This window comes from Mus musculus, chromosome 2, assembly GCF_000001635.26.
Source record: "Mus musculus strain C57BL/6J chromosome 2, GRCm38.p6 C57BL/6J".
Lineage (NCBI taxonomy): Eukaryota > Metazoa > Chordata > Mammalia > Rodentia > Muridae > Mus > Mus musculus.
The window spans coordinates 161,369,075-161,441,163 of record NC_000068.7 but is presented as its reverse complement, the minus strand read 5'-3'; the positions used below and the strand labels follow the sequence as shown (position 1 = coordinate 161,441,163).

The 72,089-nt window shown below is 43.9% G+C and overlaps 1 long non-coding RNA gene across 1 annotated transcript; it reads right to left on the bottom strand.

Moving 5' to 3' along the window:
• Positions 1–28,544: 28,544 nt before the first annotated feature.
• On the bottom strand, positions 28,545–49,982 carry Gm35374. Its single transcript, XR_375192.2, has 4 exons — positions 49,834–49,982; positions 41,619–41,807; positions 37,966–38,229; positions 28,545–29,883 (listed from the first exon to the last, which is right to left on the bottom strand). It is a non-coding gene; the product is annotated as a predicted gene, 35374 (long non-coding RNA).
• Between the last annotated feature and the right edge of the window lie 22,107 nt (positions 49,983–72,089).

The following is a 72,089-nucleotide window of genomic DNA, read 5'->3' as shown; positions in this document are numbered from 1 at the left end:
CAAAGGAACTCACACAATATGTACTCACTGATAAGTGGATATTAGCCCAAAAACTTAGGATACACAAGATATAAGATACAATTTGTTAAACGCATGAAACTCAAGAAGAACGAAGACCAAAGTGTGGACACTGTGCCCCTTCTTAGAATTGGGAACAAAACACCCATGGAAAGAGTTACAGAGATAAAGTTTGGAGCTGTGACGAAAGGATGGACCATCTAGAGACTGCCATATCCAGGGATCCATCCCATAATCAGCTTCCAAACGCTGACACCATTGCATACACTAGTAAGATTTTGCTGAAAGGACCCAGATAGAGCTGTCTCTTGTGAGACAATGCCAGGGCCTAGCAAACACAGAAGTGGATGCTCACAGTCAGCTATTGGATGGATCACAGGGCCCCCAATGGAGGAGCTAGAGAAAATACCCAAGGAGCTAAAGGGATCTGCAACCCTATAGGTGGAACAACATTATGAACTAACCAGTACCCCGGAGCTCTTGACTCTAGCTGCATATGTACCAAAAGATGGCCTAGTCGGCCATCACTGGAAAGAGAGGCCCATTGGACTTGCAAACTTTATATGCCCCAGTACAGGGGAATGCCAGGGCCAAAAAGTGGGAGTGGGTGGGTAGGGGAGTGGGGGGGCGAGTGTATTGGGGACTTTTTAGATAGCATTGGAAATTTAAATGAGGAAAATACCTAATAAAAAATTAATTCTAAAAAAAAAAGAATAGATTTATACTTCTTGTCTTTGTGAAAAGCAATAGAGCAATGTTTGCACTTACCAGCCAACAGCCATCTCATAGAGCTCGCTATCCGCATGCCCTCAGCCTACTGAATTCATAATCCTATATTACTATGAGCTGCACTTGTCTCCCAAATTCATGTCCTGAAGCTTGCCTACCAGTGTACAGTACTAGGAGGCAATACCTTTAAGAAATGATTGTCATGAGGGCAAGGCCTTTAAGAATGAAACCAGCATCCTTAGAAAATGTGTGGAGAAAGTGAGAAAAGGTTTGTTCTCTTCTTTTCTTCCACCAAATGAGAACATATCTCTACTTCTCCAAAGTCACAGCGACAACTGTGGACCACAGGGACCTGGGAAATGTTGAGGTAATGGACAATAGACCAATCTCTGTCATTTCTATTAATCCATGACGCCTAGATCATAATTGATTCTTCCCAGATTTCTGACTACATTGACAGCTATGCTAAGTGTATCTTGACAGCTAGAAAACATGCCTAGCTCCTTACCCCAAGATAATCCACCCTATTTATTCATTCATAAATTCGTTAACTAGCTAAGACTGCCAGACTTCTTACAGACTTCACAATAAATGATACACAAGTTCAAATGTAAGCTTTCAGAGATGTAGTCTTCTGTTACTTCCTTATCTAAACTCAATTTCCAAGGACTAAGTGCTTCATATTTCCTCTCCTTGCTATGCCACTGTCCTAACATTAATTGTATAGTTCTTATAAATTAGCCTAACTCTAAAAAACATTCCACTATCCGACCCAACAGTATAATCACAAGTTCAAATTTTAAGTTTCCTTTGATTGCCTTTTAAGATAAACTTAAAGTGTTTTCTCATGCTGAATCTACATTATTAGTTATCACGCACAAATATAAGTTTTCTTTGGTTGTCTTATAATTATAGGCTTAAGATACTTCTCTTGCTAAACTATATAATCAACTATATTCACAAGGTCAAGGTTTTGGATTTCCTTTGTCTCTCAATTATAAACTTAAAATTGTTTCTCATTTTGCTAAAGGTAGTATATTCAGTCTCCTAGACAGAAGGAAAACCCCTTCTTGCTCCTGCTTCACGAAAGGTTTTTGCTTTCCCTAAGCTCATCCTAAAAAATTATCATGTTGTGAACAAATTTATCACTTTTGTAAGCTACAGGAAACCCACTCAGATCTACCTCTTATGGACCAAATAGACTCCATCCAAATAAGTACATCTGTCAATAAGAAGCCTAAGTTCCCACTTGCTACCTATTCAGAGGGTGGGATTCCTCTCCTGTTCCTAGGATTGAGACTCCCCTCACCCCAACCACTTCAAATGTATTTTCAAATGTACACCTAAGAAAAGATTTTTCCCCAAATGTACTTAATTTTATACTTTACCTGTAATATATGTGTGTGTGTTTCCGCATCTTGTCAAGTCGAGGTGTTTACTACATCCAGGACAGCTCCAGCCAGAGAAGCAACTTCACAGATGCTCCGATCTCCTCTCACAGACACAGACACTTCTACTGGACCTGCTCCTTCTATCTATCCACAGATGATTCCACAGACCCTGGACAGCAAGGAAATGGCCAACTCTCCTAAGACTGGACCAACATCCCCATATCCATTTTCTTAGGTTTCCCAGAGACACATTGCCCCAAAGTCGGCAGGAAGTAGGTGGGTTAAAAGGTGGCCTACATCCAGCCCAGGGCTCAGGCGGGGCAGGCATGGGGCTATAGAAGCCATGGGATCCCACTCCGAGGATGGGGGAGCGCAGTCTGGGGTCCTGAAGGACTGGTGGAGTTGGCTTGGGGGCAGGTCCCCAGACCTGCACGGAGGCAGGGACATAGGTTCTCAGACTCACGGACACCCCAGACGCAGCTGGATGCTGCAGAAGAGCTGAGAACAGAGTAGGGCCCACAGGCTGGATCTAGCCCAAGGCCAAAGGGGAAAGGCGGAAGGAAAGCTCTGGCTGGGTCCTTCGGGATGAGGGAGTCCTTGGCTTGTTCAGTAAGTGGCTTGATTTGGTGGAGACCATGGCTGGGAGCACTGAGAGGCCAGCTCTTTAGACGAAGACCTGCTCCATTGCTCCCCACAGCAGATCCCAATGAAGAGACAGTCCGTGGCTTTACGGTATTTATTGGTAAGGTGGAGAGTTGTGATAAGTAAAACTGTGGGCAATGGGCTGAGCACAGACAGCCTCGTCTCCAGTTGAGCGTAGGTCTTGAGCCCCGGGGTCATGGGTAGTGATTTCCACCTACATGGTAGAAGGTGTTCGATCATGTCTCCTGGACCCCTGGCTCCTGTTGAAGTTACCGCCCCCAAATCCCCCCACAGGAGAGGTGTGTGGCTATCAGTCATGTAGGAGCCTTCCCATATGCAAATAGGTTTCCCCCAAATTCTCAGTCCAAGCCAATGAGAGGTACCTGCTGTCGAACCCTGAATCACCCCCAAAACTGTACATAAATCCATCCAGGGAATTAAAGGGGCGCGAGAACTACTTCTTCATCTGAGTCTTTTGTTCCAAGAGCTGTAATACGTGGGAAGAGATCCTATCTCCCGAAGAGCCACCTGAGGTCCTGCCGCACTCCTCACTGGATAGTCGGCTTCTTGTCGGCCCAGCCCAACCCAACTCAGTTCAGAGTGGCTCGGAGTTACCTAGCAACCTGGAAGGCATGGCAGAGACTTTGTCTCCCTGCTTGCACTAGCTTCCCTTCACTAGAACCCTTGTGCCAGGCCTAGACAGAGATCTCCGCGTTTCCTCTGGTACCCAGGCCCACATAAAACCATACCCCCGCCCCCCCCCCTCTTTCTCAGGGCAGGTCTGAGGTTAAATACCTTTTGTAGGGATCTGTCTTGAGACTATGAGATCTGTGGTCATGTCCTCTACCTGTGGAGGGGTTTGAGGCATTGCCTTTACATGGTTGATGGCCACAGAATTATGGCGAGCTGTGGCCTCGTGTCAGGAGCCTGGTGTCTAGGAACATGGCAAAACGCCTACCATTCCTTGCAGGGTCTCCAGGGTTTCCAACCTAGCTCAACCAGAAACCAGGCTGCCTTTTACGGTCCCACAGCTAAAGATCATGACAACCCTATTCCTGCTCCACCATCACCTCTTTCTAATTTTTCCTTTTCTAATTAAACCAAGACAGAGGAATGTTGGCATTCCTTTTAGGCTCTACCCCACAGTTACCTGGCAACAGCCAGGTATGCCTGACAATAAAAGGGGCTGCTTGCCCCCTCCTCACTCTCTTCTCTTCTCCTTTCTTGCTCTTGTTCCCTTACTCTCTTACCCCTCTCTCCCCATAACCCCTTCCCGCTCTCTTTCCACATGGTCATGGCTTGCCTCTACCACTCTACTCTCTGTCTCTCTGTCTGTCTCTCTGTCTCTGTCTCTATCTCTCCCACCCCCCTTTCTCTGGCTCTACCCCTCTACTCCCCTCCCCATGCCCTAAATAAACTATTCTATACTATAATGCCGTGGCTGGTACCTCAGGAGGAAAGGATGCCTCAACATGGGCCCGAAGAGGCATCCCCTTCTTCCACACCATACTGTGCCTCCACCAAACATATCCCTGGCTTCTTTTTCTTTTTATAAAACACAACAATGTTGACCCAGATTGAATAAATACCACCCAAAAGGGAGGGGGGTTAAATGCTTCTCCCCTTTCCTTTAATTCTTTTACAAGACCTAAGAGTTCACACATTAATAGGAATAGTGGAACAGGGTTCAGAAGGGACTCCTAATATTTATTGAAATCAAGCAACAGCAAAAAAAAAAAAAAAAAAAAAAGTTTTTGCTCCTCCACTCTCTTCTGTGTAATTTATCCTAGCACTTACTTACTTTACAAAGGCCAACTTTCAACAGGTCAGGTAAACTGAGAATGGCCACATCTGGAGTCAGTGATTGGTCACTTAGAAGACTTTTCTCTTAGGGAATAGAGCTTGATTCACTGGGACTCCCTGTGACTGCTGAGAAAGTCTCTGAACTCTTAAATTCTATTGGGATCATTGAAAAGGGGGCAGTTAAAAATCACGCACACGTTGAGTGGATAAAGCAAGACAAGCTGCAACAACTTCATACATACATACATTCACACATTGGGTGGTGGAACAAAGCTCCAACCACTTTACATACATACACACATTTGGAGGATAGAAAAAGCTTCAACAAGCAGACTCCAACAAACTCCACACATATACATATATTCACAAACAAGTTGACTCTAACAGCCTTTATATATTTTCTGTTAACCTTTTTATGCCATCAAAGTCAAAGTTCTCTATGTAGGAAAAAGATTACCTCATAGCCACAAGTTGCATATTCTCTAAATCACCATAAAAAATGTATTCTTAAAAAACAGATTAAAATAATTACACAAAAGGAAATTACAACATGATTATTGACTATGTATCCTTTTGAAACTCAGACCTAACTGAATATTTCCCATATTTCTTTCTCTCCACAAGTCAGCATGACCCCTAAGCAATAATTCTCTTGTCAATGATTAACAAAATTAAGCAAACCAGTCTATAGTAGCAAGTTTTTTTTTCCTAAGTTCATCCAATGACAATTTGTATTTACCAAGACACGGATCATCATCTTATTTTTGAAGTCTTGGTCAGCTGGCCAATCATCTCTTCTCTGTCCCTATACTCAGCACGATTTACTCTTTATTCATAACCCTGTCTTTTCATGGTGCACACCAAAACCTGTGGCCACATCCCTATATTACAAGACCCAAGAATTCATTCCCAACCTAGAATGAAATGATTTTTGGTCATTAGTTTTCCTCAAGCCTATTTTTCTTTTCCAAAACAATTACATGCTTGTAACACATGAAATCTCATTGTATTCCTTTTCTAACCTATGCAGCCCTTACTATTCTACAACATTCTAGTCTTCATTCTAACTTCATTATATCTTTCTGGCAAAACAACTTAATTCATCTCCTAAACTTTCTGCCAACTACCCCAACTTTCTAAAACTATTTAAATTGAATCAGAAATTCCATAAAATCATTACTTTATCTAAACAATATTATTTTGTTGTACATAGATAAACAAGATTATTGTTTATCTGCAGGAAGATTGCCCAATAGAGTGGCCTACCACCCAGGAAGTAATCACACTAGGCTATAGGCAGTGAGGGTCTCTCCATGCCCACCACACATGCCAGATATATAAAGAATATAACAATGCCAAACATGAGAAGACACGCCAGTAGCAAGAAGAATGCTAGGATGAGGCCCCTAAAGCTGTGCCTTTTCAAGGTACACCCAGCACAGCTATGCAAAATAGAGGGTCGTCTCCAGGAAGCTCACTTGACCTCTGCAGCTCCTTGTGCATGGTGTCTGCCACTTAATTGTGACATTTTGTATCATAATTACCAGTTCATGGATGACACTACTCTATGTGTGTCCATTGACCACTAATATGCTGTTCACTTGGCTGGTGTCCATATCCCAATAGGGAACCTTGTTCATCTTGGGAAACTCCCACAGCCATAGTATAAAGTTCAGGTCTCACCTGATGGATGAGCAAGGAAGCAAGCTGGATGAGTACATCCTGGCCAGCCGGGATTGGCAGGCCCCTAGGTTCACTTACCAGAGACAGTGGATATGGCTGAACAGCGTAGGGTTGGAGTGGGTAAGAACTGATAGCAACAGGGCATGGGGTCATATCAGGAAAGCTGCTTTTCTGGAATAAGCCAAAGAATCTCACAGCAGACATGACAGGCTACAGTGCGTGCTATGAAGGGAAGCAGGAAGACAAGGGGCAGACACAGACTCTGGAGGACAGAACACTACGGCGACTTGATTAGCGTCAACAGTGTGACTCCTGAGAAGGGAGGTTGGAAAATCAGAGCCAGGGTAGACATGAAGCAGACCCTCCCTGAATGTTTTATTACATTGGTACCACCAAAATGAATCGTGGAAAGAATGCTAGCATTAATCCCATCAGTCCTTAGTCAGAAATCCCTCGCCCCCAAATTACCCCAGGTGAATCAGATTTGAAATTTCACAGACACATCCCTTCAGAACCTACTCATCACTACTGCCCTTCTTTGAGTTTCTTTGGTGGTCAAGAGAATAATAGCACCCGTGTCCCAGGGCTTTGTAGAGGATTGATCCAAATATAAAGACTCAACCCCAGCAGAATCATTCGATAAATGTTGGTTTCCACCCCGCCTTCACAAAATACCTTGTAAGTCTAATGAGGGTGAGACGGGGAATGCTTACTTAACAATTTAGTGTGAGGCAGGTCTGGTGAGCAGACGTGTATCCCTGATTTCATTAGGTGCCAGAAGATGAAAACGAGCAGCCCCACAGTCACGCCCCATCCCTTGCAGCTGGCTGCCTCTCTGCTGAGGGATTTACGTTCTGCGTGATTAGGCCTGAAATGGACAGGAAGCTTTATTGTGCTGGGCTGGCAGGCCGCAGAGTAGCAAATTGATAAAGACGCCTGGGTCAGTGGCAAGCTGGGTGGGTCCTAATTTATTGCAAGGTATCCAGTTCCATTACTCAGCCCCTTCTTCTCTGCTCCTGCCTCCCTACCCTTGCGGACCTTTCTGTGCCCTCTCCTGCCAAATGGTGACTTATTTATGAGAAAGAAGAAAATTTACTGATAAAGATGAGCCATGAGCCAAGCCAATAGCAAGTAAATTCCCAGGCAAGCAACATGTGGTAATCTGACTCAACAAATACCTTGAGTACCCTAGGCCAGGTGTTGGGGTGTCAAAGATGAAAGCACAGGTTCAATATAGTCTTAGCTCCTAGCCGCTAATCTCTTTGTCTTTTGTGTGTCAGGGTGAAGGAGAATACATGTTCCTGCCTCCCAGATAGTAGATGCTCAATTTTTAAATAGTAGCATTTATTATCATTGTTGACTACCTACGTTCCTAGTTTTCAAAACTTGGCACCAGTCTTACTCTTCTCTCTTTTCTTCTTTCTCTCTTCTTTTCTTTCTCTCTTCTCTTCTTTCTCTCCTCCTCTCCTCCTTTCCTCCTCTCCTTTCTCTCTCTCTCTCTGTTTGTGTTCACGTGTTCCTGTGTGTGTCAACCTTGAGTGTCAATCCTCAGGAGCCAATTCAGCTTTATTTTTGACATAGTCTCTCATTAGGACCTGGGGCTCATCAATTAGGCTAGGCTGGCTGATTAGGAAGTTCCAGCTTTTCATTGTCACCAGAGCATACATCACACCTGGCTTTAAAAACAGAAATCTGGAGTACTGCATTGAGCTTGTTGGGTCCTCACTCTTCTGTGGCAAGCACTTTGCCGACCTATCTCATTTTTTTCTGGATTGTTTTTAATTGACAATTTTATTTACTTTATGATAATTTTATCCATGTATACAATGTATTGTGGATATATTCACACACACACACACACACACACACACACACACACACACACACACCCAGTACCGTCTCATGCATACTTCCTACTCCTGGAGACTCCACTTCCTCTTACTAATTAGTCTCCCTCCTCTCATGAGTTTTTTGGTTGGTTGGTTTTGCTTTTGTTCATTTGTTTGGGTGAGGCCTTACAAGTGGCCAAGCTGCTGTATGCTCATGACTACTGTGATCTGTGGCATCCCACAGACAGTCTTTGTAGAACTCTTCTATCCACCTCCTGGTCTTTTCCCACTACATACTCTGGGCTGTGAAACAGTAATATAGATTCTAACTCAGGCCTGACCATTCAACAGTCATCTCCTCATGGTACTTTGAGCAGTTATAAGTCTCTATACTAAATATAGTCCACTGTAAAATGGAGCTTGTCTGGCCAAGGCAGAGAGCTGGTCTGAGGGTACGAATATAAATATTTAGGCAGTTTGACTACATGTCCATTTAACATAATATAATACCAGTAGTAAGTACCTTCTCCAGGTGGGGACTATGACTCCCCAATCACAGTTTTGTTTGCTTGTTTGTTTTACCAATTTTGTTTTACTAGGTATTCACTCATTCTCATGGAGAAGACCTCAAACCCAATCGGAAAGCAGTTGGTTGCCCTCAAAACAGGCACACCACTATTACACCAAAAGGTGCATTTTATCTGGAGGGTCAGTGTTATTAATTACACACGGGTCTGCAGCTGGGCAAGACCACTGATCCTTTTCTCTTCAAGCAGCCTATATAGCATCTTCCAGCACTATGAATGCTAGAATCAGATTCTAGCCTAGTTTCAGCTTGATTTATCTCTGTGTCATATCCAGTGTGTGTGGTGTCTTCAGCAATAGAGCCTTACTGGCTAACTCTAGCAACAGCATCTGTTGATTGGGGGAGACTCTTGGGGCTTCATGACTGACAACTCTTAGATATCCCACACGTGGCACTGAATATTTGTTTAGAAAAACAAAAACAAACAAGAATATGTGACTTCTGGGCACAGGTTTATCCACTCTGTAGGAGGTAGCATTTTTTTTTAAACCCTGCCAAAGAAACTACTCTAAGGCCCTAAATGCTAAAGATAATTTACTAGAGATATCTCAGCTTCTTTCAGGGCAACTGTGCTGGCTCGTCTTATGTCAGCTCAACACAATCTAGAGCTATCTGAAAAGAGCAAACCTCAATTAAGGACATGACTCTATAAGATCTGGTTATAAGGCTGATGGATGGGGAGCACCCAGCCCATTGTGGGTGGTGCCATCCCTGTTCAAGTGCTCCTGGGGTCTATAAGAAACCAAGCTGAGCAAGCAATGGGGAGCAAGCCAATAAGTAACACCCTTTCATGGCCTCACCATCAGCTCCTACCTCCTGGTTCCTGCCCTACTTGAGTTCCTTCCCGGACTTCCCTCAGTGATGTATTGTTACCTGGAAGTATAAGCTGAAACAAATCCTTTCTCCCCAGGTTGCTTTGGTCATGGTGTTTTATGATACCAATAGCATACCATAGCAATAAAATAGCAGCTGTCCAAGTCCATCTCCTCCTCAATCAAAGAGAGACGATGTGGAAGACAAGAAGATTTGAACATTCACCAAGAGACTTCTTTGTGTCAAACAAGATGGCAGCCTTTTCACTGGGCTCCCTGGTTTTAGACTCACTGTTCCCTAGAATCAAACACTTCAAATATACTCCTGATCTTACTATGACCTCCATTAAAATCCCCACACATGTTAAGAGTTGCTATATGAAAGTTAAAATTTTCGGTCTCTCTGGTTTCAAGGCCATATCCCTTTCACCTCCTTCACCCATCTAGATCACAACTGTCCCAAGGAATCAACAATCTTACACACTCTGCTTTTGCTCACATAAGTTCTTATTAAAATTGTTTTGAGTTTTCTCATTAATTTACGAAGGACTGACATCTTGAAGCTATCGATTGACACATTCTATCCTAGGACCACACTATATCTCTCTATTGATTCCAGCCTTCTTCATGACATTCAGCAATATGGTTTGCCTTCATATAAACCTGGTACATTTCTAGTTAATGCTCGATAGTTTTTTCCTCTTTTTGACATTATTGTTACTATTATGAATCATATCTTTCACATATCACATTTCTAATTACATGTTCTGGTCAATAGAAATGCTATTTTCTTCCTCATGTTCATCTTACATCCAGCAATCTTATTGAACTCTCCTTGTCACATCAAATATCTTCAGATGAGTCTCATGAATTTTCTGAACAGCCAGTCAGCCATCTATAAATCATGACTTTTTGGTTCAAGCAAGTATGCTGAATTCATCATAAAGATATTGAGGCATTTCTTCAGACCAAGAAGCTCATTAGCAAATAGTGTGAGAGACTCAAATGTTATGAGGGTGTATCACTGCCAGTGAACCTTAGTTCAGGGCTTTATGGTAATTTGTTCAGCTGTATCTGGGTTAAAGGTTATAATGTTTCCCTTGTTTACCTCAAATGGTTTATATATTAAGCCATCAATTCAAAATATCTTTATGTAAAAACATATGCATGTACTTATATGTTATTATTATGTTTCTAGGAAATGTTGTCCTTTCACACTTTTATATGTGTATGCTATGCATTGCTCATCTCCCTGCAACTTCTCCCAATCCCCATTCTCCAATTTCCCATTCCCAATCAATTTCTCTTTGTTTAGTTTTTTATCTTTCAGTTGTTTAGTTGCTTAGCTTTGTTTAGTTCTTTTATTTGTTTAGAATTCAACCAGAACCATCTATATGAACCTGATTTTTAAACTTACCATCAGAGGGTTGTGGGCTCACAAGATATGTATTTCTCAAAATTGCATACAAATTCAAACAATATAAAACAAATTTGTTTTTTCACTCAACATTGACATGCAGATGTGTTGGTATGTATACCTGTAATCTCTTTTTATTATATTTTTAAATTATAGAAGAAAATTTTGTGTGTGTGTGTGTGTTTGTGTGTGTGTGTGTGTGTCTCCCATCTAACCAGTAGTCTAACCAGTAGTCATCTCAATTCTAAACAATTCTTTCTTTCCCTTTTTAGTCAATGCCCCCTCTTATCCCCAATACCTGGCAATTCCTAACTACACCATTAGCATAATCTTACCTTTTCTAAGAAATTATATAAATGAAATCATATGAATCATATCATTTTGGATCTTCCTCTCTAGTATTTATCATTTTTTTCTTGTCATACTGCTTTGGCTAGGCTGCCAGTTGAAGTCTATCCATTTGTTTGCAACTATCTCATTAGACTTCAAGAGTCTAAATAATAGGGATAGTGACTCCAACAACTAGCCAATCCTTTGTCAGTGTACATACTTACTATGTGTATTTACATATATAAAGGAACTTCTGTCAATGTCTGTGCTTCCTGTAGGCCTACCTTGTAAGCTTCCCATTCACCAAGACATTTCCTCAGGGAAGAAACTGCCTCAAGTGCCTCCCTGGCTCATGGGCCTGAGAAGAACTATTCCAAGCCTCGTTAATTAACTTGTCAAGAGGCAGGAAAAACTCCACCTATTACAGGCTTACTGTGCCACATGGAACTGTCAGTCTCTAATTAGAATTAATTAGCTAATGTGGGTTTCAAATTTGGAAGACAAGAAGCTCTGCCTGCGTGTTCATTTGGTGTTAATTATCAAGGAAATCTGTTTCAACCAAAGACTTGCTCAAAACACTGAGACTATACTTCCCACGCAGACCCCAGGAAGTAACTGATGGGATGCTAGCTGACAGTCAACAGGGCTCTCTTGAGATAAGGAGAGAAGAGCTCTCTTGGGACTCCAAAGACAGGATTCTAGTTCAACAAACAAAAGATCAAATTAGAAAAGACTGAGGCTTAAATTGCCCAAAAGACATAGTAGAAGAGTACCCAAAACAACCACTTGAGACATTCTTTTGAGGAGTCCCAACACAAAAGACATAACCCCACCCCAGACTATGAGGCATGACTGCTTCTTATATTTACCAAGAAGGAAATATAAGAACCTTCTTCTTGTGAGAGGAATTTATTAAAATTCATAGTGAACAATGTCTTATGAGAGAGTATGTGTCAGGGGTTCCTGCTCACCCAGTTGTCCACACTGACCTCCCATAATATGTGAGATTTTCACAATCACTGATGCTGGCTCCAGATCTCATCTGGGTAAGGATGCAGTATCAAAATGCCGGTTTAAGCTATGACCATGAAGGAGGAACTGGTTGGCAAAGCATAAATGACAGGAGCCTCGAGACAGTAGTGATCACATTAGTTCAGAGTTCCAAATGACCAAGGGAAGGTTGTTCAAACACCCTGCAACATAAAGATACTTAGAAGATCCTGATGAAGACTGGCATAAGGCAGTGGCTGAGAGGATGGCTTGGGACAGTTCTCAAGGCCTCAAGTCTGGCCGCTTATGACCCCAGGAAACAAAGAGGGCCCCCTATAGGGAGATCTTGCCTGAGTCTTGGGTTTTGTGGATAGGGAAGCTAAATCCTCAAAGAGCAAGGCTAAAGATGTTTTCAAACCATGATACAGTTGTGTGGCCATTCAGAGCAAAGAATGAGGTGATGAAGGTGTGTGCTTGACTTTAAGGCAGATAGCTCCATCTTCCAGCCCTCCCACCTCCCTGCCCTTTCCGACTCTGCTGAGTTCCAGCAGCCTGGGCTCTGTGGGATATACCCATGACTCCTGCTCTCTCAGTATTGGCAGGATTAGATATACTGAATAATCTAGATTAGATATGGAAAGACGGACACTAGACAGTGTAGTCAAGATTCCCCCACCATGGAGTCTAGTTGAAATCTCCGGCCAGCTATGGGTCAAGGATTCCAGCACAATTAGCATCTGTTGTTGAAATTACCAATATAGAGATGATATTTCTTTTATATAGGGATGTTTTAAATAAGAATATTAAATAGCAATGAGTCATGATTAAAGCCTAAGTATATATGACCTTCAAGGGTAGCCCTTCCTCCTTTCCTATAACATTTGCTGTAAACCTACACTTTTCTAGGAATCTCACCAGAACTCCTAGTTACAGTAAAAGCATGCCTCAATCTCTATACCACCCTTTAACCCATGATTTCGCTATATGAGACTGTGGTCCTATCTACCACCAGGAACCACCCTCTAATACCACTGACCAAAAAGAGGGCAGTCTTAGCAATTCATTGAGATTTAACGAAGAGCCACCAAAACCAGATTTCAGCCACTGAAAAATTATATGTATGAGGACTTCCTCTCTCTCCCTCCCCCCTCTTCCTCTCCCTCCTCCCTCCCTCTCCTTCCCCTCTCTGTCTCTATCTGTCTGTCAGTCTCTCTCTCTCTCTCTCTCTCTCTCTGAAGCCCACATTCATTCTTAGATGTGTCTAATCACTTTCCAGAGCACCTCTGTCTGTTAACCCCAGCACTTAACTTCTTTATAAACTCCAGCTCTACTTCATACTGACTCATCCTAAAATTCTTTTCTGCAGCCAAGTCAGGAGTCCCAGCTTCACTTGAATAAAGATCTCTGAGGAGAAGCCCTTAGGCAGCTGCAGCCAGCAATGTGAAACTATGTCTCTGACAGGAGAAGAAAATCAGGACATTTGTTGTTAAACTCCATTTCTTCTGGACCAGAGCAGGTCCTGACAGCACCCAGCTCGCAGCTCTGCCAGACAATCCTCTCTTAACACTGGGGTGCTCCTTATTCTTCCAGCCTCAGTGTGATAATGGCAGCTTCTACAGAGACTAAGGACCTCCTGTTAATTTCCCCTCAGTTGGCCTGCCCCTTTAAAAAATGTCCCTTCATTACACTCTCTTCCTCTGCTCCTTTCAGTGCACCTGTTTTCTGTGAGGACCACGATGGATGCTAGACAAGTGGAACAATAGGGATAGATGGCATACAGCAGAATACCAAGCTCCTGGTCAGGGAGCACCTAAACAGCAGAGTGGGATATTTGTGATTCCCTTCTGGGGAGTGCAGGTGGCCAAAAGTCCAAGGCAAGCCAGAGGAATCCAGGTCTCATTTCCAGCACATGCTGAAGTACTGTAATGATGAGTGTTGCCAACCTGACACAATCTAAGTCACCTAGGAAACAAGCTTCCAGGCATGCCTGTAAGGAATTGTCTCCATCAGTTTAACCTCATGGGCATGCTTATGAGGGATTATCTTAATTCAGTAAATTGAGGTGGGAAGAAAATGTGGGTGACATTATACCATGGAGGTCCCAGGCTGAATAGAGGGAGCCGAGCCCTTGCATTCACCTCCTTGTGTTTTCCAACTTTGGATGTAATGTAAGCATCTATCTCAAGCTCCTGCTGTTGTAACTTCTCTGCTATGATGGATCATACCCTGGAACTGTGAGCCAAAATAAACTAAGTTTGCTTTTCTTGGTGTATTTTATCATAGTAACAGGAGAAGTAGCTAATACAAGTGCCAGAGTCAAGTTTACAAATGAGTAGCCTCAAGCTTGGGAAAGTGATATGATTTGCAAGTGGAAGGGGGTTCAAAGGAGCTACTTAGTCACCCTTCTCACTGCACCATGGTGTGTTTGTGTATTGTGAATGTGTGTAAATGTGTGTTGTGTGTGTGCATGTGTGATGTGTGTGTTTGTGCATGAGTACATTTATGTGTTGTATATGTGTACATGTGTGTTGTGTGTGCATGTATGTATGCATGTGTAATGTGTGTGTGTGTGTGTGTGTGTGTGTGTGTGTGTGTGTGCTGATCAAGAGGTTAAATCTCCTCTGGCTTCAGGAGAAATCTCTCTCTCTCTCTCTCTCTCTCTCTCTCTCGCTCTCGCTCTCGCTCTCACTCTGCTCTAACAGAACTCTCTGCTCTCTGTTCCTGTCTCAAAAGAGCTTTTCACTTCAATTTAGTTTTCTGCAGTTACTTTAAGATTTATTTACTTTATGAATATGAGTGCACTGTAGCTGTACAGATGGTTGTGGGCCATCATGTGCTTGCTGGGAATTACGTTTAGGACCTCTGCTCATTCCTGTCAACCTCGTTCACTCCAGCCCAAAGATTTATTATTTATTATTATAAATAAGTACACTGTAGCGATCTTCAGACACACCAGAAGAGGGCGTCAGATCTCATTACAGATGGTTGTGAGCCACCATGTGGTTGCTGGGATTTGAACTCAGGACCTTCAGAAGAGCAGTCAATGCTCTTAAGCACTGAGCCATCTCTCCAGCCCCTTGCAGTTACTTTTTAATTTGCCCTTGCTTTTTATAGTCTAAGTCCAGTGAGGCAACGGCTCTGTCCTTGGTACTGAAGTCCTGATCTCATGAATAGATGCCGCTCCTCCTACCTCCTTCCAACCTTGGATGGGTCCTAGATCATCTATTCTCCACCTCTTCTTAGGCTTTATCATGTCTACTCTCTATCTGTTGCTACCTTCCATCCAGGTTGTGACCACATCTCATATGTGGGCAGAAGCCCCCAGTACATTCACTCTCCACCCTAGTGAGGGCATCAGAGTCAGGCTCAAACTGACTCTGTTGTGATCATGCAAGGTTGCTTCTGTTCTCACTAGGGAGTGAAAGCTGATGGTACATTTGGTGAGATGCCTTTGTCTCTTGACCCCTATAAAGTTCCTGCAAGTGAGGTATCATCCACACACCATGAACTGGAACAGCAGGACCATGGGAAGCACCTCCAGCCATGTTCCACATTTCTCATTGTGTAAATTTTGCAGAATTTTCTATGAAAGTTCCATAGGCGTCGTGCAGACTATTGCATGGGGCTTTAGCTTTCTTTTGGGGTTTCTCCTGGGCCAAGCTAGCAGAACATATACCCAAATTATGATTTCTTCTATAAAGATACAATGAGCCTAGGGACACATACATAAAGTGCAATGGGTCTCTTAGGGTTTCTATTGTTATGATAAAACACCATGACCAAATCAACTTGGAGAGGGAAGGTTTTATTACATTTCCACATTACTGCCCATCATCCGAGGAAGTCAGGGCAGAAACATAAGGCAAGAGCCTGGAAGTAGGAACTGAAGCAAAAGCCATGGATGAATGCTGCTTACTGGCTTGCTCCTAAGGTTGTTCAGCCTGCTTTCTTATACAAACCAGGAATGCCTGCCAAGGGGTGGCACCATCTATAAAGAGCTGGGCCTCCCACACTAATCATTAATCGAGAAAATGCCTCCACAGGATTGTCTAGTCTACTCCGATGGAGGCATTTTCTCAACTGAGGCTCTCTCTTCCCAATGACTCTAGCTTGCATCAAGTAGAAAACAAAACAAAACAAAAACCTAACCAGGACAATGGAGTAAGGAAAACCTAAACGTCTTACAAAAACACTATGAGACAGGAACTATTTCTATTTTTTATCTTCAGAATGTTCTTTCTATCAATTAGATAAGGAGTTTTCCTAGCAGAAACCTAAATGGTTCCTCCTGCCTCAGGAGTGAGTTCCCTGTTCCTGAAGATATTGAAATATAGACATTGGCGATGGGTTGTATGAATCCACCAGAAATGGACTCCTCAATTTTAAGCTGAAGGAGCTGGAATAAGAGATTGCTGAACATCTTTCTGACTATATCATATATTTCTTTGTTGTGTTCTGTTTATCTCTGTAAAACACAATCCACTCCCATAATCTACAAAGATAATTATTTTGAAATGGTCCTAGAAACCAGTAGATATACCAACTACTGTAATAGAGTCACTAGTTCCACGTACGCAACCATAGTCCACCCCACTCCCCCAAAAGGCAGCTCATTATCTTGCATCTATCTTGGCTGACTCCATCCACCCAGCAACAAACCAGAAACCTACAGTCACCGAGTTTCTAAGTCCTCACTGTCATTGCCCAGAGCTGGCTAGTCACTAAGTTCTGTGCATTCTACCTACAAAATCCCTCATTTATGAACTTCCTTCCCCAGCCCTAGTGGCCTTGTCACAAATTATTAGAGATCCTCCTATCTAATTTTTTCTATTCCTGTTACATATACCAACTGCCAAGGTTAAAATCCCTCAATCACAAAGTGTATATTCTGCACCCCTCCCTCAACTCAAAACCTTTCAGTGATCCCTCATAGTCTAGAGAAATAAAACACACACAGGATTCCAGCATTACAAGGCTCTGTGGATCTGAACCCCTATATATCTGTTGACTATCAAGATGGATGTTGACAACATGGTACCTAACTGCCAGCTCTTGCACCAAGCTCTGTGTTCTATACAGAACTTAAGTATCTCAAGTCTGGGATTCAGTGAATCCATAATGTCCACAGACATCTCCATTCATTTCTTGCCTTCTAGAAACTTGAAATATTTTTGAATTCTGGTGTATCTTTTCATATCCAGTATCCATGTATTCCAAAGCTCAAATTAGAAATGTTACTTAATTGACAGAAAAAAAAATCAGGTATCTGTCAAGGGGAAATGCAAAATAATGTGGGGGCAGGTATCCAATGGCAATTAACCAAGAACAAAGAGAAGCATTTGTGTAAACACATAACATTTTAACTCCAAGCAGATTGTGGTCAAGATACTCAGAATTGGAGGTGGGTGGGTAGCCAAAGGAATGTTTTGTTTTGCTTTGCTTTGTTGTGTTGTGTTTTGGGGGTATAAAATTGCTACCTCTTCTTAAAGTTTATTCTACTTCTCTTTGAAAGTCAGGCTCCTATATATGATCAATGTTAGGGTATTCTGCCATTAGGAATCTGTAGCCTTAGCTCATTAATACTCATTAACGAAAAATCATAAAATAATAATTCTCAATGTGTGTGGCATTTCATTCATTTTAAAATAATGCTACATACATTCAATCACTTTTATTCTTGCAACTCAAGACACAGATAAAGACGTCCATAGGTTGGTATCCTCACTTGGATCCCACACGGGGAAAAGAGGTAACAGATAAACAGTTATATGCAATGCTCTGAATAGAGAATATTTTCTTCAAAGAAATTCTATGCAAGAAACAAAATTAGAACATATTTAACCTAGGGTTTCTAGAATAGATCTGGCTTTCCTGAGCAGATAAGAGTTAACTTGTAATTATCACATCAAATTATAGGCATCTGAGGCTAGACTTGACTGCTTGTACAGCAATATGCTCTGGCTGGATGAGCATTATTCCTGACTCTGGGTTTTATTTTCTTTATAAACGAGAGGTGATGCTCTTTCCATGGACACTTGCATTTACAGACAGGAGGTAGGGTACAGTGAGCACGCTAATAGTACTGACTCTGGAATCACAATGATCTGCACTCGGCTCCTCTAGACTCCCTTCTATTTACGAGGCACACAGATCTCTAAGGCTGAGGAGCCTCATCTATTAAAAATTACTACAATATGCCCTCCTTGCAGACTGTAGCTGAGAAAATCAAATCATCCAAAGGAAGACCTGCTAAATAACAATGCTCATCAAACTTTCATCATTGTTTTTTATTATTGAAGTACACAGATTTATGTGTGCTTGCTTACACTTAGCTTCCCGAAGGGCAGGGACAATGGCTGACACCATCCCCTACCTAGCAGCACAGTTACACCACAGCAGTGCTTCACGGATGGGTCAGTCAAGTCACGTGGTTAAACAGTGGTCTACCTGCAGTAAGTACATGATAATTGTTCACTCTTAATGGTCTGGTTTGTTAGGTCAATATGAATGGCACTGGAAGTATGGAAAGTTTTAAGCAATATTCCCCAATGTGGGTCTGGAAGAACCAAGGGTCCCTGGTGTCTCCAGTACCTGATGAGAGAAACAATGACTGGCCCTGTATCAAGGGAGAGGGTTCCTGTCTGGCTCTCTGCCCACACTGCCAGGGAACTTCAGGCATCTATCTCACTTTGCTCTGCAGAGCTCTGCTAACTGAAAATAGAGTCAAGAGCTTCGGAGCAGATTCCATCTTGAGACAGTTCACTCTAAGGCCCATGGCTTTGGATAGATCGGCCTTCTAGGCCTGGGGTGTATAACAGACAAAGTACACAGACCATGTTGGCACACTTGCAACTTGAATGAAAGAGATGTGATATTATCTGCATCAATTAGGATTAAATGAATGGAGGTGTGAAAACTAATGACAGTTCTTGTTATTGTAAACATATGGCATTTCTTCTGAGAGATTTACCTGGGGATGCCAAGCTCCTGAGTTAAGCTTTCAAGGTGTGGTCTCTCGACCAGATCAGCAATATCAGCATCACCTAGGACTTGGCAGAATTCCCCAATACCGTACAAAAATCTACTGAATCAGAAGCCCTAAGGATGAGGCTTAGCTACCTGTGTTTGTAGCAGACCTCTGGGCACTTTAACGCTATGATTCAGCTGAGGCTGCTGGACCAATGAGTCTAGAAGTCTGGGTTCAGATCCTGATGCTAATTCTTACTAGGGACCCATAGCCTTCATTTTCTCTTCTCCTAATGGACATTACAAGACACACACAATGCTTTCTCCCTCCTGGAAGATTACAAGACCTCCAAATATGACTATCAGGAGTTAAAAGATGAATAAAATAATATCCAATCCTCACATGGAGTGCTAAGAATTCATGCTGCCAATAAATTGCATATTTCCCCTCCTCACTAGCCAAACTATTCTTTTCCTATTTCCCAGTAAACGTTCAAAGGCCTTTGGTTCATTCGATTGTCTGTTTGCAGTTCTGAGAACTTTATCCTGGTGCTTTGAAACTTTCCTATGGCACATGAAGCAGTTAGGTACCCTGTTAAAACACAGATTCTAAATCTTGGATTTAAAGTAAGGGCTGAGGTCCTGTGTGTCTAACAGGCATGGTTGCTGGTGGTGTTGGCTTGTGAACCACACTAGGAACAGAAAGGATCTGACCAAACTGCCTAGTTTCTACATGATAAATCCCTAAGCCTTCTGTTGTACAGGTTTTATTCTATAGCTTCCTCAAAGACTCTACAGACTGGATAAAGAAGAGGCTGCGAAACAATGAGTGTTCTTAAGGGGCTCAATACTTCAATAGCTCTGGTACAAAATGGCCTCCGCTCCAACTATGAAAGATGGCAGGCAAGATTGTCTGGGGAGGATATTATTGGCCAGAGAGTTGTGGAGAGCATCATCTTCAGAATATGACAGTTACTGATTTGGAAAACAAAGAGGAAGCAGCAGGTGGGTAGAGGCTGGAGTCCACAATGGGACCTGAGTACACATGGGTGCCCTGACTTGAGCTGCTTGTAAATCATCAGAATGCATACATACAAGTAGTCATTTAGGTATTCAGGTCTGGGCTTCAGCATGAGAACTATTCTACAGTTCTGAAATGTGGAGGTCACATGCATACAGTAGCTGTCAGCCAAGTAGATGGGTAGGAAAGGAACCAAAGTTCTGTAGACAGCAGGGTGTATGCAAGGCCCATACATGCCTGGCCAACCTAAACTTCTATAGTCTCATGTTCCTTACACTCATATCTCTCTGATATGACCCATCCTGGTGTTCTATAGGGTTATAGTCTGGAGGGGATCTCAAATGTCCATCCCCTTACTGGAAAATAAGTCAAAATTTTGAAAGTAATTGAATCTAGGTATGAACCTCAGCTCTGCTCCCATTAGCTATGTGACCTCAAGGTTGTTGACTCACTTCTCTAGCCTCTAGTTTGTTATCTGTACAATAAGAACAATAATATCTAACCAGATGGCGAGGGGACTCCAAATAATGTGTGTATGCCTATGATGTGCTTCCATTACATCCAGTTGGTACACAGGACATATGTACTCTCTTCTACCTTTATCCTTATTGCTGTCTCTAGACCAAGAATTAAATGATTAATGGTACCCAGTCTCAACCTCTAACCTCCACCTGCATGCACATACACATGTATAGACGGATATACATATGTACATAAACACACATGCAAATATACACACATACATACACATGCAAAAAGAAACCATGCAACTTTCCTTCTAGTTGAGTTAAACATTTATTTAAGTCTTCTTTTCAACTCAGCTTCTTTCAGAAGTCAAAGTGCATGGTCTACAGATAAATCCAAATAGCCTCTGCATTTACCGAGGTCAGTCTCCATTTGTCTAAGAGCAGAAACCCATCCAGGAGTTGTATGTAGAGACTGCCTCGAGGGATGCTGCTGTCGAGATTTCCCTGGAGTCTAACAGACCTTATAGGTCAATGCTGTTGTTACTGGCTTCATGCTGTCTCCTGCTCATCAGACAACCACCTGCTGGGCACAAAGCACTAGTCAAAGCACTTGATATTGCATTGTGTTCCAGAGAACCAAAAAAGGAACTCACAGCAATGAGAAAAATAGGTACGTTTAGACTACAAAGCTAATGGCATCTCTCTTCCTTACCCCTCTGGTTTTCCTCATTTACTTCAGATCTGACCTGGGTCTTCAGGCACCCACCAGATATACCAAAGCTACTGTCACTAGCAACCACCCTTCTAAGACCTGGGGGGCTCTCGGTTCTAGAGATTGTCACATGCTTTTGGTATTCATCCTGATTCCACTAACTGGAAGACAAAGCAACTGGTTCAAGACTTGATTGTTCAAATTTAACAGCATTCAGCCCAAGCACCAGTTCATGAGAGAGAGAGAGAGGCAGAGACAGTTGTTCGTTTATTAATAATGTTGCCAGCTGTAATTTTCAGGCCAAGATCATCATGCTTGTTCCATTGCCTTGCTTTCTTCCATATGCTTCTTTCCATCCTGAAGCTACACAGAGGAATTTGCAAAGACCTAAGCATTTTCTTCCAAATGTTAAGAAGCACACAGTCTACAGATCCCCATAGAAGTTTTAATAAAGAGTTTGAAGTTACATATGTGTATGGTTATTTGACTAAGATTTGTCTTCTCTGGACTGTGAACTCCATTAGGACAGAGTTGGTGCTTATGAGCAGCACAGTAAGCCCTCAATAGCTACAGAAAGACCAAATGAATGAAAGAGCGGCACTTCTCCAGGCCTTGTCTCTTCGTACACTAAGCCACAGGTATGTTAAGAACTAGTGGGGCAGAACCTGGGAAGATTGGGGATGGATGGGGACTTAGACAAGTTATAGTCATCTAGCTCATATAGGTCAACAGCTAGAACCTTGTGACCTGAGGGGGCTATGAATTACCACTTTCTCAGAGTCCAAGTCAATGGTCCCAGTATAGACAGAAGCTCGTGTCAATCTCCACTGCACGATCATATACAGTATCTGGCATTACCCATCAGACCTATTCTCCATCTAGTTTTTTAAGACCAGCAACTGGAGTTATGCTTCTGCCAACCCCTCAAATGAAATCACACTTGAGCTTATCAATGCTTGGCAGACCACATCAGGATCTCTCTATTTCAAAGTGGCAGGTAACATGACCACAAGGTTGGATCAAAATCAGACCAGAACAGGTAGACAAGAGGATCAGGCAAGAGAAAGCATTAATACACATCGCCAAGCATTCTTCTCATGGCCTCTCACTTTAAACCACAACACTGTCTGACTTTCAGCAGCCACGTCCACTATTTCTTTGCTGTCTGGATCTCTTATGTTACAAAGTTCACTGTTGCCCAACTAAGTGGCAAGACTGGTTGGTGAGAGAAAAAAAGTTAGCATGCATGTAACAACTCCAGGTACCACAGACTTTATTGTCCCATAATTTGTGGGCTCCCTTCCCTCTGTAGTTCTCTTTCCTGCTCCCTTCCTTTACTTTCTGAAGTCAACTCTCAGATAAGCCATCCCCACTGGAATCTTTGCTTCTAGATCTCCTTATGTAAAAGCATAGCTAGTACAGCACTGAGTGCTGTGACAGTACGACGACCTGAGATGGGGAGACAGATGGTGAGGTTGGTGTGTCGGGGAGCTGGGACAGAATTCAGGAGACGGGAACAGGAAAAGTGAGGCAGCCAGCTGGGAACAGGTGGGAGGGAGTTCCTGAACCAGCCTGAGGAGTGTAGTTTCTTCAGAAGGGTATTTCCCATCGTTTGCTGAAAACAGTGTTTCAGAAAAGCTCTTAGAGCCAGAATGAACCATCTAACACTGCCCCTCACCAATATGAGACGCCCTCCCGCAGCAGCCCAGCATCTATCTACATGCTTCAAGTAGATTGAACTCTCGCCTGCTTACCAGGATGAACAATTGGCCAGGTCTGTCAACTAGTAGCTGCTAGAAAATGCTAAAAACATCCTTCCTGTTTCTTACAAGTTAGTCGTTCTTCCACTTGAATTCTCTCAGTGTACAAACTCTCCTTCCTAAGCCCTGTGTCCTCCAGGCTCAGGCCCCTCTCATTCCTTCACATGTGTATATGACAAAGGTACGTGACCTGCCCCACCCAAGCCCTCACCTATCAATGTACTCATCCTTCTCAGATATGGGAATAATATTCCAGATGACATCTAACCATTATCCATGGGAAAAACAAAACAAAACACAAAACGTCCATGGTCTTCCAGAGGCAATCTCTAGCGCCAGAGCCCAACACAGTAACGCTCATCACAATCCTGCCAAACAAGAAGCTGTCAAGTCAAACACTTTCCACTACCTTGTTCCTGTATTCAATTATTCATTCGGTGTCTTTCATTGCAAGGCCCTGTTTGGTTTAATGCAGGATATTGATCCATGTGTTTTCCTTAAAGCCCTTCCTTTATAGAGTTTATATTCAGTAGTAGGAGTCTGAAAGCTCCTCCAAATCTAACTTGCTGCCCATCTGGGTAAAGTTTTATTACTACACACCCATGCCTGCTCGCTTGTGTACATTGGTCAATCCGCTTCCACTCTATCAAGGAGCTGAGGCTGAGCCTACAATAGCCCTCAAGCCTGAGCATGTTAACTGTCTCCTTCCTCACGGAAAAGGATTGCCATCCCTTGTCTAAAGCATCAACTGGGACTTTAGCTTGAGATATAGCAGGGATGAGACAAGTCCCCCTAACTCTCCTATGCCTGCTGCTCTGGAATCCCTACTATATACCAGAGGATGGCTGGAACACTGGGGATCCCAGAATACTCCCACTTAGGATCCTGAGACTAGTAGTCACAGAGAATTCTCTCATGAAATACCCTAGAGGGAATATGACATTCAATGCTTCTTGGTGGGGCCCCGATACAGTGGTGAACCAGACTGATAAAAATCTTTATACCCATGGATTTCTGACTCTAGTTGCATATAAGGCAAGCAATAAATAAATAAATAAATAAATAGAGCATATATGGTTTTGGATCATAATAGATGCTATATAAAAAAGTAAAGAGGAGCTGGGACATCCTTGCAGCAGCTTACAACCTGGCTCCACAGGCCCCTCCCTGCACCTGCTCTGGATACACATGGGAGCTCTAATGTGGATGTAATCCTGGTAAATCCCATCTGTTGGGCTGGGCTTTTTGTCCCAGGCTACTGAGTTGTGAACAGGGACTGATCTTAATCAGCCACACAGGAGCATGATCCCCAGGTACAGGACTGACATCGTTAGCTTATGAACGTGGGGACCTACCGTTAAGCAGCGATACTTACAGTACGCTACGGCACACCTTGTGTATCTTCTCACCTCTTCCTTTCAAAGGAGAACTAGAGATAGGCATGTGGGCCTAACACTTTAAAGGGATCTTTGCTGCTTCGTTTAACTAACGTGTTTTTCCACATAAGTTCCTCTGCTCAAGCGTTCTTTCTAATTACCATTTTCCTTTTACAGTATGTTGTGTAGCTCTGCGCGGAAGTCAGCTCTTGGTGAGCAAAGACTCCCCGGGTGGCAGGGAAAATAAGGCCTGGCTATTAGGGGGCTCAGTGAAGCGGCAGCTTCTATATCTTCCCTGCAGGAGGGAGAAACAGCCCAGAAACTGCATTACACCAGGCCAAAGCCAGCTCAGTAGGACCTGGCCCCAAGATTGCTTTGTAAGGTTGGGAAAAACCACTGGCTTTGCAGGGTGTGGAACTGTCTATCCATAAGGCTGCAGAGTTCTAGAAATCTTAAGTTCCTCTGGGGATTAAGGCACAACCACCTGTCCCATGAAGATCTGAGTTCCTTATGTGCCCTTTGTGTCAACTTGACACAAGGAAGCATCTATGATGGGATATGTTCAAAACTTAGCCACACAGTATGCTTATGTCAAGCGTTTAGAACAGTGCCTGATATGCACGCTGAGTGCTAGATTGTTATTTTACTGTGAGACCCAGGCACGACCTCCATTTATTCACTCATCCATCCCTTCCAGAGCCCAGAAAACAGTGGTCAGAGTTCAGTGGTGTCCCAGAGATAGAGATGAACAAGATGAAAGGGCACAGGACTCATCAGAAATGAGATACAGCATGGGATATGGAGAAGGTGAAGGGCTACTGTCTTACATTGCTCTGGGTGAAGATGTAGTTTGTGGAGATCAGAAACTAAGCAGAGGTTTGCAGTGGCAGGGATTGGGTCACAGGAAGCTTTGAGAAGTTGTTGGGTTGCATTGTCTGTGACTATCCCAGAAAGAACATTTATGAAGCTGGGACTCAGGGGAGTCTCGGGTTGTGACATAGGCTACCCAAGCATCTATTCTCACAGTTCAGATCTGGTTCTCAGAGATCAATGAGAGATTAGCAGATCCCTGGGGCTATAAGCACAATCATGCTTGCAGGGCATCATTCATCAATCCAAAATCAGGGGGCTGAGCTGGGAAAATGACTTCATGAGTAACATCTGTGCCGCACAAACGTGAGGACCCGAGTTCACATCCTCATGTTAGTTACTGCTATGTTGTTGTGATGTTCTCCTGTGACATGCTTCCTCCACAAGGCCATACCTCCTAAACCTCCCACAAAAGTGCCACTAACTGGGGAACCAAGTGTAGAAATGTCCAAGACTATGGGGGCATTTCTAATTCAAACTACCACACCCAGCAACTACATAAAACCTAGGGATGCTAGTCCATGCCTGTGATTCTAGTACTGGGGTACGAGGACAGAGATTTTCCAGGCTTTCTTGGCCAGCCAACCGGCTTGAAATAGTAAGCACCAGGCTCAGTAAGAGATGCTGTCCTAACAACAACAGCAAAAAGATAAACTGTAGAGTAATGAAGTAAGATACTCAATATAGATCTCTGGCCACCATGCATGTGTGAGCATGCAGGTGGGGCCATGGGTGTAGGGGGAAGAAGGGAGTGGGAGAGAGCCCGCATCCTGCCAGAGTTCTGGTGCTCTGGGCGGGCAGACACAGGAGGACTGCACACGCTTTGCACGTGGCCCTGAGTGGGCATTTGGCTGTGTTAAGCCACTGACCCCACACAGTGGGTGGTGAACAAAGGGCAGCCCCGGGTACCAGGTTCTTAGCCTCCAGCATCCCATGCTGGATGTGGGGAGGAGCTGAGAACAGAATAGGTGCCCCAGGGTGGCATTTGGCCCAGGCCCCGGGGATGAAGGAAGAAGAGGGCAGGGGAAGAGGGGGTGCTAGATGGTTCCCACACAGGCGAGAGTCCTTGGATCAGGTCCGTGGCTAGAGCACAGGGTGGCCTTCTGGCAGGAGGTTAGATGCAGTGGTGGGGGGGTGAAGGGGTCCCTTGATGGTCAGAGACAGTCTATGGTTTTAGAGCTTTATTGTAGAAAGGCAGGGAGAAAGGAGAGAAGGTAGAAAGAGAGAAGCAGGCCATGGCCACATGGAGAGAAAGGGGAAAGGAAAGAGAGAAGGAGGGCTAGAGAGTAAGAAAGGTGAGGGCTAAAGAGAGTGAGGAGGGGCCAAGCAGCCCCTCTTATAGTGGGCTGAACTATCTTGCTGTTGCCAGGTAACTGTGGGGAGGAACATACCTGGCTATAGTCAGGTAACTGTGGGGGTGGAGTCTAGCCAGAATGCCAGAAGCTTAGGACATTGTCTTCGTGACTGAGTCACAGAATTATGGACAGGCACCTGATTCTGGGAACGTGGCTTGCCTTTCTGTCCCTTGTAGATTGCTCTATTGGGTCACTGGAGCAAGCCCCATTCAACCAAAATAGGCTGCCTATCACAGTCCCACTCATGCACACATAAGCATGTGTGCACTCGATCACACACATGCATGCACATGCACAAGCACACATATACACATGCGTGCGCACATGTACACACACGCATGCATACACACACATGTACATACATGTACCTGTACAAGCACAGGGACACACACACATGCACACACACACATACATATAAACACACATATGCATACACCACATATATTAAAAAAAAAAGACAGGAAAGCCCAGGGCTCTAAACTGACTCAATCCTTTTGCTTGAGAGGAAAGCAGAGCCCATCTGATAGGCCAAACTTGATTCTTCTGTGTACACAACAACTTACATAGAGATTGTTATAGATCCAGATATATGTGTAGTTATGCACAGAGATCCCCAGTGTACTACATAGCCAAGCTCTACTCTGAGTGTTTTATAAATATTAACTCACATCCTCACTGCAACTGGGTGGTTGGCTGACATCATTAAATTTAAAATTAAGGCAACTTAGAGAAGTCAAATAGCTTGCTTACAGATTCACAGCTATTAGATGACAAAGCTGGAATTCAGACCCAGACAGTCTGGCTCCAAGGTTTTTGCTTTCTTGCTTTGTTTGTTTATATGTTGGCTTTTGAAGCACTAGGGTTCAAACCCAGGGTCTTATCTATGCTTGGCAAGCATTCTACCATGATGCTATACCCTCAGCTTACTTTTTACTTTTTAACTTGGGAGACAAGGCCTCAGTAAGTTGCTGGGGCTGGCCTTGAACTCACTTTGTAGCCTGGAAAGGCCTTGGATTTCAGATCCTCCTGCTTCAGCGTTCTGAGTAGCTGGGTTTGAAGGTCTGCACTGCCCAGCCCAGCAGTCTGTACTCCTAACTACTGTTGTCTTGATGCTCCCTAGCACCAGTGGGACAAACTGGAGAAATGTGCCTGGGTCTGAGCCTGACTAGGCTCTCAGAAGAGGGGCATGTCTGCACAGGCAGCCCCTTCTCTTAACTCCAAACCCAGATCCCTGCTTCAGCCTTTGTGTTGATTTGGAGCCATGTTAGGATTAAGGGCAGTCCTCTGGCACAGCAGCAGAGGTTGGACTTGTTGGCAACAGGATGGCAGCTGAGGCTGCTTTAGTGTAGGCCGCTTCCTTCAGCTTTATTAGTCCCTTTTAAAATAGATTCTTCTATTCCAAACACCTCCACTTGGCACTTGCTGCTCGTCTTTCAGCATATCCGCTGTGTTCCCCTGTCATCATGAGCTGCCTCGTGGAATCACACAGACACTCTAACTCCATGTGAAGTAGCAGTCCCTTGAGAGAGAGCTTCCGTTTCCCCTATAAATACGCAGTTCTCCGGCTGTCTTCTTGAAAGGTGAGCCTCCAATCACAGGCTGCCCAACCACTCATTTCCACATTTTTGATCACAGTTTTTGGTAGAGCTAGAAAGAGTCTGTGGCTAATCATGTCACCTCACCCTTCTACTTTGCGAATAATGTAGCTCTGTAAGACCCCCTTTCGGGGGCCCCCACTCTAGTCTCGGGAGTGAGAAAGCACCCAAAGAAACACGAGAACCCATCTTGCTGTAATCACATGAGGCAGTTTAATGACAGAGCTCCAGACTGACATGCATCCCACACAGGAGATAACGGATGTCAGCTACGAGGCTCGGAAGCTAGGGGTTTTTATGGGGTAAGGGGCTTAGGGGTGTGGAATTCTGCATAGTGCAACACACTATTGGCTTATTCAAACATCAGCAGAAAAATTACATGTACGTGCAGGGTGTCAGAGTTCTGTGAGTTGTTGACTCAGTTAGATAGCCCTGTTATGTCCTCACATTCCTCCTTAATGGTCAAGATGTTCCCAGGAATGTTTTAACTACGGGGCATACCCGGGTTTGTTTTTCTTTGTTCTCAGCCCCAGGCAGCCTCTAGGCTCACAAACAACCAGCAATTTCTGAGTACTTTATATGACTTACAGGTCTTGAAATTTCATCTTTCTTTCAGCTAGGGCTCAGAGAGGGAGCTGGGTTTAGCTAAGAGCACACAGCCAATCAGTGGCAGATCTAGGGCTGAATCATGAGCCAGTTAACATGGCAAGGTAGGAGTTAATAAAAAGCAAGGTAGGGGTTAATAAAAGCAGTCATAATCATCACTGTTACATTTTAGAAAACTTAAGCTCTCTTCTTCATGCACACACATGTGGGTGACTGTCTCTGCTCATCAGAAAGGATGTTCCTCTGCAACGTTCTCTGTCTGCCTCACCTGGAATGTCAAGTTTCACCCCCTAAGAGTCAAATCAATGGCCAGGGATGACATTTGGAGTATATCCATAGATAACAACAAGCAGGTGAGGGAGATGGTTCATTCGTAAGGTGCTTGCCACACAAGCAAAGGCACCTGAGTTTGAACTGCCCACCTGTGTGGAAAGACAAGCGTGGTGATTTGTCTGCAAATCTCATGCTGGGAAGGCAGGGACAAGTGGATCAAAGGCCAGACAACCTCCCCAAATCAGCAAGCTCCAAGCCAGTGAAAGACCCTGTCTCAAAAAGTGAAATAGAGAGCAACTGGGGAAAACACCCAGTTCCATCCTCTGGCCTCTGCACACACAAAGTGCACACCTACACAAACATGTACACACACACAGAATAACAAGTGCTTATTCAAGACGCTCACGTCAGTTCCACAGTTGCTCCGGGACTGAGTCTGTAGCTATAGTCCTCCATCTCTTTTGAGGCAGTTGTTTCCCTTTGGGATGGCAGAAGCAGGTTGGAATTCCATCAGCTACAGTGACATCCCTCCCCAGTGAGGAGGGCAATAAACCATGTATGGTGCTGCACACTTGTAATCCCAGCATTCAGGAGGTTGAGGTTGGAGAATTTTGAGCTCAAAGGCAGCCGTGGCCATATGCCAAAACCCTGTCTAAAAAAATCAAAGACAAAAGCTCACAATGCTCAGTCCCATAAAGCACATTTCACCTCGCCATTCATGTTACTAACCAAGAAGCTGAGACACAGGGAAGGAAAGGGACTTACCCAAGGCACATTCCTTTTGAAACAGAAATGATGTCTGGACAGGTATGTATAATCTAAATAAACCTAACATTAACATCAGCCTCTGTATAAAAGCTGCATGGCTTGTCTTACTGTTTTGTTAAATAAAAATTCTTGCATTCTATGAGGAGTAGCAATAAACGTTCAGGACACCAACAATTTGCCCTCCTCATCCGCCATGGTCTGACTACATCCTTAATTCTGCTTGCACATCAGACAGAAGCTGCAGGGATGCTTTACAAATCAGTCATGCTCCTGGGCTCCACCAGAGCGAATGGATCAAGTCCCAAGGAACAGAGCCCTGGCATCTGTGTTTGTTCAAAGCTGCACAAGTGATTCTAACAGAAGGACAGGAGTAAGACAGGCAGGTTCTCCTGATAGCCAAGAATCATACCCATGGATTTGAGCCATTACAACCGAAATGGAATGTAACTGATTGTATTATGTAAGCATTAAAGGCTTAATTCTAATACAATTAAAAGATGAAGCTGAGAGAGTATGAAAGACTTCTGAGCACAGGGGCTTTTTCTGCATCATACCCAGTACCCAGAACAAGCGTAGAGCATCTTTATGTACCACTGTTTAAAAAATGCATTGCCCAAATATCTGAAAGACTGCTTGCCCTTGTTATTGCAGCTTAAGGAAAATAGATAATGAATAAAAGTTCTGAGTGAATTGGCCCTCCCAGGTGCTCTTTCCATCCCTTATCTCCAGTTGTTCCTGCTAAAATCCAAGTTGACCTTGGATTAAATATGAAGTCTAAGTCCTGAGGTCAAAGATTTTTGCTGTTGTTGATCCTAGTTCCATGTCTGTTTTATGTGATAAAACACTTTGACCAAAAGCAACAGAGGAGAAGAAAGAGTTATATGGTTTACAATTTTAGATTATAGTTCCGTCCCTGAGGAGAAGTCAAGACAAGAACTCACACAGCTAGTCTAACATCACATCTACAGTCAGAAGCAGAGAGAAACTAACAGACTCATTCTGCCTCTTGGTTTGCTTCTAGCTTTCTTTTGTTTTATGTAGTTCAGAACTCCTGCCTAAGGAATGGCGCCACCCACAAAGGGCTGGGTAGTTCTACATTACTTAAGAATAAAGGCAATCCCCCAACAGACATGCCCACAGGCATGAACACACTCTCATTCAGAATTCTAGGTTGTGGACAGTATATATTTGAAACTAACCATCAAATTTTCATTTCTGTGGTATTGTGTGTAGGACCTAGAACCTTCCCCTTGCTTGTCAAGCATTCCCACTGAGCTCTAGCCTTGGCCTAGCCAAAGTTATTCCAAAAGATAATAATTTCATACAGAAGTCAGGAAGTCATAAAGAAATACATAAAATTAGGACTCTCTATAAAACTCCAATACTATACCTTGGACTCCATCACTCAAACCTAGCCAGATATTGACCCCTGTTGAAAACAGGATACAGGGAATCCAAGAGCATCCCTGAAAGTGAAAATGTGCTGGTGAGAGGATAGTACAGGTATTTCGTTCCATGTTGTTAGATCTAGAAGAGGAGGGGCTGGAGAGATGGCTCAGCAGTTAAGAGCCCTGAGTGCTCTTCCAGAGGTCCTGAGTTCAATTCCCAGCAACCACATGGTGGCTCACAACCATCTATAATGGGATCTGATGCCCTCTTCTGGTGTGTCTGAAGACAGCTACAGTGCATATATATGATAGATAGATAGATAGATAGATAGATAGATAGATAGATAGATAGATAGATAGATAAAAGATGATAAGTGTTGAGGTTTCCCTTGGCATGAGAAGAGCCAGCACTATTTCCTGGTGGAGAGAAGAGAGGTAGAAATCAGCAATTGTTAGGAGTTGAGTGCTTTCCCACTCTGTTCTTTGTGTACTTTTCACAGTCATCGCCTGCCGCTGAATTCACCCTCATCCCAAGCATGCTGACTCGCACTGATAATTATTCCCATTTCGAAGATGAGGAAAACAGTCTTCAGAATACTGGAGACCATCTCATGATCCCACAGATATGAGCAGATGTAGCTAGAATTCAATTCAGGCTCTAAGTAAGGAGTGATGTCTTACACCAAAGAAAAGCCAAAGAGGAAGTCAAAGACTTTTGTGTCTGTTTTTGTAGAAATCGGGAATATCTCTGAGTACTGGATTGGCTAGCATAAACTAGACCTCTTTGGAACTAGTCTATCGCAAACATGTCAGCATCTCCTACTTAAGAACAACAGCAGCAAAGGGGCTATATGGGAACATCAGTATTGAATCTCCTGTCTGGTGCTCCCTTTTGCCAATGACTGGCCATTCTCCTATCCCATTCTTTCACATCATTGACATGTCTTCTTTACTCTCCTAGGTTTCTCATCCCTCTTCCTTCCACCAGGAACCACGGGTTGATCTCTCCTATCTCATGGTTCAATCTGCCGTGCATCAGAGCCAGACAAGTAGAACTGCCCAACAGATTTTGCCAACACAGGAAGGGAAAATCAAGAAAAACTCTGTTTACTTGCTGGATCCTGGGTTAAGAGTTTAGGTTCATTATGCCAATCCATCTTCATGATAAACCTGTGGAGTATAGACTTCTCTCTACCAATAAGAATGGAGGGATGAGAAAATTAGGAAACCTGGCCAAAGTCCTGGAGTATCAGATCCAGGGTTGGAAATCTGCCTAACCTGGCAGCCATTGTTTTTCCCACAGTGCAATGTATTTGCAAGAGCTAGGGAAGGGAGCCCAACTGGACTGGTTGGTGGGTGGGTGAGCCAAGCCAAGGTATGCAAAGTTTGGTTATTAGGATATTGGAAATGGTTCAGACTAAAGTCCAAGCTATCGGTCATGATTGGAATGCAATGTTGTACTCAAATTGAAATTCTGAAAGCACTTAACTAAAGAGAGCCTTTCCAAAGATGTAGGCAGGATGAAAGACGACAACAAAGAACTGAAGGCATAACTGGAGGTATAGTGGTGAGTAGGTGCTTTCTTCTATACTAGCCTAGAATGAGAAAGAAGAGGTGGAAAGTCCTGGAAACTGGAGGCAGTGGAACATATAGAGAGGCACCTGCCAGCCGTCTGGACTCCGCTGAAGCACAGGAGTGCAGATGGGACGTGAAATGCACTCATGCTCTCTTCTTTCACTTAATTCAGTGCTGGCAAGGGTCTGATGAACCCATGAAGAAGCCAGAATCACAGGACCACACACACACATCCTCTCGGGCACAGCTACGTGGAAGGGATGGGTCAGCACAGGTAAGGAACCCATCCTCCTAACTTTGGGGGTTGAGGGGAAGAATCACAGAACCTCTGGCAGGAAGATGCTGGCCTGGGTTGCAGGCGCAGGTGATCCTAGGAAGCCTGCTGAGATGATGCGATGATATTCCTCTCTGGGGCTTGGAGCTCACTCTGATTACGATTTCAGCTGTTTGAAAATTCATTTTTCTGTTCAACACCTGACACCACCCCTGCCTTTTCACAATGGTGTTCTGCTTTTCCTCCTTCCTGCTCTCCAAAAATACAACTGGGAGCAGTTAGAGAGATTACTTGGTGGCTAAGAGTACACGCTGCTCTTACAGAGGTCCAGGTTCAGTTTCTCGCACCCATACCAGGTGACTAGCAACCACCTCTGACACCAATTCCAGGGGATTCGACACTCTCTCTTGGCCTCCACAGGTACTGTATGCATGCAGTGCACAGATATACACAGAGAAATAAAAACACATAGTGGTTATAAGCAGAGGTTTTAACTTCCTTTTAAATCCTGGCTTTGTTTCTCACCAGTTATGCCATCTGAAAAAAAACTCCTGCACATATCTCTGTGTCCACTTCCTCACTAGTAAGGCTATAGTAAGATGATAATTATTATCTAACTTGATAAAATTATCTTAACACTCCACTTCCATTTCTTGCTTTTAGAAGAACTTCTAATATTGTGAATTAATGGGGACTGATACATAACTCAAAAAATATTATTTTAATTTAGTAAAATTTGAATAAGATGGCTTCAACTTAGCTAGGCTGAGTTTTCTGAGTGTCAATTCTCTTTAGTTAGAAAAATCAAGATAAGCACAGACACTGCTCCAAGGTAAGCACATATATGACCCTCCTGCTAAGGTTTGTGATGCTCAAATGCATCCCAGATAAATGTTCAGAGTCCAGCTCTTCTACACTGTTAAATAAATCAATCCAGACAAAGAAAGTCTGCCTTAAATATGATATATGTTCAGTAAAGTACAAAACACATTTCAAAGTGTTTTTTAACATGTATCTCTTAAGGAAGCCATGAAAACTGAAGATGTCCTTGGATCATGTTGTACTCAGCACAGACTAAGAGTTCGAAAAGTGTTAGCAATTATCACCATCATCACACTCCTTCACATGAGCTGTGAGCTAAAGAATCCTCTGCAGTGTTCATGAGTTCTAACAGTGGCCCATACAGGGATGCACCAGCCACTCTGGCCAAGTATAAAGAGATGTGTCACATCCACTAAGGTCACAGCCATAAATCAAAAGGAAGCTAGAGGCAGAGAACAGTGAGCTAGAGGCAGGAGATGCACAGTATCACTTGAAGGATGTGAACTTGGCGCAGTCCAGTAACAAAGGACAAACCCCCAGATCCCTCCACAGCTACAGGTAAGGAGTATTGATCAAACCCAAGCAGTATCCAGACTTCAGCTAGCACTGTGCCTGGAAATTTGGGCACTGAGTTTTGTACCCTGCAGACAGTCTTTCCCTGATCAGTGAGAAAATGTGTTTCTGGACTTCTGCACAGCATCAGCAGAGTCCATTTGCATAGGAGTCACTTCATTTGCATAAAACACTACTGGAGCCAATGAGAACAGAATGATCTAGGCAATAAAAAAGACTTTAGAGGCAAAACTGTAAGAATTGTTATCACACAGGTTAGGAGTTCTGTGCAATTGGTTTGCACTGCCATAGGGAAATAGGTGGGCAATGTCCCCACTTGACTTGTAAGGAAGGCATAGGAGAGCCCTCTGCTGGAGAACATAGCTGAGAGGCAGGTTGTGAGCAGAAGAAAAGCAACTGCAGAGTAGAATCAGTGCTGTGGTTTAGAGTGAAGTGGTCCCCTCCCCCATGGTCTCCTGTGTTCGAATGCTTGCTCCCTAGCAGGAAGGCTATGGAACCTTAGCATACAGAGCCTCACAGGAATAAGGTCAACTAGGGGTAGGGCAAGCCTTGAGCCTTCATGAAGGAAGCCCTACTTCCTGTCTGCTCTCTGCTTCCTGATAGTGAACACTGTGTGTAGCAACTTCACATCCATGCAGCCAAGCCACCCTACCAAGGTGAGCTGTACCCACTCAGATATTGCCTTCCTACTTTAACTTGATTTTTGGTTAGTTGGTTACTTGGTTGGATGGGTGGGTGAGTTCATTTTGGGAGTGGGGTAGGCAGAGTTATTAGGTATTTGGTCATTGCAACAATAAAAATAGCAACATAGCCAAAAAGGAAGTAAGCTCAAACCACACAGTAAGAGCTTACGCCTCATCTTCTAAGAGAATATGTGCAGGACTCTGACTCCCATCACTGGGGTCAATACCAAGGATGCAGCTGAATGGCAAACCCAGAAGGATGATGTTTAGCACCGAACTCCCCAGAGGGCCACTCAGGAAGCATTTGGCATTACATGGGAGGCCAGTAGCATGCCTACCTCCATGCACATCATCTTGGTTGTATGACAGAGCTATGAAAGAGGAAGCCACATTCATGAGGTGTGCATATTAGGCCTATTTTGGTCTTATTATCTCATAGCATAATACAAGGATCTTAACCTACACTCAGGCACTGTGAACTTCAAACACTTAGAAAATCAAATAGTCTGAATCCAAAGATTCCAGCACAAGATCTCACTGCCACAAACCAAAGGGGAAGCTGTTAGGGCTGGGAGATGCCTTAATTATCAAAACAAGGGAAGGCAGAGACAGGTGGGTCTCTGGAATTTGCTACCCAGCCAGCCTGGCCTATTTTAGTGCCTGAGAGACCCTGTCTCAAAACACACACACACAAGCATTCACACACACACACTCAAGACACACAGCAAGAAGGGAGCAGTTTGCTCTCTCCTCACAGGCTTTACATCAAGGATGTCTCAGCAAACCAAAGCCCGGATCCCCGGGCCCCCTGGCCCCCTGGCCCTCTGTCCCTCCTTGTTCTCATCTAATGAGCAAATGTCACATGATAGCATTACAAGACTTGGACAGATGCCGGGGAATGGGAAGGAAGAAGAAGAAAGAAAGGGAGAGAAGGAAACGTGGGGCCCTCTGAGGTGAGAGGAAAGGAGGACAAAGCCTGTAATGTCACTACAACAGATGGGGCAAATATGTCCCACACATATGACAACACCCAACAAGGCATGGGATAGAAAAAAAGCTAACCACAATTTAGAGGCAGCTCAGAGCCAGCAACAGCCTTTACTGGGAGGAGCAAGTGGCCTTGGCGCTGAGTCATGAATGGGGAGGGGGAGTTTACCAGGTAAGGAGAAGGGTAGCATTTGGGCAGAGGAAGTGACATATGCAAAATGCCAGTTAGTGAAATGCCCGTTCTAAACGGACCCAGATCCCTTCAGAAGCAGAGAAGTGACAAGGCCTTATGTTGCCCCCAAAGTTGGAATCCTAGAGCCACTAGTGGGGCCCATACCTAGCTGTTTCCTTCCACATACCAGGTCTGCCACATCTTCCCTGTCACATGATTTGGCTTTGCCTTTGTGTCTGACTCTGGTCACCCCAACCACCACTGTCATGAAGGGTCATTAGTTCACAGCCTTTTGGCTGAGCCTTTACTGTTTTAATCTTGTCTCCCTGTCTCTTGAGTTCCCCATTCCAATTCATCCATTTCTAATGGCCTTTTATTTTCTAAGGCATTTTCAAAGGATCTTTCTTAACTCATGGTAAGCCAGGAATACTTGTTCCAGCTAAATCTAAGAGGACCCACCAAAAGTCAAGCAAGAAGTAAAGTTGACCAGCAAGGATCATAAAACTGAGGACGAGTTCTTTGCAAACGATAGACACATCTTATTTATTTCAAATCACACATACTCATTCACCACTATTATGGGCCACTTCACTCTGGGCCCATCTTCACACTGGGTGCAGGGCAGCAGATGGCACACAAATGACCCCAGTGTGTTGGCTCCATAGAAGACAACTGTTCATCAAATATTTATGCAAATAAACATGAAGTCACAATCTGTAATAAGTATGAGGAAGAAAATGTGTAGGGAGCTCTGTGTGGTTGCAATGGTCCTGAAAGCAATCATGGAAGACATCCAAGAACATGGGAACAATTGAGTTGAGAGGCTGAGTGTTATAACCAGATTCTTATCAGTGAAGGAGCGTTGTCCTGTGTCATGCCCTGTGTGGGAAATTTTCTAGTGACATGAAAACTGGCAGAAGACCCTAAGCTGGTGGTCACTGTTTGTAAAAGCTGACACAACAGACTGGGGTGGTGGCCCAGTCAGTAGTCAACGGCCTGTCTTGAAAGCACAAGGGTCTGAGTTTGATCTCCAGACTCTATAAATAGCAAAGCCAGACACGGTGATGCACACTTGTAATCCCATCACTGGAGATGTGGCAACAGTTGGATGCCTGGGTTTGCTGGCCTATTTGGTGAGTCCCAGGCCAGTGAGAGAGCCAGTACCAAAAACAACAGAGTAGATGGTACTTGAGGAAGAAGGCCTGAAGTTGTCCTCTGGCTTCCGTATGCACACATTACATGCATATGCCCATGAATATGCAGACATACACCACACACACACATACACACACACACACACACACACACACACAGAGACACACACACACTTACTCGCATATTCACATGCATACGAACATTCAGTCGAGCACATAATGAACATTTATATTTTATCCCAACTTGAAGTATTCAAAAATACGTATAACTTCACAACCAATACCTTTCAAGATGCCGCCCTCTGAATCCTGAAAGTGAAGGATGAAGCAAATACTACCTGGTTTCTGTGCACTCAGGCTGAAAACATGGCTTCGTTAAGCACCTGGCTGGCCCCTCTCTGTTCCGTGTCAGATGAGATGATACAGCTGAGGTTCGCAGGTTGCAGCTTTGGATCCTAGAAAACAGGCTTTCATTGACTGTGCTTCAATGTCCTTGGCTCCTGCGGGAGTTTAGCTTACCATTGAAGTCTGGGCCAGAGGCTGTGCAGGGATGCTGGAAGCACATTTTGGCCCGTGACGAACAAATTAGTCCATGTGCTTTTCTGTAGACAATGGTTGAAAGTGAGACCCTGGTGACCAATGTAGATTTTTTGTCTAAGACTCAACCAAATCCTTTACCATTTATCCTTTCTAAGCTTCCATTTCACCATCTGGGAAACCGGAATAATAATGGTGGTTCTCATCTACCTTACCTGAGCTCTTGCTGTACTGGTGCTCAATAATAAACAACTTCCAAATCTCCATGGAACAAGCATTTAGTCCTTGCAGGTGCACGGAGCTGGCTGTGTGTCCCGGCCATAGGCTGAGCTCAGACTTTTTCCATGTGTTTCTCAGTTTGAGGTGAAATGAAGTAGTTCTCTGGAGTATGCTTTTCCATGGCCAGTGTCAGTTTGAACGTGAAAAGTTTCTCCTAGGCCTGTATGTTGGACTGCTTTGTCCCTAACTGGTGACATTGTTTGGAGAGAGTGTAGAACCTTTAGGAGAATGGTTACAGCTGCAGGACACGGGTCACTGCTGGTGGTACAGGCTTGAGAGGCTACAACATGGTCACACTTTCAAGCCAACCTCTTTCTGCTTCCTGGTCCACCAAGATATGAAAGGGTCATGGCAGCCTCATTGCTGCCGTGAGCCTGACTGTGCCTTCTCCATCATGATGAACTGTATCCTCTCAGACTGTGAGCCAAAGTAAGCCTTTCTTCCCGTAAGTTATCTGGGCCAGGCATTTTGTTATACTAATACAACTAATCACAGGAGTGTAAGAGGACCACCCAAGTAACCTGAATACATTCAAAATTTTTGACTAGAAGTGGGGATGGGTAGAGAGATGGCAGCCAGCATCCGCATCCCACTGCCCTGGAATGATACAGAACAACCAGAAAACAGCAGCCAGATCCATATTTTCAGGCTGTCAGGCCCGGGATCACAGGCTCAACATTTAAGAGCACTTGCTGCTATTACAGAAGAGCCACATATGGTTCTCAGCATCCATACACAAGCTTATAATCATCTTTAACCCACTTCCTTGGGCCCCATCATTCTCTTCTGACTGGACACCAGGCACACATGTGGTGCACCTTCAAACATGCAGGCAAAATACATATATACATAGAATAAAAATAAATATTTCTTTAAATTTTTGACTAGGCGTACGATATGTTATATCTACTCATATCTCAGTAGACCAAATAAATCTCATGGCCAATTCTACGTTCTGTGGTCCTACCCACATGGTAACCATAGAAGCAGCAAGAAGGTGTGGTGGTATTGATTTCTGAAAAGAGTGGGAAATAAGGGGGTAATATTATTTATTCATTTTTCTTCCCTGCCTCTTGGTGATGGCCAAAAACTATGACTGTAAATTTTTGACACCTGACAAGGATGTTCTGAGTCTCTTCCCCTTGAATCTGGGTCAGTGATCTTGACTTAATTGTGACCAGTAGAATGCTGTAAAATTGATGTGGGACTTCAAAGGCAGGACCAGGAAAAGTCATATAACTTCTACTTGAGTTTGTTAGAAGGCTTACTTTGGAGAAGTCATATAAGGCAATATGTAAGAGCTTGACAGTGCTACCCTAGGATTGCCATTCTTAGGAAGCCACATGTAGACATTGTGACTAACAGCATGGCACTGACTAGCCAACCATGCTTGGTGGAGCCAAAATCCATCTGACACCTGACTAGCATCACTGCAGAGTCCAAGTGAGAACATTTCATCTCTGCCCAGATTCTTGACCCAGGTTGCTTTGGGCCTCTCAGTGTCTCACCTAATCTCAGTACACATATAAGGCCACATTGATGTCATTATCTTTATACTCTGAAATTCCAATGTCCACCCATCAGATGTAAGTGTTAGAACATGCTGCCAAGGGAGTGTGGACTCAGGGAGCAATCAAATACCTATTCCTCCCCACTCCCTTCATCGCTCTTCCCTGTTTAATGGCCAGTGTCATGAGGAAGCCCATGCATTTGTTCATGCCTGTGTCACAGCTCCAGACCCATGGTCTTTGTCATTCTGGTCCCACATTGCTGACAGCTCTTTGAAGGCAGACTATGTCTGACTTCTGGACCTATGCTCAGGAAAAAGCCTGGCACAGAAGAACATAGACATTTCTCATTTCTGTTCCATGTCCACACAACAACCTTTCTTTACCTATAGGGACCACCCATAGCCCTTTGGGCCTCTGTTTCTAGCTGGGTTTCACCAAGGAGATGTCCCAGCATGGGATGAGAGAAAGGAGTTTGAGCAGAATCAGCATATTCATTACCACAGCTCCTTTTCTACAAGACTGATGGATCCGACTGTTTCTCCAAATGAGAGCCCAGCTTCTCACCGACCACCTGCCTCCCTCCATGATGCTCAGCATCCAGACTCCCTTACCCCACACCTCTCACTGTCTCCCCTCCCCTTGGGTCTTTTGATTTGCTTATGTTTCACTAATGCCTTTGTAACAGCCCTTACATCCTTTCCTTCCTGAATTAACCTAATTGTGATGTGCAGCCAGCATCAGCATCCCACTGCCCTGCAATGATACAGAACAACCAGAGAACAGCAGCCAGATCCATATTTTCAGGCTGTCAGGCCCGGGATCACAGGTTTACTTGACCGCGTGGGAGGATGGACCGAAAGGTAATGGAGGCCATAGTGCATATAGCAAGCTCTGTCATTGTGCCATTAAACTGCTGGATTGTCCCTACTCAGAAGCTGTCAAACTTCCATCCAAGGCTTCATTAGGGCCAGAGCCACCTACTCCCTGACATTCCTGTGACAGGGAGCATTTCAATTAGAGCCACAAGAGTCTTTGAGGACCTGACACACCTCATAGCCATAGTCTCACAGTTCCCTGAGGATTGTTAGGCCAGCCTGCTCTCAACCCTTTCTCCCGCCTACTCTAGCAGCCCTCTCCAGGCCCTCACAGCCCTCTGGCCCACAGATAGGTCAATGTTTCAGACTGCCTACCCTAGAATCTGCCAAAGCTTACACAGAAGGGGTGAGAGCAGCATTGGGGCTGAACCCTTCCAGCCCCTGGTTAGATCCCTTTGATGACTCCTATTTACTATGAGGCCCAGATGCCACTTGAACCTTATATGAGCCCTTCTGCCACCACCCCCAACTGAGCCATCTCCTATTGCCCACTCCCATCACACCCTGCCCTCTTCATCCTTGCTCTTGTCACATTTGTCACAAGTCAGTGCCTTATATGATTGTTATGTCATTTTTTCCCCCTGAAACAGAGACAGAAACAACTTCTATCCACCTAATAGGAGACCAAAGACAGATCAAAGCAAGGATTCTACTGCAGTCCAACTTGGCAAACCAATGAATACATGGAGTTTGCTTACAGAGCTCAGGTAAGAAGTTACTCCCAGGAGCATATGTAAAACCCCAAACGGCTGTATCACCGCCAAACCCCACTCCATCACAGATGATGACCTGTGGGAGCTTCACCACGGAGTCTCTTAGTCAAGCTTCCACTTCCAGGGTCTTCAGCATCTCCCAAGATCATGTGCCGATGGAGAAGGACGGATACTAGGAAGTGTCAGCAGTCTCGTTACCAGGTACCCAACTACCTCTGGGTTCTGCTCCCCATCCTAGGTAATTCCAATTGATGACCATGTTACCCTGGAGGAAGAAAGGCCACAATCGGTCATATACATCCTTTTCTCCAGCCAGGTCACTCCTCAGCTCCAACTCTGTTGTGGCTTCCCCTGTCACTAGAGTAGAGCCAGTACTCACAGTGCCTTCCTGTCCTTCCTTCTCTCTTGTTCTAAGTCACCCTAGGATCCCTGCAATTCCTAGGACCATATTACCATGTCCCTGCCTCCGGGCCTTTGCTTACACTTGTTCCTTTGCTTAGAATGCTGGTGCCTGTGATGGCTCCTCCCTTATAGAAAATCTCTATCCCAACACACCACTCATTACATCTCAGGTTAACAAGAATTTAAAAGATTTACCATTTCCTAAGTCAGGGTTTCCATTGCTGGGAAGAGACACCATGACCAAGGCAACTCTTATAAGGGACAACATTTGATTGGGACTGGCTTACAGGTTCAGAGGTTCAGTCCACTATCATCATGGTGGGAAGCATGGCAGCATGCAGGCAGACATGGTGCTGGAGGGGAAGCCAAGAGTTCTACATTTTTTTTTTATTTATTCACATTTCAAATGTTATCCCCTTTCCTGGTTTCCCCTCTACAAATCCTCATCCCACCCCCTTACCCCGTTTCTATGAGGGGGATCCCCCACCTACCTATCCACTCCTACCTCACTGCCCTAGAATTCCTCTACACTGGGGCATCAAGCCTTCACAGGACCAAGGGCTTCCCATTGATGTCAAATAAGGCCCCTTCAGCTCCTTCAGTCCTTCCCCTAACTCCTCCATTGGGGTCCCTGTGCTTAGTCCAAAGGTTGGCTGTGAGCATCCACTTCTGTATTGTCAGGATCTGGCAGAGCCTCTCAGGAGAAAAATGTATCAGGCTCCTGTCAACAAGCACCTCTTGGTATCCTGATCAGAAGGCAGCCAGGAGAGGACTGTCTGCTGTGGGTAGCCAGGAGGAGATTCTCATTCCACATTGGGTGGAGCCTGGGCATTGGAGCCTCAAAGCCCACCCACCACAGTGACACATTTCCTCTGACAAGGCCACACCTACTCCAACACCACCACACTTCCCAATAGTGCCACTATCTATGGTCAAGCATTCAAACAACCCCAACCACAACCACGCACAGGAAATAGACAAAGAATCAAGCAACATAACCACTCTCTCCGCTTATTTCTAAAAGCTAAGGTACAACTCCATGCCAGAAAACCATGGGCTAAAGGCATGACCCTTAGGGAATGGCTTTCCAGTGCCAGTTTCCCCAATTAGCACTGGGTTACAGTCTCCGGCAGGACATGTTAGAGTTCCCTGCAAGGAGAGAACTCAATATCACAACATTCCCCATATATGAGCCTCCCATTTATGACTGATAAAAATCACATAAACCATAATTTCTGTTTGATTCTTTCCTTGACTAATTAAGGCAAAATACATATATAACATAAAATGAGTTGCTTTGAAGTGAACAATTTAATGGAATGGAGTGTTGTGCAATCACGGCTTACATCTAATTCTAAAACATTTCCATAACTCCTAAGTGAAATCCCACACTCATTAGACAGGTGTCCCCCATTCCACCTTCTGATTTCCCATCCATCTCTAAAGATCTGTCAACTCTGGATATTTTACATAAATAAAATCACATGTTATGCTTTGTATCTGTCTCCTTTTATTTAGCATGATTTTTGTAGCTCCATCTACACTGTAACTTGTATCTGTTCCATTTTACAAACCCTCTTTATGGCTGGATAACAGCCCACTGTACCCATACACCATCATGTATTTATCCACTAGTCTGTTGATGGACATTCAGGCTGATTCTACATTTGGTTGTTATGACTACTGCTGCTATGAATATATGTATATGGTTTTGTCTAATATCTATTTTCAATTCTTGGAGGAATGACCCTGGGACTGAAGTCACAGGGTCAGATGGTTATTCTGTACTTAAGTTTTGAAGAACTTTCAAACTTTACCCCACACAAGCAGAAGGTTCATACAACTACCGCTAGAGCACAGCTTCCAACATGTCCTCACCCTCTACACTTTAATTCCCATTTTTATTGTCTTTTTTCAAATTATGGCCATTCAGTAATTATACCGTGCTAATTTTGGTTCACTCTATGCATTATATTGTGTACTATTTCCTGTGCTTGTAGGCCATTCACTAAAACCCAGGACCAAATCTAGTATCATTTCATACAATTAAATATGGTTCAGACACAGAAATGCATGAAATATAGATTCATCTGCCATGCAATAAACCTCCAAAATATTCTGTTAAGAAATGAAAGCCAAAAGATTTTAGCCCTTTGTTATTGTCTAAGTATTTTTGGGTTCAGTGCTTGACCCATTTTTGTTTTTAATTATTGTTGTGTATCATCTTTTTAAATTTTTTTATTAAAAATAGACTCATCTATCATATTATACATTCCAACCATAGTAACCCATCCCTTCACTCTTCCAAGCTCCTCACCACCACCCACCCACCCCATTCCCTCTCTATTTTCTCTTCAGAAAAGCGCAGGCCTCCAAGAGATGACAGTCAAACAGAACCAAACAAGAAACAGTCAGACAAGGTAAAAGCCCTCATACTGAGGCTGGGCAAGGCAACCCAATAGAAGGAAGAGAGTCCTAAAAGCAGGCAAGAGTCGGAGATACACCTGCTCTCACTGTTAGGACTCCCACAGAAACACCAAACTAACAGCCATAACATATACGCAGGGAGCCTGGCACAGAACCATGCAAGCCCCATGCTCGCTGCTTCAGTCTCTGTGAGCCCATGTGAGCCCTGTTTAGTTGATTAGATGGACCACATTCTCCTGGGGTCTTCTATCCCAAGGACACAGAGCAGCCCATGAAGTACAAGATAGAGATAGGCAGCAGCCTGCAGAAGATATAGCTGCACTCTGAGACAAACGAAGGGTTCCTTGTGGAGGCAGAGCCCAAGTTCCCAGACAGAAATGGAGAGCTAGCGAGCCTCAAGATCAAAACAAATAACAAGACTCGAACCAGTACCCATGATGTCTGCAAGCTAAATCCTTGTCCTTAGACTTATAAGTGGAATCCAAAGTGAGGGTGTGGCCCAGAGACAGCCCTGTGACCCAGGAAACAAAAAGATCTTGTCCGGGTCTTAGGAAAGCAGATTTTTATGCACATATTTATTGGCTTCTTGGCAACATCAGTAGAAAATGTTCCTCGGATACTGAGACTAATCAAAAGCCTGTTCAGAACCCATTACTGCAGGTACCTCGCATAACCACATACATCAGTTTCTTATAGTTTTATATTCAACTCAACAAAAATTTATTGATCACAGGCTTCATGTAAGACTCTGTGCCAGTTGCTTTGGGCTGCTTGACAGATAATACACAGTCCCTGTCTGTCCCCAGTCCTCAACTTGAAGTCTTCAGCAGGCATCTTCAAGTTCAAGGTGAATATGAGAAGTGACTAACTCCCATGGGTGACTTTACTGAAAGAATCCCATTGCTAAGTACCACAGTGGAGACAGAAACAGGAAAATGAGAGAGATGTGTTTAATTCTTCCTGGATGGTTTAATGTGGGTCGAATTTTTCCTCTGATCTCATCCTCACAGGAATCAAATAAGATAAGCACTATTGTACCCATTTAATGGTCCAGGAAACTGAGGCCCAAGGCAGCAGAGTAGACTGCCCAATGATAGAAGAACAGCCAGATCAGATTTGTTTGGCTACAACACTTGGACTCTTTGGCTGATACCAGAAATTCTTGCTAGAGGTACATGCCAGTATAAAACATGTGTGCTTGCATCCCACCTCTGACCTACTGAATTAATCGCTAGGGGTAGGTTCTGGACATGAGTTTGGGAAATCTCACCCAGGGAGGCCAGATGCACTTTGATCTATGTTCCACCAGGAAAGGCTGGGGGAGACATCAACAGATGAAGGCAGGGAATAAAAACTCATTCCTTCGGAGGGATAGAGCCAGGTAGGTGAAAGTGCAAAGCCAAAGGACTCCCACGGGAAATGGGGATTGCCCCCCAAGAAGAGGAAGGACTGGCAGTTTAAAAATGAACCAAGCATCCCAGATCACCTTCCCTGCCTACTCAACCCCACACTCAGCTCTCAGCCCAAGCTGCCCTTCCTTGGAAGGTGGCATCAACCTGTACCACAACTAAATGGTGCCTGTGTCTGCTCACAGGGAGATGAAGGTCCGAATGGCGTTATTGAGCACCTATTAATTGCAAAGCACTGCACTGAGCCCTTTTGCATTCATCAGTTCATTGATCGTTCCTGATAACTGTGAAACGTATATATTTATCTTCATTGTTGAAAAGATTAATGCGGCTTGGAGAATAATTGGCCCCAGATCACATAGTCAATATGGGACCTAACCATGATTCCACCTCTCATCTGTCTGGCTTCAATGCTACCCTCTCATCTCTAGCATCGAGTACTTCCCAAGGGTTTTCAGACGGTGTTCAGACAAGAGGAAGTTGATGTTGGATCATGTGGACAACAAGAGATCAATAGAAATTATTCCAAGATCAAAGCTGAAAGAAGTTGTTTAGATTTTGCCCAGTCAAAAGCAGAGCCCGTGACAAGGATTTGGGTATGTTTGGTTTATTTGTAGGGGTGGGGGGCGTGATTTGAAGACATACCAGGAAGGAGTGAGGGACTGAGACTGGCAAGAGAAAGAAGGAAGCCAATGAAAGGTGTAACTAACCCACCATAGATAACTATAGTTCATTCTGCTAGAGACACTGTCAGACTGTGCAGAACACACTGTGGGGGTATTATTGAAGTTGGAGGTCAAAGTCTGTACCACAAGTCAGACCTGGCTGTTAGGAGCTATTAAGACAACAATATTGTCCTGATCTCTGAATTGGGCCTCTCCCCCCGGAAGAAAAGGGGGTCAAAAGCGGGCCACCGACGCACCGCTCCGAGAACAACCACAGATTGTTCCAGCCCTAAGTCAGCACCGGATGTCCTGACCTCAAGATGTACCCTGATACCGCCAAGTTCCTGCTTCCCCGTGTAACTGCCTAAAGAATGTGCAATTCTATTGCCCCACCCTTCCCGCTGATAAGTACCTGTACTTCCCCTTTTGCTTGTGCAATTTCACTGCCCCATCCTTCCTGCTGAAAGGCACTTCCCCTTTTGCTTGTGCATTTAAGCCTTGGGCCTTGCTCAATACATTGGAACCTTGATGTTACTCAGACTGCTTCCGTGTGTCGTTCTTTACACAAGGTCTCTCTCTATCCCCCCATTTGGTTCTTAGGAGAAGGTCCCCTTGAGACCCTCGAATAACTGGACCTGCTGGACGGGTCACTTGGCCACCCATCTCAATAAGCCAATGAAAAGAGCCAAATTAATAGTGGAAAATAGAAAAGGGAGAAAGATTCAAAGTGGCTCCAGTGAATCCCCACCCCCACTCCTCTGCCCAAGTCTTCAGCATCGTGTGATTAAAGTTTAAATAGAGAAACAAGGATGCGCACATCTGAGCAAACTGTTCAAGGTGTGGTCCCACCCACCACTGATACAGCATTGTCTGGCTTCAGGTGGTCTGAGGAGTTGTTAGAACTCAAGTAGGAGATTCTTGGAGAAATCCCCAGTTCTTTGAGGTCCATTGTTTCAAGAGTCTGATAGTCAGGTTGAGAGGCAAGAGTATTTCTTTAGAATATCTTCATTTTTGCTGGCCAGTTCCAGGGCTGCCCCACAGAGGAACAAGACTGAGAGCTTCATTCTATTCCAACAACATAAATTCCCACCACTTCCACCCTATCCTGCTTGAAAGCTAACCTGTTAAAGTAGAGAGGCACTTGGAGGTCATTGGTGCCCAAGAGCCCTGTCTATAGGTATCTCTAGAGGTGACTAACTGAACAAGTGTGTGATGTTAACCACAGGACTGGGCTGAATATTTGGTGACTATACCAAAACATCTCTTGAGAACCTGGAAAGGAGGAAACTAAGCTCTCTCTGTATGAAATTAAACTTAGAAACTTAACAGGAACTGAGCCAAGGACTTGGACAGAGAGATAATAGAAACAAGACAGCTGTCAGACCTGAAGGCCAAGTCCGTAACCTCATCTGATGTATCAAGACCTCTAAAGAAGCAGCTATGGAGCTGAAGAGTGTGTACCAACTAAAGAAACACAGACTGTGATGCCCTAGAGCAGGAGGTTGCCTGGGCCTATCTCAGGCTGGTCCACAGTAAAGAATCCATGGTCAGTAGAAGAGAAAGACTTCCAGTCCTACTAACAAAATGATCCCTATTCTAAAATGGACATACCTCAGCCTGGAGCCCTTGGATATCATAGGTCAGCCTCTCCTAATCTGAAATGAAATATCCTCATGTGAATCTAGCTCCAGAGACAACTCACATAATGAAGGTTTTGTACAAAGAAAAATTATAGCTCAATATGCTCATAAACTGCCCAAGAGGTACCCCTGCTCATCTAAACTGAAATAGACATCTAAATTTGCAGGACCATAGTCCAAATTCCAAACCAAAGCTTACTCTGGAACACCAGGAGGCAGAGTTCCCAGCTCACCAATCTTTGCCAGGCCACACATCCAATAACAGCCTTACAATGTCTTTGTATATGTGTCTATAGTAAGCAATGTAAAGAAACTGAAGGAGATGATAGCTTAGAAACTCAGGCTTAGGGTCATTAACAGCCTCGATCACGTGCCCGTTACTAACCATTCTTGACTATATGTGCATACACATGTGAATGCATACATCTGTCTGAACCTTTTTGCACATGTATATCTGTAGGCACATACATATGTACATCTGCATAGATATAAGTATGGGAGCAGAAACCATGAGCTGTACTCTGGTCCTATGATCTTGAACAAATCCTTGACAAATCTTTCCCGGCTTTGGGAGTCCTTGTTTGTAGAATGGGCACAGCAGTAGTTCTCACATCTCAGAACAGGTTGTAGAGATCATGCAATACAAACCTGGAAGAAAATTGAGTGAATGCTAACACTTAGTATTTCAGGATATCATACAGGTGTTTCTGTGAACATGTGTTGGTGTACTTGGAGGGGGGGGTGTTATTTTATTGGGTTCTATTATCTACCACCCTTCCAAATTTTATTCTACCATAATCCCTTCCAATACCCCAATACAAGGTAAGAGAAAGAAAGTTAGAGGGAAAAGGCACTGTAGACCTCTTTATATTACTTCCTGCTGATTAGAGGTGTGAGGTTCCTTGGGACAAGTCCAAACTCCAGCATCAGGATATCTCCAAAGAGCAATCCAGCAAAACAGCAATCCAGTCATAGCAAAAGCAATAGCAGGGACCAGCAGCAGGGGGAGTAGCAGTCGCCACAGGCCCTCTTGGGCTTCTCCAATTTATACCCTCTCAGGAGGCCCCAGAATGCCAAACATAAACTATCTGCAGCTGGCAAAAAAATAAAAAAATTAAAAAATAAAAAATCACGTCCCTCCTAAAGCACGAGACAATCATAGCTAGCAGCTGTGAACAATCTGAAGCAGCCCCATATCCCACACCTGAGATTAAAACAAAACATATTCATATAACATAACTAGGAGGTTAGCAGAACCAAAATTCTCACTATAGGCCTGTGCGCAGAGTGGATCCTTAGGGTTCTGGTGCTAGTGATCCATTTGTGACTTTTGTTTCATAAGCACTGTATCAGGAGCTTGCTCACCAGCAGGGGTAGAAACAAAGTCAAAGACAAACCTTGATGTTCTCTGAGGGAATGGTGCCACAGAATAGAAGAACAACCAGAAAGGGCCCGAGAGTCAAAAGGACGGGGAAGAGGAGCGGATGGCCAAGTCACGGAGAAATGCAGCCTGGAAGTGCACCCTGGCCGAGGTTGATTGGCAAGCATGCTCAGTGATTTTACTCACCGCCTTCCCCAGGCAGACCAGATGCCTTAGCCAGCCGTGTTTTGTGGGTACAGAATCCAAGCCTCTGTCCCAGGTCTACACAAACTGGTGCTTTGCACTTGTTTGAGTTTAGACAGTAACGTGTCTCCCACTCCCGTCTTAATATATCTAGGAAAAGGGATTTTAGTAAAACACTTCTTACCACATAGCGAGACTGTGGATTTGGCTGTTTATCTGCAGTCTCGGCCCCAGATGATTATTCTGATAAACTGGAATGAATCTTGCAGCAGAAGGAGAGCTAGCAACGGTCCTGCTGATTTATCGCTCTTCTCAACCCAGTTGGGTTCCAAGAGAATAAATCTTGCTTGCCTCTGGCTAGGTACCCACAATCATGCCACGGACCGTGACTTTCATATCCCATTAAATCTGAATTACTCAGTCTGGGGCTGAGCTGAGAGGTAATTTAAAATGGCAAAAGGGGGAAAATGTTCTGATTTAGATCTGATAGAGACTGGATTAAGTCTTCCCATTTTTCAGGGCTTAAATGTGAGCTTTTTGAGGGCAAGCACCTGCAGGTTAGATGGCCCTCCTGTGAAGGGCCTGAGCCACAGAATAAACTAAAGGAGTTGAACCAAACACACATTCCAAAGGTCTGCAGCCCCACCTCCTCTTCCTGGACCACAAGCAGAAGCTGGGTTTTTGATTTTTGGGGTTTTTTTTGTTTTGTTTTGTTTTGTTTTTTCTCAGGGAAACCTGTCTATTAAAAGCCACCCTGCTCTAGGGTATAAATTATGGCAACTGTTTTGAGTAGCAGTTTGGCAGTTCCTGTTGAAATGAAAAGGGCTACACCCTCAAACCTAGACCCTGTCCTACAGACATATTTTGGCCATGCACTCAAGGGTATGTACACATGGGTGCTCAGGATGCCCTCATTTACGATCCTGAACTAGGATACTAGTTACTAGGACAATAACAAAATATCCTTAGCGGGGTGTGCCTTAAGAAAGGATGGGACACCCATTCTAGAAGAAAATTAACACTCATTTAAGAAAGTGAAGTAGAGGGATATCTACTGGTACAGAACCAACATGAAGAATACACGTATATGTAAAGTGTCCCCTGTTTTTCAAAAGTTGTGTAAGATGAAGCTAAAACCAGTCTTGTTTTCCTCTGTCCTCTCTCAGCAATCACTCAAAAGCTGCAGTATAATCCATCTCAAAATAAGTTCCACATCCAACCTGACCTCACAGGCAAGTCGCTCTGACCAGATCTTGCCAGGACCATATCTGGAACCATGCTAACAGGCTGTGACCACCACAAAGATCACTGAGGCAGGAAAAAAAAAGGGGGGGGGAGAAGAGAAGGCTTTTCTCTGCAGGACTCTGCCAGGTTCTCCTCTCCTATGTGTGTGCATGGAGAGCCGAGCAGAATCCAAGCTCCTGCCACAATTGTAGGATAAGCTCTCAGGCTTCCTCACGACCTGAGTCTGCTCTGGCTGAGCAGAGAGGACGCCTGCTTGTAACAGGCTTGGAGCATATTGCTCTTCGAGAGCTGAATGCTATTAACATAATAATAACCAGATCTAGGAATCAGGGCATACACTAGTGAAGATAGGGAAAAATGGTGTTATAATAACAAATGAATGCCCAGCTCTTTGTACCATATCCTAAACATATCCATGCCTCCTCAAGGAATCTGATTTCAACTGACTCCCCATGCAGAGTGGGACTTAGAGACCTGGGCTGCTACCATCCTGAGACACGGTCATCTTAGCCTGCAACCTCCATGGTTGCTACAACAAAGCATGAGAATGACAGTTTGTATCTGTATCTGCAGAAGAATTGCCCCCAACTTGCTCCAGTGGTCAGAACTGTCATGAAGATGCAGCTCATTGTCAAGGAAACTAGGTCACAGGGTTGACCCACATATCCAGGAATCAGAAAGACTCCACTCATAGCAGTGTCTCATCCCGACCTCGCCAGCTTTATCGCACACATGCTTACCCTCCCGTTTCTTCCTCTCTGCCCTCCCCAGCAGGAAGGCAGCCCTCTAGATGGGTGGGACCTTACCCATGCTAGAGCCTCTGTGCTCTAGCTACTGGTGTGCTTGCCCTCATGCATTCATTCAACAAAGACACAGTACAATGATGGTGATGCTTGTGCTAAGTCCCAGGAGACAGGGAAGAGAATTACAGATGCAGCCTATCCCCATGCAGGTTACAGCCCAAGGGCCTGCTTCCACCATCTCTGCCCTCTACATGCTAATGGGTTCCGTTCAGCTAATACCCTACTCCCTGCTTCTCTGGAGCAGTCAGGAGGACTGGGTGAGAAATGCTTACATTACCCAGAGGTGCTCACAAGGCAGAATGTAACAGGCACAGACTGGTGTAGTGGTTTGAATGTGTTTGGCCCAGGGAGTGCCACTATTTGGAGGTGTGGCCTTGTTGGAGTAGGTGTGTCACTGTGGGTGTGGGCTTTAAAACTCTCTTCCTAGCTGCCTGGAAGTCAGTATTCTGCTAGCAGCCTTCAGATGAAGATCCTCCTACACCATACCTGAATGCTGCCATGCTTCCTGCCTTGATTATGGACTGAACCTCTGAACCTACCTGTAAGCCAGCCCCAATTAAATGTTGTCATTTATAAGACTTGCCTTGGTCGTGATGCCCGTTCACAGCAGTAAAACCTTAACTAAGACAGCTGGGAAGATGGCTCTGTGGGTAAAGGCATTCACCATGCGAGTCTGGTGACCTAGAACCCACAGAAGGGTGGAAGGAGAGAACAGACTTCAAAATAATTCTCCATCTCTGGGGCACATGCCCTTTCCTCTCCCCATTTCATATTTTCATATTTCCTCTCTCTCTCTCTCTCTCTCTCTCTCTCTCTCTCTCTCTCTCTCTCTCTCTCTTTCTCTCTCTGTGTGTGTGTGTGTGTGTGTGTATGTGTCTGTCTGTCTCTTTCTCTGTGTGTGTCTCTGTGTGTGTGTGTCTGTCTGTCTGTCTGTCTGTCTCTGTGTGTGTGTGTGTCTGTTTGTCTGTGTGTGTGTCTGTCTGTCTCTCTCTGTGTGTCTGTCTGTCTGTCTGTCTCTTTCTCTGTGTGTGTCTCTCTCCCCTTATGTGCGCACAGGCACACATGCACACATCATGCACATAACTTTTTACTTATAAAAAAAAACTCAGTAGATGTGATTGTCAGTAACTTATCTCACTTAGCAGCAACTGTCACCTCAAAGTCTACTCTGGCCCTTCCTCTAGCCTCTTCTCCTTGGTGGAATTCTAACCGCCCTCATTTCCTCACAAGTGAGAACCCTGTGTAAAAATGTAGATTAAGAAATCAACAGGTTACTCATGAAGTTCTTGTAGTTTCCCTTTGGACTTTGAGAGAAAACTGGCCTCTTCCTGTGGTGAGATCTGGGCCCAGGACTTTCTACCAAATAGCTTTAAACAAGGAATCAACAGCCAAGAAGAATGCTGGCCCCGCTGTGCAGTCCTGTGATCCATGCCACTTGAGAGGCTGAGCTAAGAAGGCCTGCAACTTCAAGGCTTGCGTAGGTAAAAGTGAGTCCAAGGCCAGTCTGGATAACTTAGTAAGACTGTCTCAAAAGAAAAAGTTAAAAGCAGTTGGGGAAATCATAGCTCAGTGGCAGATGCTCACCTAGCCTGGGTGAGGCTCTGGGACCAGTTTCTAGGTCTGAACAAACTAATTAAAGATGAAAGGTATTATAACTCTCTGCTCATTGTCACCTTCCCAGAGTAGCCTTCCCAGACTCACCTATTAACAACATCTCTACCAGCTCTATCCCTCTACTTTGTTACAGGTCTCCTAAAGCCATTCGTCACAATGAGCAAGCCTGGACTGAGGTCAGCCTGACACCAGAGCACCAGATCACTGCCCTGGTTAGGAATGCAGAGCACAGTGGGGCTGTCCTTGCACCCTTCCCTGGTCCCCGAATCAGGAAGCACACATTGTTCCCTAACCGTGCTCCTCGACTGAATGAGCTTTCTACAAAACGGGATGGAAGGGACATGATTATGAAGCATGTTGCTGCGCCTCAACTTTTTAAATTATGTTAAACTTCAGAATTTTCTGTAGGCGCCTGTTTATAAATAAAATTAGATTCATCAGAAATTGAGTTATTCTTCATGGTCGGTTAGTTATTACTGGGAATTTAAAAGCACTTATTTGGATAATATCCAGGTCATTTGGAGTCGGCGTCTTATAAAAGTTGGACCCGTTTCAGATAAACACCCATGCTGGGCTCCAGGCACTGGAAGAGGCAAAATGGTTCATTTCCTAGCATATTGAATGAACAGACCCCCTCCTCCCCCACCCTCTAAATATAGTCTTTCTCTAAACAAAATATGCAGTACATAGCATGAGGCTGCATTTGTGTCCCAACATGGGTTTCTGTTAACATACCTCATGCTGCTTTCCAAACTCAGATAGATTGGTTAAATCCTTTTAAGAAAATTAGGCAAGCGAAGATGCCATCAATTCTAGGAACCTATCACACGCATAGCAGAAGCACAGTGATTATTTTTAAGGCCATTCTTTTTTATAATGCTTGTCACTTTTGAGCATTAGCTCAAACAGCCAGAACTCGGAGTCTTTTTAGGAGATGGCCTTAGTAACAAAGATAATGTAACTTATCACAGGGCTTGCTGGCGGTTTTTGATCTTCCTTTCAATTTCTTTGTCAGTTATATGCAGAATGACAATATAATCTACTTCTCAAAGACACTTAGTGGGGTGAAAAGGGCTCGATTAATCTGAACAATGATGTCAGAACAACAGCCAGGCCCACAGTACAAAGTCAACTTTATAGTCATTGAGTGGTTTTTTTGTTTTTAGGGTTTGTTTGTTTGTTTTTATTTTTTCTCACAAGCAAGGAACTGAGCCAGACTCTGGAAGGTAAATATGCTAAAATCCTGGGAGTTAATCATGAAAAGAAACATCAGAGCTGGGTTAAGGATGAATAAACGTTCTTAAAAGAGCAAATAATATACATTTAGGATCTATAAGCCAAGAGATAAAAAATAAGGTTGCTATGTAGGTATTTATGTAGTTATTTAATATTTAACCACTCAAGAGGCTGGAGAAATAGCTCAGTGGTTAAGAGCACTTCATGTTCCTGCAGAGGATTCAAGTTCAGTTCCCAGCACCCACATTGGGCAGCCTACAACCTCCTGTCACTCCAGCTCCAGAGGTTCTGTTGACTTCTTCCAGGTCTCCATGGGCAACTGCACTCGTGTGCATATACACAGACAATCTACACACCTGTACCTAAAAATAAAAATAAATCCTTAAGATGCAAACTACTCAAAGCTAGAAGCCAGTTTAGTCCAGAAAATGCTTGTTCCACAGGCACAGGAACCTGAGTTCACGTCCTAGCTTCCACATTAAAAAAAAGCCAGGCATGCGGGCATAGGCTTGTCATCTCAGTGCTGGGGAAACAGAGATGGGAGAATGGCTGGGAATCATGGGTAAGCGGGAGAGATTTTGTCTCAAGAAACAAAGTGAAAACAGAGGCTTGAAGTTGGGAGGCATCCAGGAGAAACAGGGGGTGGGGGGCAGTGAGGGGGATGTGATCAAGTACACTGTATACAGTTATGAAATTCTCAAAGAATAAATGAAAACTTTTTTGGAGGATTTTATTTTTGTTGTTGTTGTTATTTTAAAAGAGGGAAAAAGAAAGAATATAAAGTTGACTAGGTAAAGAGGCGAGGGGATCTAGGAGGAGTTGAAAATGATCATAATATATCCCAGGTTGCCTTCTGGCTTCCACATGCATGTACCACACACACACGCACGCACACACACACACACACACACACACACACACGCACACATGCACACAAGAAACCACTTAAACATGGTGTGAACCTGGGGTGAACCAGGTTCATGGGCTTATGTTGGCCAAAGTCAGAGTTGAGCATTGAAAACATTAAATGCTAAAGTAAGAAATTCAGGTTTAGTTCGGTAGCCATTCATTTCCAGAAGTATTCTTTACTTTAGGAGTGGAGACTTGTCCACAAATGAAACCTTATGCAGAAAGCCCAATATATATGCAAAGCAGACGAGAATGGGGATGAAAGAAGACAGAAACACAACCTTTCTCACCCTAGCTGCACTCCCGGAAGCCCAGAGGGGTCCTGCCAATCAGGACTTTAAAACCAAAGTCACTGACAGTGGGATGCGATTAAAGACTTCTGAGGACTGGCAGAAGTGATCACAGCGTACAACCATCGCTCTGGGCATAGTGTGCAAGATGCAAAGAGATCAGAATGCCTGGAGTCGAGGAGCCAGCGAGGAGGCCCACAGTGAGCGGCAGTACATGCTTCTGCGGTTAATAGCAGGGGCACTGACTGGTACAGGCTTGGCAGGAATAAGGGGTTCAGACAGGCCTGGATCCACCAGCTCAAGACCAGTGCAGCCCCATGGGGCTCTGTACACAAAAGGGCTTGCACTTTGGTCTGAGCTACCATCCAGAAAGTCTTTGCATTTTTCATTTTGCACTGGATCCACACATTACAGATTGTACAGCCGATCCTCCATCCAGAGATATTTGAATACATAGGGGCCAGAGCACATGTTCTGGCCACACCATCCACCCACTGTCTTCCCAGACATTGTGTAATCCCTAATGTAGCTTTCTTCCAACAGGTCAAGTGTTTCTACCTTTCTTTCAGAGTCTCAGATCCTGTCTCCCGCATGCTGCTTTGCCCCGTCACAAGCACCCAGCATGCCTACCCATCCTCCCTCCGCCTTCTAAACTGTAGGAACAGTAGTGTAAACTCTGACACCCTCAAGTTCAAACCTCTGCAATTCAACTCAAGGACAAGGGCTGGCAAGACACTCACTGGTCGGCAGATCCCTCCTGCAGACCCGTGACTGGGCCATACATATGAGATACTGAGTCCCCTTAGCTAGGGCGATTCCAGAGCACAGCCTGGGCCAAGGATTCAGGAACCAGGTATTTGGATGTGATTGGAGCAAACCTAGACTCTGCAGGATGCTGCAGAACACTGATCACCAACTCCCAACCCTGGGTTACTCAGCAATCCCTGCCCCCCCCCCCAAGAAATTCAGGCTGCACAAATGTCAAACTCTTTTCTGTGACCAGAGAGGACTCTAAGCAGATACAATGTTTCAGAACTATCCACAGACAGGGCCAGGACTGGGATAGGCTGAGGTGGGCGGATCTGAATGTGACATGGCCATATTTGTTCCATTCTCAGAGATGTTATAAGGGACAACAAAGATCTGAGCAGAGAGCTAACTTAAACCATCATCATCCCAAATTTGAGAGTACACCTGCCACCATTAATACAGTCTCTCATTCAAAATATCTCAACTCATGGCCTCTCCTGTGCCAGAGTATGACTTTAGCGTACTGTTCTCCATGCTGTAGAAGACAGTGGATGCAGGCTTGGTCATCTGGAAGAATCACATTGCGGAGTTAGGTTAGAGTTGCTCACTAGACCCTACTTAGACACAGCAAATCACAGACTTATACACCTGCAAGTTTCCTCAACTCCTTTGATATCTGTCTATGTTCAGTGGAGGACAGAGATCATTGGCAACATTTAGAGAAGGAACAAGATGACTGCTCACCAAGAGACAAGATGGCGTGTCTTTGAATGATGTCACTTTTATCCAGCGAAATGTCTCAAGTCTCTTTGTCGGTTAAGGTTTTAGTCCTTAAAGCATGTACTATGGCTGTCATGGACTGATGTCAGCATTAAAATGATGGAGTCACCATGGAAAAGACTGTCAGCTCCTTTGAGGTGCAGCAAGGTTACCTGAGGTTTTCTATATGAAAAAGTTTGGAATTTTGTTCTGTAACCCAATTAGCTTCCTTACTGGAAATATTACATAAGCCTTGTCACCATTAATCAGTCTCTTTGTTTTAAATGTGTAGATAAGGATGAGATATAATTGAAAATACATGTTCATAAAAATACTTGAATATTCGTCTTCTTAATAGTATTCTCTGTAACCATGCAAAGGAAAATAACCCAATGTCCATCAACTAATGAACTAATAAGTGAAATATTTGTAACGGAATATTATTCAGCCATAAACAATAAAAGCACTTATTATGTACTTAAAATGGATAAACTAAGAAAATATATTGTGTGATACTATTTACGGGAAATGTCCAAAGAAACAAATTTATAGAGGCATAAAATTGACTAACGGCTTCCTAGGACCCAGGAGGAATTAAAAAAAGAAATTAAATGGGTGTAGGTTTTATTGTGAGGGTAGTGAAATGTTCTAAAACTGATTAGTGGGGGTAGTTGCATAATGCTGTGCACAGTAAAACACTACAATTATGCACTCTAGGTGAACTACATGTGTGTGAATTAGACTCCAACAAATCTGTTCTACCATGAGATTCGATTGGGGACCCATTCATATTTTTCATTGGCACTTAGGGTCCACCAATGAATAAAATGTACAATATCATTTTCCTCTTGGAGTTCACATTCCTAGGAGGAAAGAGACCAGTGAATCCTAAACATGCCAGACAAATTGCTATGTCATTGTGAAACATGATCACAAATGGTGGTGGAAGGCAGGGTGGGAGGCAGTTGGGAAAGCCATGGCTTTAAATGTGCTGGTGCAGAAGCTAAATGCCACTAAGGAGAGGAAATTTGGGTGAGTTTGCAGCAGCTTGTTTTGCGAGACAGACAGAAGGTGCTCCCAGGGCAAAGGCAAATACTGGAGAGGTGGCAGGGAGGTCATGTCAGAAGACAATGAAGGCAGCAGGACACTGAGGCTCCCTGTGAGGCTGGTCAGGTGGAGTGGTGCCACTGAAGGTTCAGCTCGGAGCACAGCTCCAAGTGGAAGCCCTGTCATGTCTCTCCTCTTCTTAGTGGTTCACTAGCTGGGCCCCAGGGCTCTAGGCAGAAGAACTAGGAGGCCAACACCCACCCAGGCAAAGGTGCAGGTGCCTCATGGGGATTTGCTGAGCTCCAGCTGGGAAACAGACCCTGATGGAAAATGGCAATTTCACCATCTAATAACCCAGTGTGTTTGTGATCTTCAAGTTCCAATTCTGGTATTGTCACGGTCAATTACAGCTCACAAATGACTTCCAAAGTGGGCTGCCTGGGACACCGTTGTGCAAATCCATTTACACCCAGTCATCCCATCGACTCGAACTGCTCAAGCCCTAAGATGTGTTCTGGAGCAGATCAGACCCCACAGAGTGAGGGAGAATACAGACTTCTGGAATGAGAGGTAGGAAACAGATCTGTCCTGGGGCCTGAATGGAGGTTCTACCTGCCACACTTTGTGCGTAACCTCAGCCCAGTCATCTCCCCTCTCAGTCCTTCTCCTGTGGAGATGTCTAGACCTGTCTGACTTTAGAAGGAATTTTGTGTGCTACCCTACCACAGAGATCATGAGCATGCCAAAGCCTGGCTGTCTCTGGAGCTGAGTGAGCACCCTCAGTTCTTCACAGAGTTAATTTGTAGACTGTAAGAATGATCTCATTTCTTAGGACACGAGTTGAGTTTTTGTGAATTTCAAGTTATGCAAATGTCACAATTCAATTAGAATATTTCCATCATCCCAAGAAAGAAATTTCCAGAACAATTCTTTGAGGTTGCAGGTCTATACATAATGACATCAGCTCAATGTTATTATAAAAGCAAAAAAAAAAAAAAAAAAAGGAAAGAAAAGAAAAATGATAATGCATGAGCCTGGACTGCATGAAATTGCCATTTTTATAAGTTAAAACTGTCCAAATATTGGCAATTTTAAATAGCTTACCCATTTAAAAAATTCGGCAAATATGCCACTCTAAAAATATTGTTTCTATATTAATGCATGTACTACTTATGAATCACTTATGTTATGAATCTATACAGTATATTTTTATGCAGAAAACCATGCGCATTGATCTTAGAGAATGATGGGAGGAATCTATAATTTTTCAAGGGAGAACTTTTGACTATGCACATTTTCCACATTAGGCTCTGTCTTCACAGAGGAACCTCCACAGAGCTGGTCTAACTTGAGCCTCCTCTAGCCAAGGCACTCAGTTCAGAGATGAGAAAAGCAAAGTTTGCACAGGGCAGGTAATGAATCTGTGCAGTATCAGCCATACCACATTGTCTCGGGAAAGGTGAACAAAGCATTGAAGTGAAAAGACCTCAAGTCTAGGGCTTAAAAGCACCACAGTTTGCTCTGATTTATTATTATTATTATTAATGTTATTATTTTGCATGCTTGCCTTTTTAAAATATCCATTCTCCTCTAGAGTATAAGACCCATGAAGAAACATGCCAGGTCCTTTCTATGTCTATGTCTCTATAACCCTAGCACTTATCCACCTATCATTGCGTATATGTTTGATATGTACATAAATGTTTGATAAATGAATCTGATGGAAGAAAGAGACTGATTCATGCCTGTAAACACATCCCTCTTGGATGGACACACACACACACGGTCATTTTCACTAACAGTAATAGTTTCTGGGGAATGATCACATGTAGGTAGATCCAAGAGGCTTTAGATCTATTTCCAACTTGTGGTAAATCCACTTTGAGCCAGCTTGGCCTAGTAGAAGTTCTTCGAGCTCAAGAACACAGAACAACCTACCTTCCAGGGCCCAAAAACAGGAATCCCCACCCCCAAATATGTAGAGAAAAAGAAAACCAAAAAGAAGGTTAAAATGAGTGCTATCCCCAGGTATCTGAACACCTGAGGTCTTCAAGGGTTAGAGGACAGGCTGGGGCAGGGTCTTTAAGGGTCAGGGATCAGATCTTGGTGAGGGCAGGGTCTAGAATATACCACCAACAGATTAGATACTAAAACAACAGCAAATTCACCTGCTAGGGATGCTCAGAGCTTTCAGGAGAGAAAGAGAGAGAGAGAGAGAGAGAGAGAGAGAGAGAGAGAGAGAGAGAGAGCGAGAGAGAGAGAGAGAGAGAGAGAGAGATACAGGTAGGCTGCAGGATAGACTTGGGACACAAGGGCTAAAACATGTTCAAGGTTTAGCATGGCATATACAATCCCACAGGGAAAGATCCTGTGTTTTCTGTGTCTATGTCTCTGTCTGTCTCTGTCTCTGTCTCTGTCTTTCTTTCTCTCTCTCTCACATACACACACACACACACACACACACACACATACACACATCCCCATAGCTGATATAGACTCTTCGAAGTAGGAAGTAGACCAAGCCTCCACCTCGGTCCCATTTTACTCAATGCCCTATGCAGGAGTTCAGCTCTGTACTCGGTACCCACTCCACACCTGCAGAACAAGCTCTCGTGCAAACATCTCTGATTAAGAGACATAGGCACCACCATTTACCCAGAGAGCATGTATGAACAGCTGTGCTGATGCTAACGCTGTTTCTAGTTTTATGGATAGAATTGGAGGAAGTTTATGGATGGGTTAGACCCTTGGTCCAAAGTGGATGAAGAGAAAGTTAGAGAAAGAGGGGAAAGATGAACCTACCAGAGGACAAGCGATATTTTCCTTCATTTCAAGTCAAGTTGTGGGGCAGGGTTTGGATGCCATTTTGATGGATAGGTCTGACTGCTGCCTATTGTCAAAAACTGAAAATTTTGTATCCTTTGTTGTTTTGTTTTGTTTTTTCACTTCCATGGTAACCAGAAAACTGAGACTCATCAAATTTCTCATCAAAGTAACAATAATCTCTGATCTAGAAGCATCTATTCCTTCTCCCCTGCTCCCAAAGACCTATTTTCTGCTCTCTGCCCTCCAGTCCTTGCCTTAACCCTAAAAGAGCCTAGAAGATTACAGGCAGTGGATTAACTGAGTGCTCTCTGAGTCCTTACACATTCCAATAGCACTACCCTGATCATGGGAGTAATATCTACTGTAATTAGGCATCATAAGGACAATGATTTCATTAGAGATTCTGTAATAACCCTGAACATGCACGAGGCAACGTGTTATACAACATGGTCCAACACTTTATCACCTTGTGATAATTGGAGTTGCTGAATTACAGTAAGAGAGCAACGGAAGGTAATTTCCTATTTGGCCAAAGTCATCTGACCTCCCCTCAGGCCTCCAATTATCATATTTCTTCTTGGAAATCAGATCTCCCTTCCACTCAGAAGCTGCTGAGAGCTCCGAGCTGTTACCACAGACAGTAAACTTGCATGGGAGCCCTGAAGTCGTAATTTTCTCATTACACAGCCTCGTCTGTCAACTATTTCCCGGTGAGCCAGCCCTGTTTTCCAGTTCAGGTGATAAGTAGGCATGAAGAGCTTAGTGAGCAGAGAAGCAAATAAACATTGAAAATGATCAGGCCTGGAGAATCTTCTATCTGATAGTATTATAGGCTAGAGAAAACCAGAGCAAGCTGAAGAAAAAGAAACTACACTGGCTTCCCTTCCTTCCTTTAGCACCCTTGGGACAGAAGAAGGCAATTGCTTCTGCTGTGTGCATGCTCTCAGATGGTTTTTAGATAACACTATTAAACTCAGCAAGTGAAGTTGATCAAATGGCAAGCATTGCTATTTTCTGAGCACCTAGTAGGTGTGTTCTAGTAGGTAAAGGCTTTAAGATATACTGAGCCCCTGGGCCAAGAAAATGGTTCAGTGGGTAACAGCATTTGCTACACAAGCATGAGAACATGAGTTTGAAAGCCCAGGACCTTTTGCCAACCATTAACTCGCCCTCATTTAAATGAGATAAAAACCCTGGAATGTTATAAACACAGCAGAAGAGTCAGCAACCAGCTTCTTTTCCTGCACTTGAGCATCATCTTCATTGCGCCAAGCACCATGCTAACCTGCAGAAGGTCAATTTTGAATAGTGTTGACACAATTGCTGGGCTCCCGGTGCTTATAGACTTGTCTAGACATTGAGCCATCAGCGTACAAATACCAGGGTACTTCTAACCCAATAAATGCACTGGGGGCATACAAGAGCCAGAAGCAGAGTGAGTGAGCTGACACAGTCTAGGGAGGGAGGAGAGATCAGCAGCGAGGAGATCTTGAGGTGAAGATTCAGGGGTGAGTCTGTGAAGAGGAAGGCAAGATGGTCCAGTAGATAAAGTACAAATTAGGCCAAAAAAAAAAAAAAGACATGAAATTGAGAGATACATTGTGGTGGCGATATGGGAGAAATGGAGGTGGGGCCATACTTTGCTGTATATGGAGATGAAATCCTCAAGAACAAATTATAATAAAAATATAACATTACATTTATTTTTAAATTTTAGGAAGTCAACAGATTATAAAGACTGTCTCTGAGAACCGTAATAGTTCCCAATTCTGGTTAAAATGAATCTTCCAAAACAACATTTTTCAAGTAGAGATAAAGTTTCAGGGTAAAAAATATATATATATCATGCAACTAAAAACAACGAGGCATAAGAATTAAACACATAAAGCAAAGTGGAAGAAGTAATACCCAGTGGTTTTAATGGCAAATGCCAACAGGCAAAATTCCACAAGTAAAAGGCAGCCACTCCCAATTTAAGTCCAAGAAACAATCCAATTATAGAGCATTTGAGACTCAAGCAAAGTGTCTTTTCTGTGGACCATAAAGAGGAAATGTGTATTAGATAAACTCAGCCTTTAAAGGCATGATCACATTCACATCCGACAAGGAAATTGAAAGCAACAAGAAGCATTAAACGGGACAGTAAGGATTAAAAATGCGCCAATAAAAAGCCACACTTCCCCAATGAAATTTCAACTGCCATGTCTTACATTCTCCCAGATGAGGAGGAGACAGAGCCCTAACTACAAGAACACATGGAACATTCGTTATAAAAAGTGACCATATACGGCAAGGAAAGCATGAGTCAGCACATTGCAAAGGACTGAAACCATGCAAACTGAACTCTGACTGCCACGAGACAAGGCTTGCAATCAGGAATAAATAATGGGAAGAAACGCTCCATATGTTTAGAGATTTTAAAAGAAAATCACACCTCAAAATAACTCACCATCAAGGAAGTCACCATGGAAATGAGAAATATTTTCATTTGGATCCTAGTGAAAATAAAATATATCAACATTTACAGGCCATAACTGAAGCCTATAAACATGGGCTAAAGATCAATGACAAAGGCAGTTAATCTGGGGAATTTAAAGAATGGAATAATTTGAACATGAAAAAAAAATGTAAAGCAAACAAGGAAAATTGAGATCACAGCTACTGAAGTAGAAAGTGGGATGCAGTTCATTAAGGAAGAGAAAGTGGTTGTTGTTGTTGTTGAGGGTGTTGCTGTTGTTATTTTCTGAATTTTCAAACAAAACAGGAATATAATGAAGTCTTTGTACTGTTAACCCCAAAGATGCAAGGAGAAAGACTACTGACCCAAATCATCATGGCCAAATTAATTAAAACAAGCAATTAATTAAAGTGAGGTTTGTTTTTTATTCATGTACACAGGCTGCCTCCCCCTAAGGTTGAGTTCAAGAAAGCAGCAGCATCAGACATGGGGAAGATTAAGGATTTTATAGCTCAGGGGTAGTGGAGTTTCCAAATGAGGAATTTAGCCAGCAAATAGGCAGGTTATAGAAGCAGAATATATCAAGGTGGTCATAACAAGGTAGTCATAAAATCAAATAATCATTACAACCTTTTGAAACAGGGTTGCAAAAAATGGTTATAACATCTTGTTGAAGCAAAGACATGTGAAGTGGAAATTTCTGGATATGTCAGGTTATACAGACTCACGTCATGTTTTGCTAAGGCAAGACCCATGCTGAGGCCCTGCCTTAGTGTAAGGAGTGTCCTGAGGAAGGTGGGGATGGGAACGGTGCTGATTCAATAATGACTCAGAGTCAGTTGTAGATGCAAGCTGCTAGTTCAGGTACTCTCTCTGTTCCCTGACAATTCTTTGTTCTTTATTCTTCATCTTAATCCTAATCAATTACTACTTCCTTGATTTCTAATTCCTAATTTCTAATTCCTCCAGAAAGAGCCTGAACACGGTCTTTTATTTACTAAAGCTATGTCATCAAGGCTTTGATCATTGTTAATAATTATCAAGAATTCTTAGATTTACCTAAGCTCTGTAAGTCCTGGATCAACAGTATCAGCCCCCATTTCCTTCGAGCAGAACCAAGCACAAAGCAAAGCACATTTCCTTACAGGTTTACACAGCCTGTTCTTTAAGGGTAGCTGGCCACATCTCCTCTAGTTTTCTGGTTACAGCAAACAGCAGGCTTTAGTAACTGCTTCCATGTTAGGATAGAAAATTTCAAACTATTAAATACAAAATACAAAAATTAAAATAGCTCCTCACAAAGTTTTAAATTTATGTAAGTAAAACAGTAAAAAAGCTCTTTCTAATATCCTTCCAGGCATTATTAGCTTCAATTCTTCAATCAGCGAGAAAAAGAGTACTAACTTTCTTTATGCTTCTACATCATCTCTTAATTCTTTAATCTTCATATCCTTATCTTAGCAATTCCATAGCCTCATGCACTCTTCTAACACTATTTATTCCTAACCATATATTGTTATTAGACGCGTTCTCACGACCGGCCAGGAAGAACACCACAGACCAGAATCTTCTGCGGCAAAGCTTTATTTCTTACATCTTCAGGAGCAAGCGTGTAAGAAGCAAGAGAGCAAGAAGCAAGAGAGCGAAAAAACGAAACCCCGTCCCTCTTAAGGAGCATTCTCCTTCGCCTCGGACGTGTCACTCCCTGATTGGCTGCAGCCCATCGGCCGAGTTGACGTCACGGGGAAGGCAGAGCACAAGTAGTCATAAGATACCCTTGGCACATGCGCAGATTATTTGTTTACCACTTAGAACACAGGATGTCAGCGCCATCTTGTAACGGCGAATGTGGGGGCGGCTCCCAACATCTCCCCCTTTTTCTTTTAATAAGAGCAAATAGGCCACCCATATTAATGAGAGTGGAGATAGAGGTCAAATCCCCAGTGTGTAGGTAAAGGAGCCATGTACAGGATTAGCTCTTAGGCTTACAGGCTTTTACCCAGAGCAACCCTGACCTGCTCCCGTGTCGTTTTGCCTGGGGGAAGGGAACTAGGACACTGAACCTTCATGAAAGATGACATGTCTCCCTAGAATAGGCTCATATATGCCGCAGAGCCTTTCCATTGCAGTGCTTAGCCTTGCAACTCTCTCGGGCTGCTGAAGCACACTCACTCTATCCCGTGCAATGAGTCTAGCCTCATGGGATATAAGAGCTGAGTGGCCAGCGACCTATTGCCTAAGCATAGATATATCAGGGGAAGCTCCATGTTCTAGTCCTGCAAGCGCCTGGGCAATAACCACCTTGTCTCTCCTAGTTTAGGCCTTAAGCTTACAGACCAATCAAAGAAGCAACACTAATCCACAGCAAAGTGTATCTCCAAATAATATTAATCCCACCCATTTTTTTAAAGAAAGAAAATGCTGAGGAGATCCAATTGGGTAATCCTTTGGTCAGCGACAGGTCCAAGCGCGTGGAGTTGACCTGAAGTCTCAATTCCCGAAGGATCTGTTCAAATTCAGCCATCCAATTCTGTAACATATACTGAAAAAGACTTTTTGACAAATTAGCTGCCCTAGTAAATTTAACATACTGAATGGAAGTAACACACAATCCCGGAAACTTTTGTTCACATCCCAGCTGAGTTATTTGTCATAATACATCTAGTTGTATCTGGACAAGATCTATGAGTTGATTAACCAGCATGAGACCTCTCTGTATCTTGACATTAGCTGAGGCCTGTTCATCTATGACTGTAGTCACTGAGGCTGACAAAGTGTTAATGGTGTCAGTTGTCTGGACCTGTCCAGACAGAGCCAAGGCTGTCTGAATTAAGGCTAAACCCAGTTCCCAGTTAGTGGTAAAAAAGCAGGAGAATACTTGAGCATTATACATCACCGTCATTGGGAGTGGAAATGTCGACATTATCCCCCAACGCTGCTCTCTCTTTATTATTGACGCCCTGGACATCACCAAGACGAGGGACATTAGTATTCCCTTGGTCAGTCTGGATTTTTCGGGTGAGTCTTTCTGGTACCCAAAATGGGTTATCTTCATTCTGTGGGAAAACACAGATAGCTCCCCTGGATCTTATCAAAATAGGATCCGGGCCATACCATTTATTATCAAGGACATTTTTCCATTTAACCATCTCATTGGGCCTATCTGGCTCTGAACAATGACGTTCAGCCGCAGTATGGCCATGAACATCAATATTTAAAAAATTGAGTGTAAAGAGTGCCAAAGACACCGACACTCTTGGTGCTCGGGGTACAGTCTCCTCAAAAGTTCCCCTCTTCTGTTTTATAAGATAGGCTTTGAGGGTGCGATGCGCACGCTCAACAATACCCTGTCCTTGAGGGTTGTATGGAAGTCCAGTCAGGTGGGTTACGTCCATCTGACGGCAGAACTGCTGGAATTTTTGAGACGTATAAGCTGGTCCATTATCAGTCTTAAGGAGTCTGGGTTTCCCCCAAGCACTCCATGCCTCAAGACAATGTTGAATCACATGTGAGGCTTTTTCTCCGGTTAACGGAGAAGCAAACATGATGCCAGAACATGTGTCAATGGACACATGGAGATATTGAAGTTTTCCAAAGGAAGAAACATGTGTAACATCCATTTGCCAGACCTGTAGAGGTCGAATACCGCGTGGGTTAATTCCCACATGAGGAACTGGCAAGAACTCACAGCAGCTTTGACATTGAGTAACAATGTCACGGGCTTCTTTTCTTGTCAAGGAGAAACGACTGCGTAATGTTTCAGCCGTCACATGAAAATTGTTATGAAAGTTTCTTGCAGCCTCTACCGGGGATGATAGGGCAGCAGCCACCACTTTAGTGGCCTTATCTGCCAAATCATTTTTTAGAGCCATGGGGCCAGGTAGGCCTGAATGGGCTCTAACATGAGTAATATAAACAGGAGATCTTCTAGATAACAAAACTAATTGTATCTGCTGAAAAATATTGGCAACTCTACTGGAAGGCTTAATCACTCCAGCCACTTCTAAAAGATTTACTGCATTTACCACATAACAGGAATCTGACACAATATTAAGGGGTTCTAAAAAGGTTTTTAAAACTTCTAAGACCACTAAACATTCTACTACTTGCGGTGAATTTTCATTATATTGTTTGGATACCACTTTACCATTAGCCACATAGGCACCTATGCCAGTTTTTGATCCATCAGTATATACCACAATCCCATTTTTAAGTGGGTTTCTTACTGTTACTTGTGGAAACACAACAGATTGATTTTGGGCAAACTGTAAGATTGGATGTTTTGGATAATGGTTATCTATTTTTCCTGAAAAGGAGGTAACTAAAACTGCCCAATCATTAGATGCGGCTGCCAAGGTTTGAACCTGTGCAGCGGTATAAGGTACAATTAAAAGATATGGACTTTGCCCAAAGTGGGTGATTGCTGCTTTTAGGCCTTTAAGGGCAAGCTGTGCAATTGCATCAGGATACCAATCTATTATTTTAGCTGGGGATACGTTTGGATGGATCCACAACAATGGCCCATTCTGCCACAAAACTGCAGTTGGCAATTGTGCTGTCTTAAAGACACACAAACTGAAAGGTTGCGAATCCTCAATACGTTGTAATTGTGCATTCTGTAAGGCCTTTTCCACTTTTTGTAAGGCCTGGTTAGCAGCTAGAGTAAGAGTCCTAGGGGAGGAGATATGAGGATCTCCTTCTAAAATACTAAACAAAGGCCTTAACTCAGCGGAAGGAATCTTTAAAAAAGGTCTAAGCCAATTAATATCTCCCAACAGCTTTTGAAAATCATTTAAGGTATGGAGGTGATCTCTTCTTATCTCTACCTTTTGGGGCACAATCTTATCTGGGGACACCACAGAGCCCAAGAATTGTCCTGTATCAGAAATTTGGACCTTTTCTGTGGCTATCTGTAAACCCCACTGACTTAAAGTTTTAAGTAGAAAAGGATATGCCTTTTGTAGCATGGTAAGGTCTTTATGGCACAGGAGGATGTCATCCATGTAAAGGAGCAAAATTAAAGAGGGGAATTGTTCCCTCACTGGCAAAAGAGCTTCTTGCACATAAAGTTGGCACATTGTAGGACTATTGGACATTCCCTGTGGTAAGACCTTCCATTGATACCTCTTATCAGGTTCCATGTGATTAATAGAGGGGATGGTAAAGGCAAATCTGGGCCTATCCCTTGGACACAAAGGTATAGAAAAGAAACAATCTTTAATATCTATAATAATTAAATTCCAGCCACGTGGTAAGGCGGAAAGTACAGGGAGACCCCTCTGTACTGGGCCAAATAAGTTCATTTGCTCATTAATGGCTCTGAGGTCATGGAGCAGTCTCCACTTTCCTGACTTTTTCTTAATTACAAAAATTGGAGTATTCCAAGGTGAGGTAGAGGGTTCAATATGGCCTAATTTTAATTGTTCCTCTACCAGTTGAATCACAGCTTCTAGTTTTTTAGAGGATAGGTGCCATTGAGGAACCCACACTGGGTCCCCTGTTTTCCATGGTATGGGTCGTGCTGCCCCAATGGCCGCTAAGGAAAACCCAGACCCTGTCTGTCTTGGTTTCCATTAGGTGAGATGGGCTCTATCCTTCCCTGTTCTTGATGTCTTAACCCTTTTCCTTCTTTATAACCCATCTTTGCCATGATATTTTTTGCTTTAGCTGAATACCCTCCTGATGGGGCGTTTTCATTGGACAAAATAAGGCCCAAATGCTGCATAATATCCCTTCCCCAGAGGTTAACCGGGAGTGGGAGCACATAAGGTATGAATTTCCCTTGCTGCCCTTCAGAGGATTCCCACGTCAAGGCAATGGAGCTTATAGTGGGACATGATTGATATCCTAGGCCCTGTAATGAATGAGATGACTCTGTGGTGGGCCATGCTTTGGGCCACCAATGTGTAGAGATTATACTTTTATCTGCTCCGGTATCAAGGATGCCTTCAAACTCTTTTCCATTAATCTTAAGGCGGAGCTTAGGTCTATCATTTAAAGATACAACCAAATAGGCAGAATCATTTCCTGAGGAGCCCATTTTCTTTATCTCAGGTCCTGCAGATTTTTCCCTGGTATTATCAGGGAGGAGCAGCAGCTGAGCTATCCTATCTCCTTTACTAATAGAAAAAACGCCCTTAGGGCTTGAGCACAGGACCTGTATTTCAGGGGAATGTTGACAATCCATAACTCCAGGGTGGACTACTAAGCCCTGCAAGGTGAGTGAACCTCGGCCGAGAATAAGGCCCATGGTTCCCGGGGGCAAGGATGGTATAGGCTCCACCGGCACCGGCTGAATACTCATTTGAGGCATTAGTAGGAAGTCGGAGGCGGCACGCAGGTCCACCCTTGTGGGTCTTCCTGGGTCGCCTCTCTGACTGCTTCCTGGGTCCTGATAAACCGGTTCCCATATCTTTGAGGGCCCTGGGACCGAGGGCCCGATGACCCGTTTTTTGGCACATCAGTTGATTGACTATCAGGTGGGGGAAGGACTCTGCCCTTTATATCCCTCACAGAGCGACACTGGTCAGCTCTATGATAACCCTTGCCACACTTAGAGCAAAGAGTGAGAGTCCCTCCCTGTTTATCTGGAGCTCTGCAATCTTTCTTAAAATGCCCAGGCTTTCCGCAATTAAAACATGTCCTCTGATCATTTCCGCTCATGGAGCGGTTCTGAGATTGGAGGATGGCGGCCGCTAAGCCTGCATTGGTGAGAGGTCCCCCAAGCTCTCGACAGACCCTGAGCCAGTCTTGTAAGCCTTTGTTCTTTCTTGGGGCTATGGCCGCTCGGCACTCCTTTGTGGCTTGCTCGTAGATTAGCTGTTCTATGAGAGGCGCAGCTTGTTCTGACTCTCCAAAAATACGCTCTGCTGCCTCTGTCATTCTGGCCACAAAATCTGAGAAGGATTCCTGAGGTCCCTGGATTATCTTTGTTAACTGCCCAGTGGTTTCACCTGCTCGAGAGAGCGCCTTCCAGGCCCTAATAGCCGTGGAAGAAATCTGGGCATAAGCTCCCCAATGGTAGTTTGTCTGATCAGCAGAATAAGCTCCCTGACCCGTTAACAAGTCAAAAGTCCAATCTCTCTGCTCTGGAGTCAAAGCAGCTGCGTTTGTTCGGGCCTGCGCTTGTGCAGCTTCATGCCAAAGCGCTCTCCATTTCATATATTTGCCCATACTAGGGAGAGCGGCTTTTACAACCGTTTGCCAGTCGGCAGGAGTTAGTGCCATGCCAGCGAGCCTGTCTAACTGCACCAAGGTAAAATTAGCATTGGTTCCGTATTTACGAACCGACTCGGCAATTTCCTTAATTTGTAAGTATTCTACCGGAGCGTGGACACGCCCACCCTCGGCTCCTTCAAAGACCGGAAATGCCTGTTGTATTTTCCTTTGTTCCTCTCTGGGAATGAATGAGTCTGCGCACTGCCTCTCTGCGCACTGCCTCTCTGCGCATTGCTGACGCACTACGCAGGGCGGGGACTCCGCATAGGGCGGACCTTGAAGCCGACTGCCCTGAGGCCAATCAGCAAACTGGCCTTCGCCAGCCGCTTTTGGCTTTTTTCTTGACCAATTAGCTGGCTGGTAATGGGCTGCTTCTTCCTCCCAGTCTGTTTCCTCAGAGGAGGATTCTTCACCTGCTTCAGAGCTACTAAGAGCTGGCTCCCTGAGCTCATCTAGTGACGAGTATCTCCTAGAGACCTCCGCTAATTGATCTTTCTTCTTTTCCCTTTTTCCTCTTTTTCTTCTAATCTCTCTCTAGGTATTCCTACCTAACCTTAACTTTTTCTCGGGTTCAAGACCCTTGGAAAGGCCTGTATACTTATTTTGTGTACCATATTTCCTCTTTGTTCCTACTCTCTCTCCCCGCTTTACTTCTGATAGCTTGTCCTGAATTTCCTCTAGAATTTTTAGCCCTATCTTAATCACTTGATAACATGTGAAAAGGAACAAAAGGGCTCCTAACACCAGAAAAAATTCAAGGCCAAACATATTCCACTTTACTTCTGATAGACTGTCTTGAATTTCGTTAGAAAGTTCAAGATCGGGCTTACCTCGTAAAGCTGTACTCACTGGTACTCTCGTTCCCCAGCTGAAAAGTTCTGAATTCATACAGTTGAATCCTTCTTAACAGTCTGCTTTACGGGAACCTTTATCACCGTCGTTCCCCAGCTGATGAGTTTTGAATTCGGCAGTTGAATCCTTCTCAACAGTCTGTGTTACGGGAACCTTTATCACCGTCGTTCCCCAGCTGATGAGTTCTGAATTCGGCAGTTGAATCCTTCTCAACAGTCTGTGTTACGGGAACCTTTATAAACGTGATCCGCAGTTCTGGTTCTGAAATGAAGTATCCCTCCTGCGCCAGTCCCGAGTTTTTTTCTCGTCCCGGAATTCGGCACCAATTGTTATTAGACGCGTTCTCACGACCGGCCAGGAAGAACACCACAGACCAGAATCTTCTGCGGCAAAGCTTTATTTCTTACATCTTCAGGAGCAAGCGTGTAAGAAG